Source organism: Triticum aestivum, chromosome 5D (genome assembly GCF_018294505.1).
Source record: "Triticum aestivum cultivar Chinese Spring chromosome 5D, IWGSC CS RefSeq v2.1, whole genome shotgun sequence".
Lineage (NCBI taxonomy): Eukaryota > Viridiplantae > Streptophyta > Magnoliopsida > Poales > Poaceae > Triticum > Triticum aestivum.
In genome coordinates, this window is record NC_057808.1 from 336,667,330 (window position 1) to 336,739,418 (window position 72,089).

The window sequence follows — 72,089 nt, forward strand, 5'->3', positions numbered from 1 at the left end:
TCGTACATCGGTTGGAGCTCTACTTCAGGCGCAAGGAAGCTTATGTCTGGGAAAAAATCATGTTAAAATCGCAGCGCAATCGGAGTTATGGATCTCACGGAATATAAGAAACGGTTTTCGTCCAGATCTGAGGAGCACAAAACAGACGAGAACAGAGACGAAGATCAAATCTCGGAGGGGCTCCCGCCCCTCCGCCACCATGGAGACCATGGACTAGAGGGGTAACCCTCCTCCCATCTAGGGGGGAGTCCAAGGAAGAAGCAGGAGGGGGCTCTCTCCCCCTCTCTCCCGGTGGCGCCGAAGTGTCGCCGGAGCAAAGATCGTGACGTCGATCTACATCGATAATCTTGCTACCATCAACACGAGCTTTCTCCCCCTCTATGCAGTGGTGTAACACCTCTTCTCCCCGCTGTAATCTCTACTTAAACATGGTGCTCAACTCCATATATCATTACCCAATGATCTATGGTTATCCTATGATGTTTGAGTAGATTCGTTTTGTCCTATGGGTTATTCCTGATCTAGGTTGGTATGATTGTATATTTTATTTATGGTGCTGTCCTATAATGCCTTCCGTCTCGTGCAAACGTGAGGGCCCCCCGATGTAGGGTGTTGCAATATGTTCATGGTTCGCTTATGGTGGGTTGCGAGAGTGACAGAAGCTTAAACCCAAGTAAGTGGGGTATGGCGTATGGGAGTAAAGAGGACTTGATACTTAATGCTACGGTTGGGTTTCACGACCTTAATGATCTTTAGTAGTTGCGGATGCTTGCTAGAGTTCTAATCATAAGTGCATATGATCCAAGTAGAGAAAGTATGTTAGGTCATGCCTCTCCCTCATATAAAATTACAAGAATGATTACCGGTATTTGTTATCGATTGCCTAGGGACAAATAAATTTCTTGTTAACAAAAGCTATCCACTTTTACTAACTTGCAATTTATTCATAATTTTATTATTGCAAAATAGTTCTAGCATCACTCCTACAAAATAGTTTCATACTTGTTTCCGGTAAAGCAAACATCAAGTGTGCGTAGAGTTTTATCGGTGGTTGATAGAACTTGAGGGAATATTTGTTCTGCCTTTAGCTCGTCGTTGGGTTTGACACTCTTATTTATCGAAGAAGGCTACAAACGATCCCCTATACTTGTGGGTTATCAAGACCTTTTTCTGGCGCCGTTGCCGGGGAGCAATAGCATGGGGCGAATATTCTCGTGTGTGCTTGTTTGCTTTATCACTAAGTAGTTTTTATTTTCTGTTCTAAGTTGTTCTCTATCTTTAGTTATGGATATGGAACACGAAACACCAAAAAAATTAGTGGTACTTGCTACTCATGGAGATGGGGAACCTCCTAAAACCCTCAATGCTCATTGTGTGAAAAATATTATGCACTACTTTGATAATCTTGAGAAAACCCCATTCAACATGACGATGGGAGTAATGTTGGATCAATGTGAATACTTTAGGTATTATCGATTGACACAAAAAGGGAAACTTTTATGGGATCAAATTTATATGTTGCATTGTATGCTCGTGATTTATGCTTGAGATATGATTTTACTTGTTGCTCTAGGATGAATGCTCCACATCTTCCCTTTTCATGCAAATTTAATGATAATGAAACCTTAGCTTCTTATGCTAATGGTATATATGATTATTATGATGTGGAACAAATAGAAGAATTTGTTGCTTTTAAGGGTGCTTATGAAATTGAATCTTTGTATTAAAGTATGAAGCTTTTGATGATGATGATTACAGACCTGAAAATTTTGCCATCCTTAAATATTGCTATGATAATTATAAATATAATTCCGACATTGATGAATTTATTGAGAAAACCTCCGCTGTCCAAGAAGAGACTAATATTTTGCAGAAGTCTATGGAAGAAGAAATTGATGAAACTGTGAGCTCATTGGATGAAAAAGATGATGAGGAGAGCGAAGAACAAAAGGAGGAAGAGCGGATTAGCTACCCGTGCCCACCTTCTAATGAGAGTAACCCTCCAACTCATACATTGTTTAATTTCCCTTCATGCTTACCGAAGGATGAATGTTATGATAATTGCTATGATCCCGTTGATTCTTTTCAAATATCCCTTTTTGATGAACTTGATGCTTGCTATGCTTTTGGCCATGATGCCAATATGAATTATGCTTATGGAGATGAACTTGCTATAGTTCCTTATATTAAGAATGAAATTGTTGCTATTGCACCCACACATGATAGTCCTATTATCTTTTTGAATTCTCCCAACTACACTATATCGGAGAAGTTTGCACTTATTAAGGATTACATTGATGGGTTGCCTTTTACAGTTGCACATGATAATTTTGATGAATATAATATGCATGTGCTTGCTGCTCCTACTTGCAATTATTATGAGAGAGGAACTACATCTCCACCTCTCTATGTTTCCAACATGATAAAATTGCAAGAAACCGCTTATGCTATGTATTGGCCATTACTTGATGTGCATGAATTGTTCTTTTATGACATGCCGATGCATAGGAAGAGAGTTAGACTTCGTCATTGCATGATATATGTTGCTTTGTGCTCACTAATAAATGCCAAATCATTGCTAATTAAAATTTGGCTTTGATATACCTTGGGATCCGGGTGGATCCATTACTTGAGCACTTTATGCCTAGCTTAATGGCTTTAAAGAAAGCGTTGTCAGGGAGACAACCCAGAAGTTTTAGAGAGTCATTTATTTCTGTTGAGTACTTTTATAAAGTTAAAAAAATATAGAGGGGAACCTAAAACTTCACAAAAAGGAAAGTGAAATTGAGAGGGACAAGCATTGTGAAAGTGTGGGAGCTAGCCTTGAACTTTGTTCATGCCCATAGAAACTTTGTGAATCTTAATTACAGATACTTTTCAACAAAAATAATTACCCCCTTGTACAAATCCATTGTATTATATCATGTGCCAAGATTTTCCTTTAGGATGATTAGATTGCTTGTTGGTATGTGCGGTGCAGGAACAGAAACTTTGGCTGTAGCGCGTTAATTTTCATTTTTTTTACTGGAACGTCAAACGTTTCTAAAACTTTTTGCACATCCTTGCTATACAATTTTTTGCGTTGTCCTCATTTTTCAGAATTTTTGGAGTACCAGAAGTATGGTAGATGTTCAGATTGTTACAGACTGTCCTATTTAAGACCGATTCTGTTTTTGATACATTGTTTTGCTTGTTTTGATGAAACTATCGATTCTATCGGTGGTATAAGCCATGGAAAAGTTATATTACAATAGCTACAATGCAAAAACAAAATATGAATTGGTTTGCAACAAGACTCAGAGTAGTGATTTGCTTTATTATACTAACGGATCTTACCGAGCATTCTGTTGAGTTTTGTGTGGATGAGGTGATCAAAGCTCGAGGAGGTCTCGATATGAGAAGAAGGAGGAGAGGCAAGAGCTCAAGCTTGGGGATGCCCAAGGCACCCCAAGTAAATATTCAAGGAGACTCAAGCGTCTAAGCTTGGGGATGCCCCGGAAGGCATCCCATCTTTCTTCAGCAGTATCGGTATGTTTTCATCTTCGTTTCGTTCACGTGATATGTGCAAATCCTGGAGCGTCTTTTATGTTTATTTTTCACTTTTCTTTTATGCACCATGCTGGTATGAGATAGTCCATGGTTGATTTATAGAATGATCATTGCACTTCACTTATATCTTTTGAGTATGGCTTTATAGAATGCTTCATGTGCTTCACTTATATCTTTTGAAGTTTGGATTGCCTATTTCTCTTCACATAGAAACCCGTTGTTTGAAGAATGCTCTTTTGCTTCACTTATATTTGTTAGAGAATGATATTTTGTAGAAAGAATTAAACTCTCATGCTTAACTTATATCTATTTAGAGAGTCAACAGGAATTGGTCAATTGCATGGTTAGTTATAAAATCCTACATGAAACTTATGGATCACTGAATATGATATGTTTGATTCCGTGCAATAGTTTTGCGATATAGAGATGGAATATGTGGGAGGTACTAGTAAACGGTTGTGGTTAGTAAGAATATTGGTGTTAAGGTTTGTGATTCCCGAAGCATGCACGTATAGTCTCTCGTTATGCTATGAAGGTGGAGCATGATTTATTATTGATTGTCTTCCTTATGAGTGGCGCTCGGGAACGAGCGATGGTATTTTCCTACCAATCTATCCCCCTAGGGGCATGCATAGTAGTACTTTGCTTCAAGGGCTAATAAACTTTTGGAATAAGTATATGAGTTCTTTATGACTAATGTGAGTCCATGGATTATACACACTCTTACCTTTCCGCAATTTGCTAGCCTCTACGGTACCGTGCATTGCCCTTTCTCACCTCGAGACGTGGTGCAAACTTCGCCAGTGCATCCAAACCCCGTGATATGATACGCTCTATCGCACATAAGCCTTATTATATCTTCCTCAAAACAGCCACCATACCTACCTATTATGGCTTTTCCATGGCCATTCCGAGATATATTGCCATGAACTTCCACCAGTTCCATTTGATGACTTGAGCATTCATTGTCATATTGCTTTGCATGATCATATAGCCGACATAGTAGTTGTGGCTCAGCCACCATTCATCATTTTTTATACATGTTATGCTAGATCATTGCACATCCTGGTGCATTGCTAGAGGCATTCATATAGAGTCATACTTTGGCATAGGTATCGAGTTGTAATTTTTATTTCTTTTGAGTTATAAGTAAATAGAAGTGTGATGATCATCATTATTCATTTTTAGAGCAGTGCCCAGTGAGGAAAGGATGATGGAGTCTATGATTCCCCCACAAGTCGGGATGAGACTCCGGACAATGAGAGAAAAAGAAAAAAAAGAAAAAGAAAGAAAAAATAAAAAAATAAAAAATAAACAAAGAGAGAAGGGACATTGCTAGTATCCTTTACCACACCTGTGCTTCAAAGTAGCACCATGTTTTTCATATGGAGAGTCTCCTATGTTGTCACTTTCATAAACTAGTGGGAATTTCCATTATAGGATTAGATCACACCCGCTTAGTTTTCATATTAAGCTTTCATACACTTATAGCTCTTAGTGCATTCGTTGTATGGCAATCCCTACTCCTCGCATTGATATCGATTGATGGGCATCTCCATAGGCCGTTGGTTAGCCGCGTCGATGTGAGACTTTCTTACGTTTTTGTCTTCTATATATTTACCCTTATCATCATACTCTATTCCACCCTTAGTGCTATATCCATGGCTCGCGCTCATGTATTGCGGGAGGGTTGAAAAGGATGAAGTGCGTCAAAAAGTATGAACCAATTTCTCGGCTTGTCATCGGGGTTGTGCATGATAAATACTTTGTGTTAAGAAGACAGAGCATGACAAGACTATATGATTTTGTAGGGATAGCTTTCTTTAGCGCTGATATTTTGAAAGACATGATTGTTTGTTGGGATGCCTGAGTATTGATGTCTATATGTCAAATTATAGACTATTGCTTTGAATCAGTTATGTCTTAATATTCATGCCATTACTAGATATATGATCAAGTTTATGCTAGGTAGCATTCCACATCAAAAATTATCTTTTTATCATTTATCTGCTCGAGGACGAGCAGGAATTAAGCTTGGGTATGCTGATACTTCTCCGTCGTATCTATAATTTTTGATTGTTTCATGCCAATATTATATCACTTTCACATATTTTTGGCAATTTCTTATATGATTTATTGGACTAACCTATTGATCTAGTGCCCAGTGCCAATTTCTGTTTTTGCATGTTTTTTGTCTCGCAGAAAATCCATATCAAACGAAGTCCAAATGCAATAAAATTTTACGGAGAATTATTATGGAATATGTGTGATTTTTGGGAGTTGGAATCACTGCAAACGGAGGCCCACACAGCCCACAAGACACAAGGGCTCGCCCCAGGCCCCTGGCGCGTGGTGGTGGGTTGTGCCCTCCTCGAATGTTGGTTGGAGCTCTACTTCGGGCGCAAGGAAGCTTATATCTGGGAAAAAATCGTGTTAAAATCTCAGCGCAATCGGAGTTATGGATCTCCCGAAATATAAGAAAAGGTTTTCGACCAGATCTAGGGAGCGCGAAACAGAAGAGAATAGAGAGGGAGATCTAATCTCGGAGGGCTCCCGCCCCACCGCCGTCATGGAGACCATGGACCAGAGGGGGAACCCTCCTACCATCTAGGGGGGAGGCCCAGGAAGAAGAAGAAGGAGGGGGGCTCTGTCCCCTTCTCTCGCAGTGGCGCCAGAGTGCCGCCGGCGCAAGGATCGTGATGGCGCTCTACATCAAAAATCTTGCTACCATCAACACCAACTTTCTCCCCCTCTATGCAGTGGTGTATAACCTCTTCTCCCCGCTGTAATCTCTACTTAAACATGGTGCTCAACTCCATATATTATTTCCCAATGATCTATGATTATCCTACGATGTTTGAGTAGATCCGTTTTGTCCTATGGGTTAATCGTGATCTTGGTTGGTATGATTGTATATTTTATTTATGGTGCTGTCCTATGGTGCCCTCCGGCTCACGCAAATGTGAGGGGCCCCTGCTGTAGGGTGTTGCAATATGTTCATGGTTCGCTTATGGTGGGTTGCGAGAGTGACAGAAGCTTAAACCCGAGTAAGTGGGGTATGGTGTATGGGAGTAAAGAGGACTTGATACTTAATGCTATGGTTGGGTTTCAGGACCTTAATGATCTTTAGTAGTTGCGGATGCTTGCTAGAGTTCCAATCATAAGTGCATATGATCCAAGTAGAGAAAGTATGTTAGCTCATGCCTCTCCCTCATATAAAATTACAAGAATGATTACCAATACTTGTTATCGGTTGACTAGGGACAAATGCCTTTCTTGTTAACAAAAGTTATCCACTTTTACTACCTTGCAATTTATTCGTAGTTTTATTCTTGCAAAGTTCTCATAGTTTTATTCTTGAAAAATAGTTCTAGCATCACTCCTACAAAATAGTTTCATACTTATTTCCGGTAAAGCAAACGTCAAGTGTGCGTAGAGTTGAATCGGTGGTCGATAGAACAGAGGGAATATTTTTTCTGCCTTTAGCTCCTCGTTGGGTTCGACACTCTTATTTATCGAACAAGGCTACAAACGATCCCCTATACTTGTGGGTTATCAAAGTGCCCCAGCAACAACCCTTCAGGACTTCCCAAGTATAATCTGACCAGCTCAATCTTACCAACACCAATTGCAATGGCTTTGTTTTGTACTGTTGATTTATTAAGCATGTTGGTGCCTGGTTTATTTCAGTACTCCACACTGTGTGATGTTCAAGTATAAACTGTCCAGCTCAATTTCACCAATACCAGCTACAAACTTATAATACATGACTCAGGATGCTGTTAAGCATGTTGGAATTAACAGTTGTCTCCATTTTTAATCTGTCCCTTTCCTACCGTGCTACTCTCCGCAATGAAGATATCACTAGAGATGATGTCGTCTTATTTCCATTTGCTATTTTTGGTGTTGAATTGGAATACTTTATCGGGATTCAATAAGAGTAAAAGTAAGGATTTTTAAGAAGGATTACATTATCTATAAATATAGAATTTAGATAAATATACACACACATCTGGATATATTCCGGATCTTCTTTTTTGACTATATATTATATTTTTCTGTTTTAATAAATACAATATAAAAAAACCAAACCTTTTCTATTTTCTATCAATGTGTATCTATCTGTACCGTAATATTTTGGAATATTATGAATTAGAGAAATTTACATGCCTAACCCTGTTCTAGTTAACATGCCTTTCCGTGAACTTACGCATGGCCATAACGGGATGTGTTGTTGTTTGCCGTAGAGCTTAGCTGCACACCATGTCTTACAATATTTACATCACTTGTGCAATTGCAGTTTAGCATTTAACATTTACTTGCTTCTTGTAGGTACACATGTCAGCGACATTGATCCGCGCTTTGACCCGGAGTAACACCTCGCCTCCGCCGCCGCTGACTTGGGGCGGGCTCTGGCCAAGATGAATTGCCTCAGCGACTACCTCTCGGGACTTACCAACTATGTACTGACCAATTGAATCTTACCAATATCAGTTGCATTGGCTATGTTTTGTACGGTTGGTGTATTAAGCATGTTGTAGTAAACATACCTAACACGTCTCAGCTATTTTCCCTACTTTTTGTAGACAACTGGGCCATTCTTTGCTCCGGCAGCATTTCCCTTGCGATGTTTAACTCAGTCAATTGCATTTTTATCAGTACTAGTTTCAGTGGCTATACTAGCACTACTGCAGGTTGGTCCGTACGTGATAGTCCAATCAGAGACCCTTCAACGAAACTGCGATGCATTAATCACAAACGGTGCTGTAATAAAACCGTGAAAAAAGATGCAAACATTTGCAATGGCGGTGACATCAAACACGGTTCATATTAGAGTTGCGTGTGCGATGTGTGGCAAACGGTTAATCCAGAAGAACTGTTTGTGATGAGGCAGAACAACAGACACAGGCAGCCAGATGAGGGTCTGTGTGATATATGGCATACAAGTTCACTAGGATGAATTGTGTGTGATTAGGTAACACAATAGAAACGGTCAGCCAGATCAAGGTGTGTGCGATGGAGGGCTTACAGTTCACTCAGATGAACTGTTTGCGATGAGCCAACACAACAAAAATAGTTCAACTGAACAAGATGTGTGTGATACACGGCAATTAGGTCCGTAATAAAAAATGTGTGCGAAGACCAATAATAACACAATCGATTGCTGCTAATAAGCCACGTGATTTGCTATGTCTACAGAAGAATAACACACACACACACACACACACACACACATATAACTGTGTCTATCATAGCTTGCCACATAACTAGTTAAGGCTTGCTAAACATTTAACGGTTTAAAAGTTATTAAAAAACATGAAATAAATCGGGGAGCCTCACTCTAATGTAATAAGATGATCCGACGGTGTGATTGTAAAAATATGCATTTATGTGTCCTTAGTGAAAAAACAAGCATTTTAGCTCACTACAGGATAAATATATACTTAAACATTTGTTATTTTTCTCCAGGACACATCCACACAATTTTTTTCTATCCATCCGTTGGATCATGTTATATTATAGGTGTGTTCGTTCAGTATTTTTTCAGAATTTTTGAGAACTTTTACACCGTCAAAAACCTTAACTAGTTCTGTGGTAAGCTATTATAGAAATTCCTACTACCTATATATAAAACTGAAATAAACATCCAATTACATAAGTGACTATATAGATCATTCGCACACACCTGAATAAACAATTGCATGCATTCTAAACTAGGAGAACCGATCATCTAGTCATCTACTTCTTGTGATGCTCCCGCCACTGGTTTGTGGCTCGATCCCTCATCTGGGGAAGGAAGAAGACACTCCCTCATGTCAATGATCCACATGTACATCTCGTTGCTTGTGTACGCGTCCTTGGCCGCGTACTTGACGTGTTGTTCAACCAGTCTCTGATGCTAGACACTGTGCCAGTCATTCTTGTCCTTCTTGCTCTCATCCGTCATCTTCATGTAGTAGGGGTCGATGATGGCCGTGGCGAGGTCAACCAGGGAGTTCTGTTTTTTTGTCGCTGCCCCATACCTTGTGGTGGTCCTGGATGTTGACAATATTCTGGCATTTCAAGCTCAAAACCTTGAGCGGTTATAGATTGTTGGTGGTGTCCAGCGTAGCAAAATTGTAGTCGGAGCTATTGATAAACCTGGAGAAACGCTCGCAAGGCCTTGTGGCCAGGTGGTAGTGGTAGACGAGGAAGTCATGTTGCATGCACAACTGGGCGACGACAACCTTCTGATCGTGCCCGGCACGACCGATGGTGTACTCAAGGTCGAAGCCGACCACTTGGTACCTGTCCTCTGCAAGCAACTGCTCCATACTTTGGATGGAGCTCTCCACCGAGACCGGCACGTTCGTGCACACCACCGAGAGGGCCTTCCCCCTCACGTGGGTGTCCACTACGTGATGCGTGATAAACTGCCCGTTGTTGTCGTCGGCGGCCGCTGGGAGCACCATTGGAGCTACGGGGAGCGCCATTGGAACTGATGGGTGGCCTCTCTATATGTGTCGTCGTGGGTGTGCTTATTGTGTCATGTGGCATGAGAGATGAAGGTAAATGGCCGCTGGAATAAATGGGGGTCGGGCGGCCTGGATTCTCGGTGCATCCACATGGTAGTTTTTATAGCGGGTAACTGCATCGTGGCGCCGCTCCTGGCGCAACACTGGCAGCGTGCGTGGAGGGATGAGGGCAGAGCGCCCAGAGGTATGCGGGAGCAGAGCGCGCGTGGCGGGACACGAGCAGAGCACGTCGCGGCCGCCTCAACCGCGAGAAACCACAAGCATAGAGCAGTTGAACACGTAGGGAATGGTCGTCTACCAGCCGGCCGGCCGGCAGTTGCGTCGCTGCGTAGAGAGCGGCGATGTGCTACTACCTCCATCTTGGTCTATTAGTCCCCTTTATATTCTGTGCCATATTTTGACCTTAAATTTAACCAACAAAATGTTAATGCATGTTATAAAAATTATATAACTAGAAACTATGTTCAAATATGAATCCAACGATATAATCTCTCGTGACATGCATTCGTATTTTATTAGTTAAATCTCTAGTCAAAATTTGGCACAAAAATATATAGACGACTTATAAACCAGGACGGGACAGTGGGTAATTTAATCACAAAAGTTTTTTTATTAACCATATGTGTACATATCCTTTCATCCTCCTCTCGCACATCTTGTCACCCCGCTGCCATAGACGGCTCTCAGAGCGTAAGCTTGAGCAGCGCGCAGGGGCGTTCTTTTGGCGAAACGGTGGTGAGGCCGTTCCCGCGTAACCGTGCAAGTTCCCACGCAAGCTTCCTGCTCGACTCGGTGAAATCCCCCGAAATCCCAATGCTTACCTGCCTACTATATAAAACCTCATGGTCGGTGAGTCCTAGGAGGCATTTTCCCCTCCCTCCCTGTAGCTTATCTCATCTGCTTCTCCCGCAATCGCCAATGGCACCGGTCCGTCGTCATCGCTCAGCCACTCCGCCATCATCAGAGGAGAGCTCTAGTTGGAGGCTGCACTGTGGCGGCGGCGCGGTCCCCGGCGTAGTGTAGTGCATCTGGCATCCCTGTTGGGTGTGCGCGGAACACCCACCACACGCTCCGCCATCACTGCCCGTCTGCAGCTGTTGCCGGCCGCCGTTGCTGCCACCCCACCGTCTACCGTAGTGCCCACCACACCACCGTCGAAAGCCAGGGCCATCACCCGCTCCGCCACCGCGACCGGAAGGTGAGAGGTGGCCGTCGTGGCCGCCACCCCACTGTCGGCCACTGCGGCCATCACTCGCTCCGCCAGCACGGCCCGAAGGCGGGAGGTGGTGGTCGTAGCTGCCACCAAATCGTCGGCCATCGTGGCCGCTAGTCCGCCGTTGACCGCCGGTGGTCATCACCCGCTTCGCCACCGCTGCCCGAAGGCGGGAGGCAGAGTTGGAGGCCCGACGTGCGTCAGCAACCTTGCGCGCTACATCGAGTTCCCGTGGGAGGAGGAGGAGTGGCGCCTCATCGAGCACGCAAAGAGCCTTACCGCCGTCGTGGCCGCAGCACACGCCGCCGCAGAGGCGAGGAATCAGGAGATGTGCAAGGAGAACCAACGCTTTTAGAGGGGTCGTCTGGAGCGGCAGAGGGCGTTTGAGGTGAGCGTTGCTGAAGGTGCAGCAGCGGCAGGTACCGTATTGTAGTTGCCCAGCTCATCGGTAGGCTCCTCCTCCTCTGCCTCTTACTAAGCGCGCTCGGCAGAGGAAAGGCTTTCGGAAGTAGTACAAAGCCCCTCCATAGTCATATTTTGGGGCTATTTTGTTCAGATCATCTGACTATAGATGTGGTGGAACTGTACAACGTACTTAAAATTAGCTAGTATATATAGTTGAAGTAGCTATTTCAGTACATGGTTGGCAACAATTGGGGAAAAGTTTGGTTGGTTCAACTATCGAGTTGAACTGTTTGCATAAAGAACGATTGCTTAATCTATGAATGAAATCTATGCTTAATTACTGAATTTTAGTTGCAAAAATTAGATAGTGCTAGTGATTTTTAGCATATTTTGACAAATGGCAGTGTTACAAGGTTTGACAAATGGCAATGTTACTAGATCAACAAATGTCAATCTTTCCAGTTTGACAAATGGCAATATACCCAATATGACAGATGCAAATCTTACCAAATTGTGTGTACGTGGTTGCACACGGGTCATCGAAAACAACCATTTGCATTGAAGGGACGTACAAATCCTGCTCGGCACATTTTCCCTTGGATTACTGGGGAAGAGCATAGCTCTCACTTTGCATACGGGTGTTCTATCTAAAACGTTTGCGATGAAGAGTTGCACAAATCCTGCTCGGCACATTTTCCCTTGGCTTACTGGGGATGTTGTCGGTTTACATACGGGTGTTCTGTCTAAAACGTTTGCGATCAAGAGCTGCACAAATCCTGCTCGGCACATTTTCCCTTGGCTTCCTGGGGAAGCTGTCGGTTTGCATACGGGTGTTCTAACTAAAATGTTTGAGATGAGTGTTTTATATTTAAAAACCATTGACTTTTTTTAAGAAAATCGTTGATAAGTCTGTACATTTAGAGAGAAAAACGCATGTTCATTCAAACCATATCTTTCATTCAGTCATACTGCGAATTTTTATTCATATGATCGAGATACAGTATTAAACCCAAAAAAACAAATTCCGGCGACGGCGCAGGCGGCGTGCCGTGCCAGCGTTGTCATTATCATCCTCCAGGACGCCGTTCTTGAAGTCTTCAATGCAGCACAGAATGTTCTTCACTTGGAAATAAAACATCAACTCGTCGCGCGATTGACGGGCGGGGCGCGGGAGGATGGCAACTCGCGGCACCGCGAGGTAGCGGTCGACGGCGGCGTCCCATGCCGCTGAGGGGGCGCGCGCACGGGCACGGTCGTGGCGGGTGCAGGCAAACGCACGGGGACCGGCGCCGCGTTGGGTGTCGGGGCGCGCACGGGCACGACTGCTGGCACTGACATGTACACGAGCTCGCACGGGTCCGCGGAGACCTCGCTGACGCCCGCGGCTTCCAACTGAGTGATAGTGCACCGTGACCAGCCCGTCAATGCTACGGGGATGGTCGCTGGCGCGGGCGCGGGGGCAGCAACTGCCGCGGCCAGCTCGTTCAGGGCCATGTCCATGAGGCCCCATTCCTCCTTATTTTTTCCGGCTCGGAGTCGACTTCACCAACTGGAAGACTAGTGGTAGATGATCCTTCTGCCCCATGGCGTTGGTGGAGGTCTGCGGGAGGGAGGGGTATGGGAGGCGAACAGTAAGGCCGCTCGTATTAAACAGTGGCTTAGGCGCCATTAATTGAGAGGATGTGAGCAAGGCGGGCGGCCATGGAAGTCAAAGGGCTCGCTTCCAAGTGAGCCTACCCAGCATACTGCTCGCACGCTGCCCAGTGAACCTGCCCATTGGAGGACAGCTTGCAGGCCTCACGGTCAGCCTGCAAAGCGGACTGCGTTCGCACGCCTCCCGTTCAGTCAAGCAGCTGTCCGCACGGCACCTCCTAGCCATTAAAAGAGAGACACGTGGCGTCACGTGAATGGTTAATAGAACGCACATGATTTAAATTATACAAACGTTTGAGATCTTAAAGTGGCAGCTATTTGTTTCAAAATGCCTTTGTTGGATGTTACTCGACTGCGCCTTCTCTTAAAATGGACACGAAAAATACCATAGCATGTCGGGTGCCATTCCATGATAGCATGCCAAGTTTCATGAATTTCACATGAATTTTGGATTTTCTAGAATTTAAAAACAAAGTATCTCAATGTTTTGCCGGTAATCAACAGTGCGCTGGTGTTTGAAATTCATTCCCATTTCTTGCATGGGACCTAAGCATGCACCCAAGGACACACATTTGATATGTCAACCCATTTTTCTGCACTGGAGCATCTGCATGTAGTTAAATTTTTAATTATACACATAAAATGCCTATAAAACCGAGTTAATCTATAAAAATGTCCAAGTGATCCCCGAAAAATTCCAAAATTTGACACAACACTCCTGTTGTTCGATGTTGACACTAGAAAAATGTTGAAAGCAAGAAGAGGCAATGGATATCGTTTCGTCCCCAAACGTGGCACGTTCCCTACCGAAACCATCAGGCTTGTTGTGAGAAACCCTGGTTTGCGAGAAGCTTATACCCAAACCTGCCACAAATGGGACAAAAAATTTACCACAGTATGTTGATGCCGCTCCATACTAGCATGTCAAGTTTCATGAATTTCAGACGAGTTTTGGATTTACTTGAATTTAAAAACCATGTATCTCAATGTTTGCGGCCGAGCAACGGTGGCATGGTTTTGACATTTATTCCCATTTCTTGCATGTGACCTAAACGTGCAACCAAGGCCACATATTTGATCTTTCAACCAATTTACATGCACTGGAGCATGTGCATGTAGTTCAGATTTGAATTATGCACATAAATGCATATGAAACTCAATTAATGTATAAAAATGTCCAAACGAACCCTAAAAAATTCCTAAATTTAACAAAACACTCCTGTTGTTCTATGTTGACAGTAGGAAAAAATTTGAAATCAACAAGAGGCAATGGATATAATTTCGTCCACAAAGGTGAAACATTTCCTACCGTAACCATGAGGCTTGTTGTGAGAAGCTCTGATTTGTGAGAACCTTATACCCCAACCTACCCCAAATGGGAAAATGTTTTTACCATGGCATGTTGATGCCATTCCATGCTAGCATGTCAAGATACATAAATTTCAGATGCGTTTTTGATTTACTAGAATTTAATAACCATGTATCTCAATGTTAGCGGCCGAGCGACGGTGGCAAGGTGTCTGACATTCATTCCCATTTCTTGCATGGGACTTAAGCATGCAACCAAGGAAACACATTTGAATTTTGAACCCATTTATATGCACTGGAGCATGTGCATGTAGTTCAAATTTGAATTATGCACATAAATGCATAGAAAACTCAGTTAATGTATAAAAATGTCCAAGCGAACCCCAAAAAAATCCCAAAAATTGACCAAGACTCCTGTTGTTCTATGTTGACACGAGAAAATTATGAAAGCAAGAAGAGGCAAGGGATATCATTTTGTCCCCCGAGGTGGCATGTTCCCTACCGAAACCATCAGGCTTGTTGTGGGAAGCTCTGGTTTGCGAGAAGCTTATACCCAAAACTGCCCCAAATGGGACAATATTTTTACCATGGCATGTTGATGTCGTTCCATGATATCATGTCAAGTTTGATTAATTTCAGGCGAGTTTTCGATTTACTAGAATTTTATAACCATGTATCTCAATGTTAGCGGCCGAGCGACAGTGTCAAGATGTTTGACATTCATTCTCATTTCTTGGATGTGACCTAAGCTTGCAACCAAGGACACACATTTGATTTTTCAACCCGTTTTTATGCATGCATGTGCATGTAGTTCAATTTTTAATTATGCACATAAATGCCTAGAAAACTCAGTTAACGTATAAAAATGTCCAAATGATTCCCGAAAAATTCCAAAAATTTACACGACACTCCTGTTGTTCTATGTTGACACCAGAAAAAAAATTGAAAGCAAGAAGAGGCGACGAATATCGTCTTGTCCACAAAGGTGACACGTTTCCCTACTGGAACCATGATGCTTCTTGTGAGAAGCTCTGCTTTATGAGAAGCTTATACCATAACTTGCCCCAAATGGGACAATATTTTTTACCCCAGCATGTTGATGCCATTCCATGATAGCATGCCAAGGTTCATGAATTTCAGACGGGTTTTGGATTTACTAAAATGACAAAAGCAAGTACCTCAATGTTTGCCGGACAGCCACGATGTTGTGGTGTTCGAAATCATCCCCATTTATTTCATGGGACATAAGCATAAAATCATGGACACATATATATGATTTTACAACCCATTTTGGTGCACCGGAGCATGTGCATGTACTTTAATTTTGAATTGTGCACCTGAAATGGCTAGAAAACCAAGTTAACACTACTGCAGGATGGTCCAAACGCAACAATACGATCAGAGACCCTTCGACGAAACTGTGTGTGGTGCCATAATCGCAAACGGTGGTGTAAAAAACCGTACAAAAGGTGCAAAACATTTGCGATGAAGGATGCATCAAACATGGTTCAGATTTTAGTTGTGTGTGCGATGCAGGGCATACGGTTCAGTTCAATTAACTGTTTGGGATGAGGAGGAACAAAAGAAACGGTCAGCCATATGAAGGCGTGTGCGATATACAGCACACGGTTCACTAGGATGAACTGTGTGTGATTAGGCAACACAATGGAAACGGTTCAACTGAACAACATGTGTGTGATATGCGGCAAACAGGTCTGAGATTAGAAATTTGTGCGAAGATCAATAATAACAGAGACGATTGCTACTAATAAGCCGTGTGATTTGCTCTGTCTACAGTAGAATAACATGTGTATATATATAACTGAAATAAACATCCAGTTACATAAGTGACTATACAGATCATTTCGCACACACCTCAAAAAACAATTGCATGCATTCTAAAGTAGGAGAAACAATCGTCTAGTCATCTACTTCTTGTGACGCTCCCGCCACTGCTCTATGGCTCGATCCCTCGTCTGGGGCAGGAAGAAGACACTTCCTCATGTCAATAATCCGCCTGTACATCTTGTAGCTTGTGTACGCGTCCATGGCCGTGTACTTGACTTGTTGTTCATCCAGTCTCTCATGCCACACACTATGCCAGGCATTCTTGTCCTTATTGCTCTCATTCTTCATCTTCATGTAGTAGCGGTCGACGATGGCCGAGGCGAGGTCAACCAGGGAGTTCAGTTTGTTTTTTTCGCTGCCCCAGACCTCGTAGTGGTGCTGGATGTTGACAAGATTCGGGAATTTCAAGTCCGAAACCTTGAGCGCTTTTAGATCGTTGGTGGTGTCCACCATAGCGAAACTGTAGTCGGAGCTGTTCACAAACCTGGAGAAATGCTTGCAAGGTCTTGTGGCAAGGTTGTAGTGGTAGACGAGGATGTCATGTCGCATGCACATCTGGGCGATGGCAACCTTCTGATCGTGCCTAGCACGACCGATGGTGTACTCGAGGTCGAAGCCGAGCACTCGGTACTTGTCCTCGGCATGGAACTGCTCCATAGTTTGGATGGAGCTTTCCAACGAGACCGGATCATTCGTGTACACCACCGAATGGGCCTTCCCCCTCACGTGGGTGTCCACTACGTGATGCGTGGTGAACTGCCCGCCGTTGTCGTCGTCGGCCGTTTGGAGCGCCATTGGAGCCACGGGGAGCGCCATTGGAACTGCTGGATGTCCTCTTTGTATGTGTCGTCGTGTGCTTATTGTGTCATGTGACGCGAGTGATATAAGTTAAATGGCTGCAGGAATAAATGGGCACCGGGCGACCTGGATTCTCTGCGCGTCCGCATGGAAGTTTTTGCAGCGGGTAACTGCATCGTCGCGCCACGCCCGGCGCAAACGCATGCACACCAACGTGCACGTGCGTGATCGTGCGCCGGCCCCAAACACTGGCAGCGAGCATGGAGGGACCAGGGCAGAGCACCCGGAGCGACGCGAGTGCAGAGCGCGCGCGGCGGGACGCGAGGAGAGCGCGCCGCGGCCGCCTGAACTTCAAGCAAGCACACGCATAGAGCAGTTGAACACGCAGGAAATGGTTGCCTACAAGCCGGCCGATAGTTGCGTCGCTGCGTAGAGAGCGGCCGTGTGCTACCACCTCCGTCTAGTCTATAGTCCCCTTTATATTCTGTGCCATACTTTGCCCTCAAATTTAACCAACAAAATGTTAATGCATGTTATAAAAATTATATAATTGGAAAATATGTTCAAATACGAATCCAACTATATAATCTTTGGCGACATGCATTCGTATTTTATTAGTTAAATCATACTTATAAACCAGGAAGGGGGTATAGTTGGTAATTAAATCGCAAACGTTTTTTATTAACTGTATGTGTACGTGGCCTTTCGTCCTCCTTTCGCACGTCTTGTCACCCCGCTGCCACATACGGCTTACAGCACAAGCTTGCGCAGCGCGCGGGGGCGTTCTTTTGGCCAAAGAGTGGCGCCAATGAATCGTCGGTGAGCCCGCTCCCGCGCAACCTCGCAGGTTCCCACGCAAGCTTCCCGCCCGACTCGGTGAAATCCCCCAAAATCCCAATGCTTACCGGCCTGCTATAAAAATCCTAACGGCCGGCGAGTCCTGCGTCGCATTTCCCCTCCCTCCATGTAGCTTATCTCTGCTACTTCTCCCACAATCACCAATGGCACCGGTCTGTCATCGTCGTTCAGCCACTCCACCGTCATTAAAGGACAGCTCCAGCTGGAAGGCTACACCACGGCGGCGGCGCAGTCCCCGGCCTAGTGTAGTGCGCTCCGCCGCCGCTGCCCGTCGGCAGCTGTTGCCGCCACACAACCGTCAAAAGCCAGGGCCATCGCCCGCTCCGCCGGCGCGGCCCAGAGCCGGGAGGTACCGTCGTGGCCGCCACCCCATAGCCGTCCACCGTGGCCATCACCAACTCCGCCACCGCGGCCCGAAGACGGGAGGTGGTGGTCGTGGCCGCCACCCCATCGTCGGCCGCCGTGGCCGCCAGCCTACCATCGACCGTCGGGGTCATCACCCGCTCCGCCACTGCCACCCGAAGGCGGGAGGCGGAGGTGGATGCCGGCACGTGCGTCAGTGACCTTGCGCGCTACACCGAGGTCCTACGGGAGGAGGAGGAGCGCCTCGTCGAGCACGCAAAGAGCCTTACCGCTGCCATGGCTGCGGCACATGCCGCCTAAGAGGCGAGGAATCAGGAGATGTACGAGGAGAACCACCACTTCGAGAGAGGTCATCTGGAGCGTCAGAGGGCGTTTGAGGTGAGCGTCGCTGAAGCTGCAACAATGGCAGGCACCGTATTGCGGTTGCCCAGCTCATCGGTAGGCTCCACCTCCTCTGCCTCTTACTGAGCGCGCTCGGTAGAGGAGAGGCAGCCGGAAGTAGTACAAAGCCCCTCCGCAGTAGTAGTAGTAGTATTTTGGGGCTATTTTGTTTTGTTCATATGACTATAGATGTGGTGGAACTGTACAACGTACTTAAAATTAGCTAGTATATATAGTTGAACTAGCTATTTCAGTACGTGGTTGGCAACAATTGGGGAAAAGTTTGGTCGGTTCAGCTGTCGAGTTGAACTGTTTGTATAAATTAAGAACGGCGGCTCAATCTATGAATGAAATCTATGCTTAATTACTGTATTTTAGTTGCAAAAATTAGATACTGCTAGTGATTTTTAGCTTCATATTTTGACAAATTGCAGTGTTACAAGGTTGAAAAATGGCAATGTTACTAGATCAACAAATGTCAATCTTTTCAGTTTGACAAATGGCAACATACCCAATATGACAGATGCAAATCTTACCAAATTGTTTGTAAGTGGTTTCACACGGGTCATCCAAAAGAACCGTTTGCGTTGAAGAGATGCACAAATCCTGCTATCACTTTGCATCATGTCGTCCCGGGATCGACGGGCGGGGGGTGGGAGGATAGCAGCTGACGGCCCTGAGAGGTAGCATTCGACGGTGGCGTCCCATGCTGTTGAGGGGGGCGCGTGCACGGAGAGGACGGCGGGCGGCCATGGAATTCAAAGGGCTCGCTTCCCAGTGAGCCTGTGCAGCGTACGGCTCACACGCTTCCTGGTGAGCCTCCACATTCGAGGACAGCTTGCACGACTCTCGGTCAGCCTGCGCACCGGACTACGCTCGCACGCATCCCGTTCAGTCAAGGTCAAGGAGCTGTCCGCACGGCACCTCCTGCAACCATTAAAACCAAGACACGTGGCGTCACGTGAATGGTTAACAGAACGCACGCGGTTAGAATTATACAAACATTTGAGATATTAAAGTGCAGCTATTTTTTCAAAATGCCTTTATTGGCTGTCATTATTCGAGTGCGCCTTCTCTCAAAATGGATATGAAAAATACCACAGCATCTCGGGTGCCATTCCATGATAGCATGCCAAGTTTCATAAATTTCAGACAAGTTTTGGATTTACTAGAATTTAGAAATAAAGTATCTCAACATTTTGCCGGCAATCAACGGTGCTCTGGTGTTTGAAATGCATTCCCATTTCTTGCATGGGACCTAAGCACGCACCCAAGGACACAGATTTGATTTTTCAACCAGTTTATATGCACTGGAGCATGTGCATGCAGTTCAAATTTGAATTATGCACATAAATGCATTGAAAACTCAGTTAATGCATAAAAATGTCCAAACGAACCCCGAAAAATCACAAAAATTGACACAACATTCCTGTTGTTCTATGTTGACACGAGAAACTTTTTGAAAGCAATAACAGGCAATGGATATCGTTTCGTCCCCAAAGGTGGGACGTTCCCTACCGAAGCCAACATGCTTGTTGTGAGAAGCTCTGGTTTGTGAGAAGCATATACCCAAACCTACCCCAAATGAGAAAAAAAAATTACCACGACATGTTGATGCCGCTCCATGATAGCATGCCAAGTTTCATGAATTTCAGAGGAGTTTTGGATTTACTTGAATTAAAAAACCAGGTATCTCAATGTTTTGCCGGCAATCAACGGTGCGCTGGTGTTTGAAATTCATTACCATTTCTTGCATGGTACCTAAGCATGCACCCAAGGACACAGATTTTATTTTTCAACCAATTTATATGCACTAGAGCATGTGCATGTAGTTCAAATTTGAATTATGCACATGAATGCATTGAAAACTCAGTTAATGCATAAAGATGTCCAAACGAACCCCAAAAAATCACAAAAATTGACACAACACTCCTGTTGTTCTATGTTGACATGGGAAAAACCTATGAAAGGAATAAGAGGCGATGGATATCGTTTGGTCCCCAAAGGTGGGACGTTCCCTACCGAAACCATCATGCTTGTTGTGAGAAGCTCTGGTTTGTGAGAAGCTCTGGTTTGTGAGAAGCTCTAGTTTGTGAGAAGCATATACCCAAACCTGCCCCAAATGGGACAAAATTTTTACCACGGCATGTTGATGCTGCTCCATGATAGCATGCCAAGTTTCATGAATTTCAGATGAGTTTTGGATTTTCTAGAATTTAAAAACCAGGTATCTCAATGTTTGCGGCCGAGTGACGGTGGCAGGGTGCTTGACATTCATTCCCATTTCTTGCATGGGACCTAAGCATGCAACGAAGAACACATATTTGAATTTTCAACCAATTTCTATGCATTAGAGCATGTGCATGTAGTTCAAATTTGAATTATGCACATTAATGCATTGAAAACTCAGTTAAAGCATAAAAATGCCCAAACGAACCACGAAAAATCACAAAAATTGACACAAGACTCCTGTTGTTCTATGTTGACGCGAGAATTTTTTTGAAAGCAATAAGAGGCAATGGATATCATTTTATCCCCAAATGTGGGTCGTTCCCTATCGAAACCATCATGCGTGTTGTGAGAAGCTCTGGTTTGTGAGAAGCATATACCCAAACATGCCCCAAATGGGACAAAAAAATTACAATGGCATGTTGATGCAGCTCCATGATAGCATGCCAAGTTTCATGAATTTCAAACGAGTTTTGGATTTCGTAGAATTTAAAAACCAGGTATCTCAATGTTTGCAGCCGAGGGACGGTGGTAGGGTGTTTGACATTCATTCCCATTTCTTGCATGAGACCTAAGCATGCAACCAAGGACACGGATTTGAATTTTCAACCACTTTATATGCATTAGAGCATGTGCATGTAGTTCAAATTTGAATTATGCACATAAATGCATTGAAAACTCAATTAATGCATAAAATGTCCAAATGAACCCCAAAAAATCCCCAAAATTGACACAACACTCCTGTTTGTTCTATGTTGACACTAGGAAAGAAATAAAAATCGAGAAGACGCAATGGATATCGTTTCGTCCAGAAAGGTGAAACGTTCCCTACCGAAGCCATCAGGCTTGTTGTGAGAAGCTCTGGTTTGTGAGAAGCATATCCCCAAACCTGCCCCAAATGGGACAAAAAATTTACCACGGCATGTTGATGCCGCTCCATGACAGCATGCCAAGTTTCATGAATTTCAGACGAGCTTTGGATTTACTAGAATTTAAAAACCAGGTATCTCAATGTTTGCGGCCGAGTGACGTTTGTGGGGTGTTTGACATTCATTCCCATTTATTGCATGGGACCTAAGCAGGCAACCAAGGACACAAATTTGAATTTTCAACTAATTTATATTCATTAGAGCATGTGCCTGTAGTTCAAATTTGAATTATGCACATGAATGCATAGAAAACTCAGTTAATGTATAAAAATGTCCAAGCGAACCCCGAAAAATCCCAAAAATTGACACAACACTCCTGTTGTTCTATGTTGACACTAGGAAAATATTTGAAATCGAGAAGAGGCAACGGATCTCGTTTCGTCCAGAAAGGTGAAGCGTTCCCTACCGAAACCATCACACTTGTTGTGAGAAGCTCTGGTTTATGAGAAGCTTATACCCAAACCTGCCCCAAATGGGACCAAAATTTTACCACGGCATGTTGATGCCGCTCCATGATAGCATGCCAAGTTTCATGAATTTTGGACGAATTTTGGATTTACTAGAATTACAAAAGCAAGTATGTCAACGTTTGCCGAAGAGCCACGGTGCCCTGGTGTTTGAATTTCATCCTCATTTCTTGCATGGGACACATATATGATTTTACAACCCATGTTGGTGCACCGGAGCATGTGCATGTAGTTTAATTTTGAATTGTGCACCTGAAATGGCTAGAAAACCAATTTAATGTATAAAATGTTCAAACGGACCTTGAATAATTCCAATTCTTTTACAACACACATATATTTGTATGTTCACTGTAGATAAAAGGTCTAGCAATTCAAACACCGTCCATTGCCGCTATGACCCCATTATGTAATTGAAATCAAGATTAAAAATCAAGTAGATCGCACATAGCTTACTATGACCAACCGTGTTAGATGCATCACAAAATATCTTGGAGCACCGTCAGTGTATAGTACGCCTATGGCTTATGCGAGAAGGTGCGTCGGCTACAGTCCACAGCCGGCGTCTCAAGAACACAAGCTCGCTCCCCAAATATAATTTCACCGTTCAATCGTCGCCGGTGAAAGATGGGCACGTGGACCCACGTCATGAGGGCAACTTCGGTGGCCCACTCCGGCGAGGGCGTGGCCGCAGCCACCATGCGTGTGCTAGCAAGGTGTATGAGCTCGGCCGCAATCTGCGACCGGGCGGCCAAGTCTGCCCAAACGGCCGCTGTTCCTTCTCAAGTGGCGGCAGCAACATCTGCCTCGGGGATAGCAACTGGCAAGAGCGGCACATCAGCTGTCCCTTCCGCGGCGGTGGCCTTAGCCATGATTGAGGCCGCCCACGACCATGTCGAGGCCGCCCACGCCTAGCTCGTGGCGGTCACCGCACAAATCGAACAAAGCTTCTCCGACAACGGTCGGCAACCCACGGCCGGCCGAAGAGTTGGCAATCACCGAAAGCGTTCGAGCAGCCATCCGTTCCTCCGCCGCATACCTTGTGATGACGTAGCCCGTCCAAGCCCAGATCGCGGCCGCCCACCCCCAGATCGTGGCGGCCTTTTCCAAAGAGATGGCGGACACGGATGGCGAGATGCTTGCCGAGTATGGTGCGATGGATGCCATGGAGCCCCTTCCCCAGGAGACCGTCGGGTGTGAGCTGGACATGGAGGCGGCGGCAGAGATCTATGAGCACGAGCCGTAATACTAGTACTCTTTGTTTTGTTTAATTAAGAGCGCCAGTATTTAATTTGTTAGAGTAATGTTTCGTTCAGCTAGCTATGTTTAATTGTTGATATTGCTCAATTAAGAAGTGTGGGTGTGTTGTAGTCTCCTTTGTGTACCCAAATTATGCAATGACGTGGATGACCACTGTAACCATGGAAATTTGAACCAAAATTTTTGACGTTCAAACTCATCACACACGAGTTAAGCTATCTGAATCTTGTGTGATGTTAACATATCGTACACAGTTCTGAATAAGGGACCGTGTCTGATGACACTTTGCACGCCAGTTTTTTCGCTGAAGCGATTGCAAATTTCCGGCTTCCGCGGAAATATCTACCTCCCCGCCCCCTCCGCCTTACCAAAAGCCACATTTCCCCTGTTTCTGCCTTCCTTTCCAAGTTGAAACCTTCACTCCTTGCTTGCAGCGCCACCTCCTCGCCGACGACCCTCCTTCACGCTGCTCGGCCTGATCTATCCAGGCAGGTAATCCACACCCAACCCCGATCCTCCTCCTCCTTGCACATCCCACATGCCCCGACCGCTGGCGCGAGCGCGACACCTTCCACCCAAATCACCGACCCCTCCACCAAATAAGCGCCGCCCCAAGCCATGGTGCACGCAGTTTAGCCAGGATCTCAAGGAGCATTTGGCAACGGAGAAGCAAATCGCGGCCGCACACGCGGATGAGGTCGCGATGGCTGCCATTTGTGCCGACCACCAGATCTTGGAGGAGCACCTTGCCATTTGCTAGTACGCCGGTTAAGCATGCTCAGTTTACCCGTTGCGTGTGCTGCTCCTGCCTTTCCTTCACAAATTCTAGTGAATTGTGCTATCTAATTTTACCATGCAATCTGTTGCTCTAGTGTATATGTTCTATATATCGTGCAGTGTGGTGCTCACTTATTAACTATTTTGTTAATTAGTTGTTGTCTTCAGTTAACTATTTGGTTCAATTATGCAAATGTGATGTTGAATTCTTCAGCCTGCAATTTTGTATTGTCTTCCATGTGAGAAATAAATCGAATTTATGTTTACAAAATACATGAGGAACGAATACAATTGCTATATTTCCAAGTTGTCAAGCATGCTTGGTTTGGTTATACATTGTGCAATGTGGTGCTCAGTTAACGTTTGGTTCATTTGTGTTGTGTTGTTTAGTTAAATGTTTGGTTCAATTCTACAATGCGATGTTCAATAGTTATGGGTGCATTTTTTATTGTATACCATGTGAGGAATAAATTGAATTTGGCTAAAGTAAATACATGAGAAACAAATACAATTGCTATATTTCCATGTTGTTAAGCATGCTTGGTTTGGTTAACTCTCTGATCTTCTATTAGGAGTATGTTATATTGTGCAATGTGGTGCTCACTTAATGTTTGGTTCATTTGTTGTGGTGTTTAGTTAACTGCTTGGTTCAATTCTACAATGCGATGTCCAATTGTCCTGGGTAGACTTTTGTATTGTTGTGCAAATGAGGAATAAATCGAATTTGGCTGCACTTAATACATGAGAAACATATACAAGTGCTATATTTCCTAGTTCTTAATCATGGTTGGTTTGGATAAATGGGTTTTCCATGTGGCTTGAATTAATCTGATGAATCTGCAATGTGCTTATTTTTCATCAACATATTTTACTGATAGCGTGCGAACCCGTACTTAACCTGATGACTAACTACCTTATATGTGTTGCGGGGAAACAATGGGAAGCACTGAGGTTTACAATCGAGGTTAGCACGTGCATGGTCCAATGTCTAATAGCACATTATTGTGCAATTGCAGGAACCATTCTAATATTTAGGTTTTTAACAATTTGGTCTTGCACATGTAGGTCCTGCTGTCAGAGGTTTTGACCCACTGTTCGACCCTTTTTGCATATGGGGAAATGAGTTGTCCATGATATCAATCAAATCAAGAAACTCGGAAAGATTGCTAGGATAAAGAAATTAGCGACAAGAAACAACAAGATCTTTGTTTGCACAATGAAGAAGACATCAGTTCACTACAAGATGGTACTAACTATTATACCTTGCCTTTTTTATTCCTTTTCCCCATTTCCAATATAGAGAAGATATTTATGCACATCCTTGTTTTCAGGCCTTTCCAAAGCAGTTCACTGATGATTCCCTCTCAAACCACCTCTATGGTCAGGAGGCGAGGAAGATTTTCATACAACACCCACGGTTCAATATTGAAGTGTTCCTGAAGAGGACGAAGGACGGACGGTCAATCATCCACAGGCACTGGCCTAAAGTAGCAAAGACGTTCAACATGAATGAAGGCTCAATATTCGCCTTCCGCTTCAGCAGTTTTCCAGATGAGATGCATCTGTCTATATACCATCTATGATGCTAATTTCAAAAGGTTCTACATGTTGCATGTGAAACTTGGTGCTGGTGCAGTTGTGTAATGTGGTAGCTGAGTGCTGAAGCTATATCATGTTGTACTCTGATGTATTTCAATTATGAAATTCTACTTCCTTAATATGGAAATGAAATATATTATGTGCTTAATATGAATGTCAATTAGATTAATAAATGGATTATTAATAAAAGGGCAATTAGCCTACTAATGGTGAATTAGCCTGCTAATTGGGTTTCGCTATTGCAAACGGTTATTGAAAAAATACCGTGGGCGATGACCTCAGGCAACGCACACAGTTTCTAGGAATAAACCTTGTTGGATCAATGAACAATCACACATGACTTTCTCTTCAAAACTGTTTGCGTTAGGCCACCTTGCGCAAACATTTACCACATAAAAACTGTGTGTGATGGATAGCCTTTGCCACACAGTTTCTTCTATGGACCATGTGTGATGCATTCAGTAACGCAAACGATAAATTTTTTTAATATCGTGTGCAATGGCAACGCTATCACAAACGATTTAACGGGAAAAATTGCGTGTGATGTACCTGTGAACGGAAACGTTTTCCTTGGAGCGACTGTGTGGGATGTACATACGAAAGGAAACGTTTAGCAGGGACTGACTGTGTGGGATGTACTTGCGAACATAAACAATTTTGCCTGTATAATTGTATTTTTTAGCTCTACTCTACGTATTTCTGTATTTGAGCGCTCGTCGGTCGCACACGACCTCATCTTGCTGAGTGTGTGTGCCAGGAGGGCATATCCCCGATGGTTTCTGGGTCGCGTGGGAAGGACCCCCTATCGCCGTCACTCACTAGGCGACGGTTCCAAATGCTGTCGCGGAAAGGTGTTAAAAATCATTTGTATAGCACCGACGCGTACTAGTGGAATGTATGAAAATGTCCAAACAAACCCTGAATAATTCCAATTTTTTGACGACACACCTATAGTTTCATGTTCACTGCAGATAAAAGTTCTAGCAATTCAAACACCCTCCTTTACCGCCATGACCCCATTATGTAATTCAAATCATGATGAAAAATCAAGTAGATCGCACACAGTATATTATTACCAACCATGTGAGACGCAAGACAAAAGATCTTGGAGCACCGTCGGAGTATAGTAGGCATATGGCTTACGCGAGAACGTGCGTCGGCTACAGTCCACAGCGGGCGTGTCAAGCACACTAGCTCGCTCCCAAATATCATTTCACTGTTCAATCATCGCCGGTGAAAGGTGGGGACATGGACCCGCATCGTGAGGGCAACTTCGGCGGCCCACTCCGGCGAGAGCGTGGCCACAACCGCCATGCACGTGCAAACAACCTACATGAGCGCGGCCGCAATCTGCAACCGGGCGGCCAAGGAAGCCCAAACGGCCGCTGTTGCTTCTCAGGTGGTGGCTGCAACATCTGCCTCGGGGATGGCAACTAGCAAGAGCGGCATAGCAGCTATCCATTCTGCAGTGGCAGCCTTAGCCCTGATGGAGATCGCCCACCACCATGTCGAGGCCGCCCACGCCCAGCTCGTGGTGGTCACTGCACAAATGAAACGAATCTTCTCTGACAATGGTCGGCAACCCACGACCGAAGAGTTGGCAATCGGCGAGAGCATTCGAGCAGCCGTCAGTTCCTCCACGACATACCTTGCCACGACGGAGCCCATCCAAGCCCAGATTGCGGCCGCCCATGCCTAGCTCGTGGGGGCCTTTTCACTACTAGGAAAAACCTTACACGGAATCTTAGCAGTAGCTCAGTTTAGGAAGAGGCGCTATTGCTAATTGGCAGTAGCACAGGCCCCAAACAGTCGCTACTACTACCAACTTTGCCGTAGATCGGCTCTGTAGAACCATGCTGCTACTAAAATTGACCGACCGTTCCCGCCACCCTACGTTTAGCAGTAGTGCGCCCGCGCTAACCGCGCTACTGCTAAAGTAATAGTAGTAGCACGCTTTTTTTTCAGGTCACTACTGCTAATTTTAAAACTGGCCACATGGCGAGCCCCGCTTAGCAGTAGCGTGTGTGCCAGAAGCGCGCTACTGTTATCTTACTAGCAGTAGCGCATTAAGCCCAGCGCTACTGCTAAGCCGCAGCCATACCACCTTTTTCCTCCCCCTCCCATATCCTCTCTTCCTCACTTTCCCCTAACTCCCTCCTCCTCTCTCCCTCACTTTGCTTCTTCCTCACTACTTACCCCCCCATTACTCTCCTTCTTCTACCTACCTTTCGTTTTCTTTATTACTCCTAGCTAACTACACCACCTCCATTAATGTATCTCCTTTCTCTTTTTCCTTCCCCCTCCACTAGTTGAACTTGTCTCCTCCCAAACTAGCTAGCTAGGTAGATGTAGCATTTAGTGAAGTGACCTATGTACCCCCTAAGTAGATCTAGCCATGTCAAGAAGAGCTTTGTCCACTTTTGATCTCCCTAACTACATCATCATGTCACCGTGCTCGATCTCGAGATAGGTGATTAACAATTTCTGCTTTTGCAAGAATGGAAATATGTGTATGTGTGTGCGATATGAAATAATCGGGCGATATGATGGAAATTGTGTGTGTGGCATGATTTGACGCTGAATTGTGCTTGTGAGTTGCCTATGTTTTGCCGAAATATCGATTTATTTCCATTTCGGCGAATTCCGGGCAAACTCTATATGCCCTATTTTTAGGGAAGGTCATGCCGAATTTTTGTATGACTTTGATGCATGCATGCATTTTTATAATCAATTTTTTTATATTACTGTGCAGGTGTTCATGATGGTCAGTGGAACGATGGTGGGCAGGTGGTTGCGGTCGGCGGTGCAGGACATGAAATAAAATAACCTGACAGAGATTTTACGTCCGTGTCGAAGATGCAAAGGACGAGTTTGGCTCGACCCCTGTGATAATGGTCGTGTCGAAGCGCACCTGCTCATGACTGGTTTCATGAATGACTATACTCGTAGGATAATTGAAGATGAGGATGATGATGTTGAGGACGCCGACGGGGCAGGCAATGACGACACGGGGAAAGTCGAAGAGATGATCGATAATGGTGGCAGAGAAGGGGCCGGACATGGCGGCGGGGAAGAGGCCGGACATGGCGGGGGAGAAGGGGCCGGACATGGCGGCGGAGAGAATGTCGACTCCACGCGACAGAATTCGTCAGTAATAAGTTCAATCATGCGGGACCCACATGTTCAAGCACTACTTCGCAAGGAGACAACCACTGAGAGAGCTGCTTCTAGAGAGGAGGCCAAGCTGCAGCAACTGTTGGTTGACTTGAACACTCCATTGTATCATGGTTGCAATCCTGAGGTGACCCGCTTGAGTTTCATGCTCGAACTCCTGAAGACGAAGGCTAAAAACAAATGGACCGACACTAGCCTCGATGAGCATCTCAAGTACCTAAAGTATGTTCTTCCCGCGGGAAACCTATGTCCTACTAGTGTGGATGAGGCCAAGAAGATCGTGTGCCGTCTTGATCTGCGGCACGTTAGATACGATGCATGCATCAACGATTGCATAATTTATCGGAAGGAGCACGCGGAAAAAACAAGCTATCCGGTGTGCAATGCTTCTCGATACAAGAAGGCCGGTAAGAAATCTCCCCAGAAAGTTGTATGTTACTTACCGATCACTCCCCGTCTCAAGCGGTATTTCATAGATCCCAAGGCAGCAAAGCTCATGCGCTGGCACACGGAGAGGAAGAACCCCGATGATGGAGATGATCCGAAGCTGAGACACATTATGGATGGAAGCCAGTGGAGACCGTTCAACGGAGAATATCGATATTTTGCATGCGATACAAGGAACATCGTGCTCGGCACGTGTACCGATGGCATGAATCCGTCTGGCAACCAGAACACCAACCATAGCAAATGGCTCGTGTTTGTATGGATGTACAACCTCCCCCTTGGTTGTGCATGAAGTCAAAGTACATACACATGAGAATGCTGATTCAAGGGCCGAAACAACCGGGTAATAATATTAATCTGTATCTGGGGCTACTTCAAGAGGAGTTAGACACGTTATGGAAAACACCGGCCAAGACATGGGACGCCAGCAAAGGCGAGTATTTCTATATGAGAGTCACGTTGATCATGACGGTGCACGACTATATCAGTTACGGATATGTCGCAGGCCAGGTGTGCCATGGATATTGCGGATGCATGCGACGCATGGATGATATGACGTCTCAGCAGCTAACGTCAAGGAAAGATGGCCGGTCTGCGAAAATCGTGTACATGGGGCATCAAAGATGGCTCGAGATGGGCGACCCGTGGAGAAACCGTGGAGATCTATTCCATGGTGAGGCTGAGCATCGAGGACCTCCATGAGCTATTGAAAAACTGGGAACAGTGCCCCGCGCCAGGAAAGATGATGAAAAAGGCGCCGGAGCCGCTGTTGAAGGTATGGAAGACGAGGTCTATTTTCTGGGACTTGGAGTACTGGCACAAACTCGACACGCCTCATTGCCTTGATCAAATGCATATCTGTAAGAATGTCCTTGAGAGCTTCCTTGCGACACTGATGAACATGCCGGATAAGACCAAGGATGGGCCGAAGGCAAGAAAAGACTTGCAAGATTTGAAAATCAGGGAAGATCTGCACATGCCGCCCCGTAAAAAGTGAGAGGAGACAGAGACGGAGACAGAGGCGCTGGAGAAGAAGGGCAAACAAGTAAAGGAAGAGGATTATTGCCCCCCTTCTTGCTTCACCTTAAGTCCGGATGAGATCGATCAATTCTTCAAGTGCCTTACCGGAATCAAAGTTAGTTTCGGTTACTGTGGCAAGATAAGCAGATATATAGACCCGAAGAAGAAAAGGTTCAGCGGGATGAAGTCCCATGACTGTCATGTGATGATGACACAGATACTACCTATTGCCCTTAGAGGTATAATGGACGAGCACATCCATGACAAGCTTATTGGTCTCTGCAACTTTTTCGACGTCATCTCTCGGAAGTCGATCAGTGTGAAGCAGCTCCGAAGGCTACAGGAAGATATTGTTGTGATACTAAATGAGCTTGAGATGTACTTCTCGCCCGCGTTCTGGGACGTCATGGTGCATCTATGTGTCCATATTGTGGACGACATAATAGACCTGGGGCCGTCATTCCTGCACAACATGATGCCGTTTGACAAGATGACTGGGATCATCAAAGGATTCGTTCATAACATATCCCGTCCGGATGGAAGCACCGTCCAGGGCTATCTGACACAAGAGTGCATCTATTTCTGCGAGAATTTTCTATATGGCGCAGACCAGCCGCCTAGTGTTGGTTTGCCTGTTAACAAGCACGATGGTAGGCTCAAAGGAGAAGGTCACTCCAACGGTCGCAGGGAACTGCACATGGCCTACTCAGATCGACGCAACGACTTTGACAGAGCAAACTTGGTATTGCTACAACACCTAGACCAGGTAGATCCTTTCGTGGCACTACACAAGGAAACTATCGCAAAGAAGTATCGTGACCTGGGGGTATGCAGGACAGACGCCGAAGTTACTAGAGAGCACAACTCCACTTTCCTGGATAGGTTCAAAGAGCATATTATTGCAAATACCCCGGAAGAGGGCTCTAAGGACGGATTGCTCATATACGCATTAGCACATGGCCCCTCGTCCAACCTCGTCAGCTATCAGGCATATGATATCAACGGATACATGTTCTACACGGAAGCCAATGTCGGTGTCAAAACCGGCGGATCTCGGGTAGGGGGTCCCGAACTGTGCGTCTAAGGTCAATGGTAACAGGAGACAGGGGACACTATGTTTACCCAGGTTCGAGCCCTCTTGATGGAGGTAATACCCTACTTCCTGCTTGATTGATCTTGATGAATATGAGGATTACAAGAGTTGATCTACCACGAGATCGTAATGGCTAAACCCTAGATGTCTAACCTGTATGATTATGATTGGCCCTACGGACTAACCCCTCCGGTTTATATAGATACCGAAGGGGACTAGGGTTGTACAAAGTCAGTTAAAAAGAAAGTAATCTTCACATCCGAACACCAAGTTTGCCATCCACGCAAAGGAGAGTCCTATCCGGACACGGGAGAGTGTCTTCTGTCTTGTATCTTCATGGCCCATCAGTCCGGCCCACGTCACATAGGCAGGATGCCCGAGGACCCCTTAATCCAGGACTCCCTCAGTAGCCCCTGAATCAGGCTTTAGTGACGATGTGTCCGGTGTGCAGATTGTCTTCGGCATTGCAAGGCGAGTTCCTCCTCCGAATACTCCAAAGCAGCTCTCGAACACAGAGCACGTGTCTGGCTCTGTAAAACAAACACCACACCCAGGCGTAGAGAGTATAAATATTTTATGAGTACAATCCACTGACAACTTTTGTAGCGTGACATCACGTCGCCGCCCGGTCATTATTTCGAACCTTTTTTAGCCTTCCCCTCCATGTTTCAAGATGTGGTTTTATCGGCACGTCTTGTCGAAGCAGAGATCGTGTCCCCTTATTACGGAATTTTCATCAATACGGGCGTGGGTAATCCAACCTCTCCGTTGGCACGATTCCTTGGGAATAGGCAAGTTTCAAGGCTTATGAGGGGGCGTTCGATATTCACCGCCTTTATAAAGGGGCACTGACCCATCTTTTTCTTCCTCAACTTTCCCAACCCCGACCTCCAGCACCCACGTTTCAACTTAATCGATCCAAGCCTCCCACTCATGTCCGGACCCAGCCTCCAAGGCCGGTGGGTGGCCTCCTCTGTCACAGAGGAGGATATCACGAAGCTCCGAGCGGCAAGGTACCTAACCGCTGAAATCCTCCACAGTCTTCCTGCTAAGGGGCAGGTTATTCCTACACCCAGATCCAGTGAGAGGGTCGTATTCATCTCCCACTTCCTTCGGGGGCTAGGGTTCGCTCTCCACCCCTTCGTTCGTGGCCTCATGTTTTATTACGGGCTAGATTTTCACGATCTAGCTCCGGACTCCTTTCTTCACATCTCGGCGTTCATCGTCATGTGCAAGGCCTTTCTCCGCATTCCCCCACACTTCGGCTTATGGCTCAAGACCTTTAATGTGAAACCGAAGGTAGTCGACGGGGAGCAAGCGGAGTGTGGCGGTGCTATGGTGAGCAAGCTCGCCAATACTCCTTGGCCAAAGGGCTCCTTCACAGAAACTTCCAATCTATGGCAGTGGGAGTGGTTTTACATCACTGAACCCCGCGGTACCAAGTGGGCAGCTACACCCGCGTTCTGATCTAGCCCTCCGTTACGACTCACATCATGGATTAACAAGGGGATGGACTGGGGACCAACTGATGAAGTGCAGACGCTACAAAGCCGTATCCGGAGCCTCCTTGAAAAGGATACCAGCCTCATCATCGTGATCCAGGTAATGCTTGTCCGCCAGGTCCTACCGTGACAGCGACAGCCTCTCCGCCTGTGGGAGTTCAATCCGGAAGGTCCACGGACCCTTCAACACTTCTTCGGCACAACACACAGAGGGATGTGGAAGTTATTCTTCAGGACCCGAAAACAGTGGCCAAATACAACCGAGGACATCGGCCTCGACTGCAACCATCCGGATACCTTGGTAAGCACTCGACTCCTAAACATAGCTTAGTTAATTATCTCGTAACAATATACTGAGAAACCTTTCTCCGATCAGGGCTGGATAAAGAAGGCGGAATTAATTAGGTGTTCGGCTCCACTCCTTGAAGACTCAGCTGATCCTGTGTTGACAAGGATGCTGGCCCCGGCACCGTATCAAGTGCCGGTGAAGGAGGCCCAAGAGGAGAGCAGAAAGGCCAAAGGTGGTGTCCACTGGAAAGGTACACCGGACACTATGTCCGGGGAGACTGGAACTCCCTCTTATGAAGACAAAGGGGAAGAAGAAGCTGATATCACTTCTCCCCATGGGAAGAAAAGGACTGCCTCTGAAGATCTGGAGGTGGAGGATCCCAAGAGAGGGCCTGTTTGCCGGTTCAGAAGACGATGCTGCACAGTTCCTCCGTAAGGACAAGCCCTTAGCCGAATCGTAAGTGAACAAGGATGTTTTAGACATATTCCGTTCTTTTCAGGTTACAAGGGTAACATCTTAAATATATGTTTGCAGTCCGGCCCACAGTCTTCCTCAACAGTCCTCCTCCTTGGGTGACCTGCTTCCGGAGATGATGGAAAGCGAGGCGCCTCCACATGCTTCCTCACCCCTTAGGGCGGATGACTTCGAGGTGTCATCCCGGAGGGTCTCCCCCGATCACCAGGTGGCACGGGGGCAATGAAGACAGCGCCCGAAGGTGATACTTTGGTCGCCAAGGGTCCGGGGTATGCAGCCTCTACAGAGACCAATATTAAAGGCCCCGGACTACCCGGTTTACAACCGAAGACGACTCTAGGGTCAAGTAAATATATCCCTTCGAAGGGAGTTCGTACTCCGGCAGCCACTTCCAGGAATCCGGAAGCGCCGGATACCTTAATGGTCATGTTGCAGAATGCATCCATCTCAGAGGAACATCATACCTTAATGGGTACGGTAGTTGAGAGGATTCTATCCGCGAGAAGGGGATTGAATGATGCCTTCACGGGCCTACTAAGAGGCTTTGAGGTATGCAATGTAATATCTTGACTACTCTTTACATGCAAATTGTGCCTGTGTATAGATAGTAGCCCCTGAGAATCTGGTCGGCTTCCCTAGGGAGGCGATTAGAGGGTCCAAAGATATGCTCAGGAAATAACATGAATAATTAAAAAAACAGGTTGTTACATCAATGACGATTGCCCCCGCTGCAGAAGTTGCAGATTTAAAGCAAAAACTTGAGTCAGCGGATGAGGACATTACTCTTATTAAAAGGCGGCTCGACGAGGCACAAGGTATGTTTTGGGGCTGTCAGCTTATGCATGTATAATAATATAAGCACGAAGCTGAGAATTTTTAACTAGGACATGCGTATTGCAGATGGTGCTGCTGCGGTTGTGACCCTCAGGCTGAACTTGCCCGGGCCAAGGAGCAAGCCAGAGTGAGCAATGCGGCTGTCAAAAAGGCAACTGCTGATTTAAAGGCCGAACAGGCCACTCGGCGCCAGTGCGAGGAGAGAATATCTACCATGGCGCGAGAGCTAAAGGATGCTACTGCCCAATGCAAATCACTCAAAAAGGATAACAAAGCCAAGATGGCAGATCTCGACGAGGCCTTACAAGAGGCGCGAGAGGCACGATCCGAGTCAAGAGCGGCTCAGGAAGAGATTCGGCAAGCTGGGGAGATAGCGGCTGGTAAGCCCTTTCTTTTATAGACTAAATTCGGCGATCTGAAGTATGACCCGCTGAATCAAGTGTGGAGTTCTCCAAACTCGTTCTTGGACCTGCCGAAGAGTGTCGCCGATGCGGCGCAGTTTTACCAAGCGAAGACGGACGTGCAGTGGAGAAGCTTTTCTGGTCACAGTTCGACGGGCCAAAGCGTCCGCTGTTGCTGAACGAACAAATGGCCCAGTGGGCCGAGCTCCACAAGGTGTCCGGAGCTGCCAGGGAGGAAGTCGTGGTCCGGCTGTGGCCAACTGAGCCAACTCCGAACAGTTATTTCAGTTTGGTGCAGCGGCTTGTTGACGCAGTGTTGCGTATCGACGCTGTTAAGCGGTCGGCGTGCATTGAAGGTGCACGGATGGCCTTTGCCCGTGTCAAGACGTACTGGGCAAAAATGAAGGCCTCCGGTATTGCAGAAAACAGTCCACCCGAGCGCAAGGACCATCGCGCGCCGGAGCAATATTTTGAGGATGTCCTAGAGGGCACCTGCTTGATAGAGGGTCAATGCTCGAAAGATATTATGTTCGAATGAATGTATCAGAAGTGTGATAACAATATTATGATATATTAAGGCTGTGTTATATTTATGCCTGTTGCCTGAAAGGCATTTCCTCCTGTGCGACCGTTTTGTTTTTTTATAATCTGAAAGTTTGCCAGTCGTCGACTTCAGCCCCCTCGCATATAATGCGGGGGTGTTCCGAATAGCAACTGACCACGCTTGACCCAACATTTGGTCCATTAAGGAGGTGTCAGTGCGGCGAACTAGGCAATCAAACTATAGGGCTTTAACACCTTCACTTAGCCATATGAGTTTGACAGTTGGTCTACGATATAGCCCCTTGTATGTACGCGGTTATCCAAATACGGCTGCGCTACATAGGTGACCGGAAAAATGGTCCTTCGTGTAATACGGAAGAAAGCGCAAAAGATTCTAATAAGGCAATGAGTGGTTGACCAGCTCTCGCCGCATCATGACAGTCAGTTTTCGGCTTTCTCTACTGAGGTGCTTGACCTGGTGAACCGGAAACACAACCGCAGTAGTTCTCCCTTTACTACCCTAGCCGATAGGACGGAACATAAGGTAGTAAGCACAGGAGCCGGGCAACCCAACTATTGACCAAAGACATGATTCAGAGCTGATGCATATAAGGCCAAACTCATGACACCGAATTATGCTATAAAGCTGTTCGGACTTTTCGGCAACACATATGTTGCCGTATCGAGCCCCTGGCAATTTGAGCCGAGGTGCGCGTGTGAAACAACCGGAGAAGCAAAAGTTAGTTTTGGAAAAAGTAAATACTGAATACGGATTTATGTTCACTGGAATATGATTTATATGTCAAACGCAATTATACTTACACCACCCCTACCCAGGCTATTTGACATGCCAGGGGTCGAAGGCTGGGGAAAAAGGCACCTTACAGGTTTGAAGTAAAGTGTGCGGTCTACAAAAAAAAATTTGGACCTCCTGTCGCACGTCTGCACTGCCTTTGCCTCAACTAAAAGCTTCCTTGACAGGAATAGCCGTTGGTTATTTGTATGAATCTGAACTCAGAAAGAGTCCTTGTGAGTCCATAGGATGAACAGGTTTTGATTCACCTGTAGTAAAAGATAAAACATAGTTAGAAAAAAGAAGAAGGCTAGAGGAATGTGAACCATACTGTAATCCTGTCTGTATTGTGCCTCCGCCGATGACCAAGTTATTTTAAGTGCATAATGATGTATGTGCGGTACAAACTTCGCAAGTATATGAGGCGAACGACGGAGCCCGAACTGCTAATCTAGCTCTGAAATTGACCGGTCCTGTGTAGTAGAGGTCGGCGGCTTAATGGCCGATGAGATATGCGGCTTAATGGGGCCGCTTTGTACTTTGGCTGCAATAGCCGCAGTCTGCTCCTCAGTACAGAGGGAGTGTTCTGTATTTCCGTCTATTGTGATGATGCCTCGTGGACCGGGCATATTAAGCTTTAGATAGGTGTAGTGTGGGACCGCATTAAAACGAGCAAAAGCGGTCCGTCCGAGCAGTGCATGATAGCCACTGCGGAATGGGACAATATCGAAGATCAAGTCTTCGCTTTGAAAGTTGTTTGGCGAGCCGAAGACAACTTCCAATGTAATTGAGCCTGTGTAGTGGGCCTCTACGCCAGGTATTACTCCCTTGAAGGTAGTTGTGGTGGGCTTGATTCGCGAAGGATCAATGCCCATCTTGTGAACAGTGTCTTGGTAGAGTAGATTAAGGCTACTGCCACCGTCCAGGAGGACTCTCGTAAGATGGAACCCGTCGATAATTGGGTCGAGGACCAGACTTCCGAACCTCCGTGATGGATACTGGTTGGGTGGTCCCTGCGATCAAAAGTGATCGGCTAGGCCGCCCATGGGTTAAATTTTGGGGCGACCGGCTCTATGGCATAGACGTCCCGCGCGTGCTTGCACTCCCTTTTAGGGATGTGTGACACATATATCATGTTTACTATTTTTACTTCGGGGGGAAATTGCTGCTGTCCCCTGGTGTTTTGTTGGCGAGTCTCCTCGTCATCGCTGTCACTGGGCAGCCCCTTCCCCTTGTGTTTGGCGTTGAGCTTGCCTGCTTGTTTGAAGACCCAAAAATTTCTGTTGGGTATGGTTGGCGGGTTTGTCAGGGCTGCCATGAATTTTACAGGTGAGGGAGTCCTAGACTAAGGGGTCCTCGGGCGTCCGGCCTGTTGGATATGGGCCGGACTGATGGGCTGTGAAGATACAAGACCTAAGACTCTCTCCCGTGTCCGGATGGGACTCTCCTTGGCGTGGAAGGCAAGCTTGGCGACCAAATATGAAGATTCCTTTCTCTGTAACCGACTTTGTATAACTCTAGTCCCCTCCGGTGTCTATATAAACCGGAGGGCTTAGTCCGGAAAGGGATATAGTCAGACATGCTAGACTTCTAGGGTTTTAGCCATTACGATCTCGTGGTAGATCAACTCTTGTAATACTCATATTCATCAAGATCAATCAAGCAGGAAGTAGGGTATTACCTCCATAGAGAGGGCCCGAACCTGGGTAAACATTGTGTCCCCCGCCTCCTCTTACCATCAACCTTAGACGCACAGTTCGGGACCCCCTACCCGAGATCCGCCGGTTTTGACACCGACATTGGCGCTTTCATTGAAAGTTCCACTGTGGCATCCTCAAAAGGTTTGATGGCTCCTTCAATCGTCAACAACGATCCCATCCAAGGAGAAACCTTCCTCCCCGGACAGATCTTCGTGTTCGGCGGCTTCGCACTGCGGGCCAAATCGCTTGGCCATCTGGAGCAGATCGAGAGCTACGCCCCTGGCCATCAGGTCAGATTTGGGAGCTTGAACTACGTCGCGGATATCCGCGGAGACTTGATGTTCGACGGATTCGAGACCACGGCAGTCGCTCCCCGTCGCCATGATGAACATGACTTAAATCTGTCATCGGGCCATGCCCAGGAAATTGCACCTATAACCGCTCTGGCCTTAGATCCGGAGCAGATCACGCCATCCGAGGACGGGAAGCTCAACCCCGCCACAGAAGCCGTCGATTCCGCGGCGTTGGAGCCGCACAGAGACCTAACCTCGGGTGATATCTGTGTCTCCGGAACCTCGGACTCGTTTCCGGCTATAAGTTCTGAACCATGTGCGTCCGCATATGTCGAGCAGGATCGGTCATCGATCACCGAATTTAGCACCGCAGACATCTTCCGGCACTCGCCTTTAGGCGACATGCTCAACTCATTGAAAAATCCATCCCTAGTGGGGGACTCGCAGCCGAATTATATCCAGTTTGAACTGGAGGCTGATGATGGAGAATTTCGTTTCCCACCCACCGCCCACTTCATAGCCACTGTCGAACACCTAACCGACACGCTCGATTATGACTCCGAAGACATCGACGGTATGAACGACGATGCCGGAGAAGAGGAGGCCCAAAACCCGCCGTTCACCGGACGATGGACGACCACTTCCTCATATGACGTATACATGGTGGATGCGCCAAAAGATAATAGCAGCGATGACAAGGAAAACCCAGTGGAGGATGACCCCCCTAAGATACAACCAAAGCATCGGCGTCAGCGGCGCCGCTCTAAATCGTGCCGCAGCAAAGACAGCAACACGGCACAGGATACGACAACACTCTGAATGGTGCCAAAGACATAGAAGACCCCGACGAACAAAATGCCGAATAGGACAGTCGGGAAGATGGGCAAGTCAGCCCTGATGAATAGGCCATAGACGAAGACTCGGAGGATGATAGTTATCATCTGCCCTCCGAGGAGGAGGTGAGCCTCGGCAACGAGGATTTTATCGTTCCTGAGGAACCTCTCGAGCAGGAGCGCTTCAAGCGCCAGCTAATAGCCACTGCAACCAGCCTGAAAAACAAGCAGCAGCAGCTTCAAGCTAACCAAGATCTGCTCAACGACAGATGGACTGATGTCCTAGCAGCCGAAGAATACGGCCTTAAGCGCCCAGCCAAAAGTTACCCGAAGTGCAAATTGCTACCTCAGTTCGATGACGAGGCGCCGGAGAACATACCATCATCGCGCAATGCGGCTAACCGACCACCACGCAGTCGGGATAAAGCAGCAACTCAAGCCGAACACCAGACTGCCCCACCTCGCCGTAAAGGCAGGGATAAAACAGCTCGGGGTTACATATATGACCTTCGGCAGGACCTGGACAGTAGAGCAGGACATACAAGATCGATCTACGGATCACGAGGACGTGCCTCGACACGCGACGATGGCTATCTATTCGGACGTGACAAACCTAGTCACGCCCGGGCCGAAAACCTCAGACGGACTCCATCGGATCTACATCGTGATGTGGCCCGATATAGAGGCGCCGCACACCCTCTTTGTTGCACTGACGAAGTAATGGATCATGAATTCCCAGAAGGGTTTAAAGCCGTAAATATCGAATCATACGATGGAACAACCGATCCCGCGGTATGGATCGAGGATTTTATTCTCCACATCCATATGCCCGCGGAGATGACCTTCACGCCATCAAATACCTCCCAGTAAAACTCAAAGGGCCAGCTCGGCACTGGTTAAACAGTCTACCTGAAAATTCTATTGGCAGCTGGGAGGACTTGGAAGAAGCCTTCCTTGACAACTTCCAAGGTACATATGTCCGGCCACCAGATGCCGATGACTTAAGTCACATAGTTCAACAGCCTGGAGAGTGAGCTAGGAAATTCTGGACTAGGTTCCTAACTAAAAAGAACCAGATCGTCGACTGTCCGGATGTCGAAGCCCTAGCGACCTTTAAACATAGCATCCGTGACGAATGGCTCGCCCGCAGGCCATGGCAGCACTCACGGCACTCATGACCCGCTTTTGTGCGGGTGAGGATAGTTGGCTGACCCGTAGCAAAAACACAGCAAGTGAAATGGGCACCTCCGAGGTCAAAAATAGCAACGGCAAGCTCCGACGCAGCACACACAAACGTCGAAGCAATGGTGACAACACCGATGACACGACAGTCAACGCCGGATTCAGTGGCTCCAAGTCTGGTCAGCGGAAGAAGCCATATAAAAGAAACAATCAGGGACCATCCAGCTTGGACCGCATACTCGATCGTCCATGCCAGATCCATGGCACCCCAGAGAAACCAGCCAATCATACCAACAGAGATTGTTGGGTTTTGAAATAGGCCGGCAAGTTAAATGCCGAGAACAAGGAAAAGGGATTGCAAAGCGAGGATGATGATGAGGAGCCTCGGCAACCGAACAGAGGGGGACAAAAGAAGTTTTCCCATCAGGTCAAAACGGTGAACATGATATATGACACACACATCCCTAAGAGGGAGCGCAAGCGCGCGCTCAGGGACGTCTATGCGATAGAGCCAGTCGCCCCAAAATTCAATCCATGGTCGTCATGCCCGATCACCTTTGATCGCCGGGATCACCCGACTAGTATCCATCATGGCGGTTCAGCCGCACTGGACCTCGACCAATCATTGATGGATTCCACCAGACGCGAGTCCTCATGGACAGTGGCAGCAGCCTCAATCTGCTCTATCAGGATACAGTGCGCAAAATGGGCATTAACCCATCACGAATCAAGGCCACAAAGACTACCTTTAAAGGAGTCATACCAGGTGTAGAGGCTCGCTGTACGGGTTCAATTATGCTAGAGTTTATCTTCGGATCTCCGGACAACTTCCAAAGCGAAGAGTTAATCTTTGATATCGTCCCTTTTCGATGTGGCTATCACGCACTGCTTGGCGAACCGCATTTGCTCGATTCAATCCGGTGCCTCATTATGCTTACCTCAAGCTCAAGATGCCCGGACCACGCGGCATCATAACAGTTAATGGAAACATGGAACACTCCCTCCGTACCGAGGAGAACACCACTGCCTTAGCAGCAGAAGTACAGAGCGGCCTTTTCAAGCAGAACCTTAATTCGGCGGCCGAGCTCCCGGACACTATCAAGAGGGTCTGGACTATTCTGCAGCAGGATAGCTCGGCTCGTCAAGAGCTTGACTAGAAATTTGGCCTCCGTCCCAGTCCCGATCAAGTGGCGGCATTCGCACCACGCGTACATAACTACGCACTCAAAATACCATGGGCATAGACGGAGGCATAACTAGCTGGTGATCCACAATACGGCTCGACCGCTCCCGGACACATATACTTTCACTGTTTCCTTTTCCTACTTTTCAAGTTTCTTTTCCACAGACCTTCCCTGATGGCCCGACCTCCGGTCCTTTCGAAGGACAAATACACCAAGATGGCAAGAAGCACAGACGCCTAGGGAAATTTCTAGGTGGTTTCTTTAACGATCACTCTACCTGTTTTCAGGACCCACATGCAGCTCTCCCTTGGTTGTGGAATGTCAAATAGCCGATTGATTATCGCACTATTTGTATCAATGTGCTTTGACGTATTAATCAAATTATAATGGAAACAGTTTGCGGCCCAAATTCTGCGGCCCTGGCTCATTACCTTCGCTCCTTTTCCGTTTTCCTTTTTTCTGTTGATAATCTTATCAAATAGCACCCATACACTTTGGTACGTCTCAATTTTCCAGGGGCATCATAGCGCCCCGACTACGGCAACAAAGTCCGAACACTTTTTTACAGTATAGTTCGGTACCCCGAATTTAGCATTATATGCATTGGCTCCGAATCATGTCTTTGGTCAATAGTTGGGTTGCCCGGCTCCTGTGCTTGCTACCCTACATTCCGCTATATCGGCTAGGGTAGTAAAGGGAGAACTACTGTGATTGTGCCCTGGTTTACCCGGATGAGCACCTCAGTAGAGAAAGCCGAAAACTGACTGTCATGATGCGGCGAGAGCCGGTCAGCACTTCGGAGGTCTCAAATCCTTAGAGATTTTTTCCACATTACACGAAGGTTTGGTACTTGCCCAATTAGGTGTTTACAGCTTCCCAGTTTGGATACCAGGGGTTGCGCCTAAAATTTTTTATTGTCAAACTCCTATGGCTAAGTGAGGGTGCTAAAGCCGCATAGTCTGATTACCTGGTTCGTTGCGCTAAACACCTCCTTAAAGGACCAAACAATTGGATCAAGAGTGTTTAGATTAGATCCCGAACACCCCCGTACTACCTACGTGGGGGCAGAAGCCGACGACTGGCCAACTCTCAGATTTTACACAACAAGGCCGCACAGGAGGTAAATTTTTTTAACAACATAACAAATATTATATAACAACTTTGTTTCATCATACAAGGCAGAGACAACATGAATGTATTCATTCAAAGATAATGTCTTGCGCACATTGCGTTGCCACAATGCGAGACCCCTCCAGGACATCTTCAAAATATCGCTCGGGCATGCAGTACTCCTTGCCCTCAGGCGGCCCCTCGGTCACAAGCTTGACAGCGTCCATCTTCGCCCACCACACCTTTACACGGGCGAAGGCCATGCGCGGGCCCTCGATGCAGACTGACCGCTTGATGATATCCAGCCGAGGGCAGGCATCTTCCAGCCGCTTCACGAGACCGAAGTAGCTGCTGGGTATAGCTTCAGCAGGCCACAACCGGATTATTAAATCCTTCATGGCCAGTTCGGCCACCCTATGCAGGTCGACCAACTGTTTTAGCTGATCAGTGAAGGGCACTGGATGTTCTGGCGCAAGGTATTGCGACCAGAACAGCTTCTCCGTTGAGCTCCCTTATTCGGCTCTGAAGAACTCCGCAGCGTTTGACACACTGCGCGGCAGATCCGCAAACGCCCCTGGAGAACTCTGAATTCGGGTTAGTAAGAAATATTTCTTCTTCACATACTTGCTTTGCATACTAAACGCCTTACCCGCCGCGATCTTCTTAGCGTCTTGGATCTCCTGGAGGGCGCCCTGGGCTTCAACCCGGGCTTCTTCCGTGCTTTGGCGAGTTCGGTCTCTCGTGCCGAAACATCGCACTCCAAGGTCTGGCATTTTTTCACAGCGTCCTGGAGCTCTTGCTGGACCTCGTTAAGCCTAGCCTTGAGCTTCTTATGTGCGGCTTGCTCCTTGGCAGCTTTCTCCTCGGCTTTGGCCAGGGCCTTTTTAAGGGCCTCGACCTCGGTCGTTGCTCCTTCACATATCCTGACATTACGGTCAATACACATCATTTATTCTTTCCAAATATATAGCGAGTCATTACATACCTTGCTGGTCTTCTAGCTGCTTCCTCGCTTGGCCGAGCTCCTCCTCGGCCCACTCCATTCTCTGCTTTAGTCCGGAGACTTTGGCAGTGTGTGAGGAAGCGGCCAGTAATGACGCCTGCTTATTCACATAAAACACATTCAGTTAGTTTCCTGCGAAATTTAATTCATGCTCTGTCCGTCTTTTCTTTCCGAACACCGGACAGTGTCTCAGGGGCTACTGTCTCTATTGGGATTTTCTCTTTTGTGTCGCTTACCTCAAGACCTGTCAGCAGGTTGCTGCAGGCTTCGGTCAGTCCGCTCTTGACAGACTGAACCTTCTCAATCACCATACCCATAAGGATACGGTGTTCATCCACAATGGAAGTGCCTCGTAGCGCTTCCAGCATATTATCCGGTGCCTCTGGCTGGACAGAGGTCACCGGCGGAACAGGCACACCTCCTCCTTTCGGGGAAGGCTGCTCGCTTGACTCGGGAGCCGTGTAGGCCTCCGGAATGGTATTCGGATAGGGGCTGAATTGGATATGGCCCCCATCGCCAGTTTCCATGGGGGCTTCCTCCCCTATGTGTCCGGCGGCCGAGGAGTCATCCCCTGGCGCCACCCTGACGGCCTCCTGAACCTCTCCCTGGCCTGGGAAGGTCCTTTGGGACACCACCTCGTCGTCACCCTTGGCCATGGGAGAGTGAGCAGCCGGCGGTGACTCGCTGGCCATCGCCTTTGAATCTAGCGAACTTCTTGATGAGGATCGCTGGGAGTGTCGTGGGCCGGACTGTAATAGCATAATTTAACATATTAATACCATGAAGCAGAGTAGCAGACACATGGACGTATACGGGGTTTTAGTACTTACGATGCGGCCAGGGGCTTGTTTCGGGGGCGCCGCTCTGGGCTGCTGTCGGCATCCCATGCGGAGTTATCCGCGAGGGGGCCCTTCCCCCTCTTGGGCGCCTCCGCCTCCAAATTTGTGGAGGCCGCCCTATTCTTCCTTCCCCCTCAGGGGGGAGTTGCTTTCTTCCTCTTCCTCGTCATCGCCTTCGGCGGCCGAGGAGTGATTTTTTTCTTCGGACGACATGTCCGAAGCTCCCTTGCGGCGGGGGCCACTTCGGACCCCCTTGGCCTTTTTCTTGGCCTTCTTCTCCAGCGCCTTGTAGGGCGCTAGAACCAGCATCTTCGCCAGGAGCGGGATGACTGGTTCCTCGGGCAGCAGAGCCGGACATCAAATCCGCTCCGCTTTCTCTGTCGATTCCTAAAATGTAAACAGTAAAGTTTTTAGATATCTTCCTTGAACAAACAAGAGGAGGATGCACCTTGAGACATGAAAGACTTACCGCACTGGCAGGATGGGCAAGATCGTGCCCGCGGTCCGAGTCTATGGCCGGCGGCGTCTCGTTGCCCTTAAGAGCAACTTCCAGACATCTTCATGAGTGGTTCCGAAGAGCCTCTGCAAATTCCCACAAAGGGCATGTTCGGCTCTGGCATGGAAGGATCCGGCGAACGAGCATCACCTGGATCACATTGACGAGCTTGATGTTTTTATCCACCATGGTCTGGATGGGCATTTGCAGCGCTATTAGTTCGTCGACGAAGACCAAATTGGGCCCTTCTCTTTCCAGGAGGTGAGCCGCATTGGAGCTCTGGACTTGAACTCAGGAGCCGTGGCCCAAGTGGCGTCAAGAGGCTCTGTGATATAGAACCACTGTTTCTGTCACTCCTTGACGGTCTCCACGAACGTACCTTTAGACCATGTGACGTTGGGCATCTTGGTCACCATGGCACCCCCAAACTCCACGTGTTGGCCATCCACCACCTTTGGTTTCACATTGAAGATCTTGAGCCATAGTCCGAAGTGGGGTTGGATGTGAAGGAAGGCCTCACACACGACAATGAATGCCGAGATGTTGAGGAAGGAGTTCGGGGCTAGATCATGGAAATCTAGCCCATAACAGAACATCAGTCCGCGGACGAAAGGGTGGAGTGGAAACCCTAACCCGCGGACGAAATGAGGGAGGAACAGCACCCTCTCGTTGGGCTTCGGTGTATGGACGACCTGCCCCTTGGCCGGAAGCCGGTGGGCGATTTCTTTCAGTAGATACCTCGCCTCCCGAAGCTCAGCGATGTCCTTCTCCTTAACGGAGCAGGCCATCCACTTGCCTTGCCCTCTAGATCCGGACATGGTTGAGTGCTTACTCGAGAATGGAATGGCAAAGGAGGAAACAAGGCGTGGGTGAAGAAAGGGAATCCTTATCCCCTTATAAAGGCAGTGAATATCGAACGCCTCACCACTGCCTTAAAACTCGCCTATTCCCAAGGATTGTGCAAATGGCACGGTTGGATTACCCACGCCCGTATTGATGAGAATCCCACAAAAAGGGGACATGGTCTCTGCTTTTGACCGCATCTCGAAACGCGGAACGGCAGACAAAAACGGTTCGAAATAATGACTGGGCAGACGTGATGTCATCTTGCGAAAAGTTGTCAGCGGATGGGACTCGTGAAATATTATACTCTCTACGGCTGTGTGTGTGATATTTGTGTTGCAGATCCGGACACGTTCGTTGCGTCCGAAGACTATCTTGAAGTATTCGGAAAGGGGAACCCGCCTTGCAATGCCGAAGACAATCTGCGCGCCGGACACCTCGTCATTGCAGCCTAGTTCAGGGGCTACTGATGGAGTCCTGGACTAAGGGATCCTCTGGCGTCCGGTACAAGACCGAAGACTCTCTCCTGTGTCCGGATGGGACTCTCCTTGGCGTGGAAGGCAAGCTTGGTGACCAAATATGAAGATTCCTTTCTCTGTAACCGACTTTGTATAACCCTAGTCCCCTCCGGTGTCTATAAAAACCGGAGGGCTTAGTCCGGAAAGGGATATAGTTAGACAGGCTAGATGATGACCCACAAGTATAAGGGATCTATTGTAGTCCTTTCGATAAGTAAGAGTGTCGAACCCAACGAGGACCAGAAGGAAATGATAAGCGGTTTTCAGCAAGGTATTCTCTGCAAGCACTGAAATTATAGGTAGCAGATAGTTTAGTCATAAGATAATTTGTAACGAGCAATAAGTAACAAAAGTAAATAAAGTGCAGCAAGGTGGCCCAATCCTTTTTATAGCAAAGGACAAGCCTGGACAAACTCTTATATGAAGGAAAACGCTCCCGAGGACGCATGAGAATTATCGTCAAGCTAGTTTTCATCACGTTCATATGATTCACGTTCGGTACTTTGATAATTTGATATGTGGGTGGACCGGTGCTTGGGTGCTGTCCTTACTTGAACAAGCATCCCACTTATGATTAACCCCTATTGCAAGCATCCGCAACTAGAAAAGAAGTATTAAGGTAAACCTAACCATAGCATGAAACATATGGATCCAAATCAGCCCCTTACGAAGCAACGCATAAGCTAGGGTTTAAGCTTCTGTCACTCTAGCAACCCATCATCTACTTATTACTTCCCAATGCCTTCCTCTAGGCCCAAATAATGGTGAAGTGTCATGTAGTCGACGTTCACATAACACCACTAGAGGAGAGACAACATACATCTCATCAAAATATCGAACGAATACCAAATTCACATGACTACTAATAGCAAGACTTCTCCCATGTCCTCAGGAACAAACGTAACTACTCCCATAATCAGAGGAGTATTAATATGCATAAAGGATCTGAACATATGATCTTCCACCAAATAAACCAACTAGCATCAACTACAAGGAGTAATCAACACTACTAGCAACCCACAGGTACCAATCTGAGGTTTTGAGACAAAGATAGGATACAAGAGATGAACTAGGGTTTGAGAGGAGATGGTGCTGGTGAAGATGTTGATGGAGATCGATCCCTTCCCTATGAGAGGATCGATGGTGATGACCATGGTGATGATTTCCCCCTCCCGGAGGGATGTTTCCCCGGCAGAACAGCTCCGCCAGAGCCCTAGATTTGTTCTGCCAAGAATTCCAGCTGCCGGCATTCTCCATCCTTGTATAAACCTTGTAAAATAAGAAAGAATAGGCATAAGTATTGTGACATAATGTGTAATAACAGCCCATAATGCAGTAAATATCTATATAAAAGCATGATGCAAAATGGACGTGTCAACGCCCCCAAGCTTAGACCTCGCTTGTCCTCAAGCGGAAGCCGATAATGATAAATATGTCCACATGTTTAGAGGTAGAGGTGTCGATAAAATAAAATACAGACATGAGGGCATCATGATCATTCTTATAACAGCAACATATATGGATATTGTCATATGATCTCTTATGCTCAAGTAATAATCTATTCACAATGCAAAGTATGAATCAGAAACTTTATTGAGAACTAACAAACTATAATCTCAGTCATTGAAGCAATTGCAATTTATCATAACATCAGAAAGAGTCTATGTCAGAGCTTTTTAGCAAATCCACATACTCAACTATCATTTAGTCTTTCACAATTGCTAATACTCACGCAATACTTGTGGTTACGGAGTTTTAATCGGACACAAAGAAAGATAGGGGCTTATAGTTTTGCCTCCCAACCTTTTACCTCAAGGGTAATGTCAACATTAATAGTTCATGCTAACTTACATCCAATTAGATATATATATATCAGGATCTTTCCAACATAATGTGCTTGCCAAAGGATAAAATGTGAAAAGGAAAGGTGAAGATCACCTTGACTCTTGCATAAGGTACAAGATAATGATAAAAGACAGTCCCTTCGCAGAGGGAAGCAGAGGTAGTTATGCGCTTTCAGGGTTGGATGCACAAAATCTTAATGCGAAAGAACGTCACTTTATATTGCCACTTGTGATATGGACCTTTATTATGCAGTCTATCGCTTTTATTTCTTCCACATCACAAGATCGTATAAAGCTTATTTCCTCCACACCAATCAATCATACATTTTTAGAGAGCAATTTTTATTGCTTGCACCGATGACAACTTACTTGAAGGATCTTACTCAATCCATAGGTAGATATGGTGGACTCTCATGGCAAAATTGGGTTTAAGGGTATTTGGAAGCACATGTAGTATCTCTACTTGGTGCAAAGAATTTGGCTAGCATGAGGGGGAAAGGCAAGCTCAACATGTTGGATGATCCATGACAATATACTTTATCTCAGATATAAGAAAACATAACCCATTACGTTGTCTTCCTTGTCCAACATCAACTCTTTAGCATGTCATATTTTAATGAGTGCTCCCAATCATAAAAGATGTCCACGATAGTATATTTATATGTGAAACCTCTCTTTCTTTATTACTTCCTATTAATTGCAACGATGACCAAAGCTATGTTTGTCAACTCTCAATAATTTTTAATCATCATACTCTTTCTATGTGAAGTCATTACTCTCCATAAGATCAATATGATCTCTTTGTTTCTTTTTATTCTTTTCCCTTTTCTTTTATTCACTCTAGATCATAGCAAAATAATCAAGCCCTTGACTCAACACTAATCTTTATTATATAGCTCACGGACTCGATTACATAAAGGGATTATAAAGCAAAACTCAAGACTAGATCATACTAAAACTTTATTCTACTAGATCAAGATATTACTAAAAAGATCGAACTAAGAAAAACGGTAAAAATAGGAGTGTGATGGTGATACGATACCGGGGCACCTCCCCCAATCTTGGCAATTGCCAAGGGTAGTGCCCATACCAGATACTTAGTTTTCCTTTTTTGGAGGAGGTGATGTGATATTCTTGGCGATGATGCCCCTCAGGATACGATTCTCCTCCTCGAGCTTATTGACTTGCTGCTTGAGGTCCATTATTTCCTTTCGAAGCTTTCCTGTAACGGCCAAAGCTCCTTGCACCCAAGGGTGTCATAGCTGCGGGAGAACAAGTGAGACTCTTCTTCACATTTTCATAAGAAATAAATCTAACATTGAAAGGGATAATCGAGTTTGGAATAGCCGAGCTCTGTACTTCCCCCATTGTGAATCCAGCTCGGAAGCCAGAAGTGACTTCTTGATCCTCCTCCATGGCATCTATCCTCTTCAAATCAGCCTCCGTCTCTTCCTCCGTTGCTGGCCCAAAGTGGTCTGCACTGTTGTTTTTCCTTGATCCCGATGCCGGATGAGACACCCGGCTCTCCCCGACTGACTCTTGAGAAGACATCTTACTATAATCTGCAGCAGCAACAGCTCGAATAACAAACAGAGGATAATTGCGTGATACGGGAATCAAAACCTTTGGGAGATTAAATAATAAATTTTTGCCGACCAAAATACATATCATGCAAGAAAACAGAGTCCGGAAAGCGCACGAGGTGCCCACGAGGCTGGGGGGCACGCCCAGGGAGGTAGGTCGCGCCCTCCACCCTCGTGGAGCCCTCGTGTCCTTCCCGGACTGCTTCTTATTTTTCTATTTTTCTAAATATTCCAAAACGGGGAAAAATTGCCATTAGAACTGTTTTGGAGTTGGTTTACTTGCCGTACCACATACCTATTCCTTTTCGGAGTCTGAAACGTTCCGGAAAGTGTCCCTTATGTATTCCTCCGAGGTTACGGTTTCAATAACATTGGTTTCAACATTTACAGGATTACCTGAGATATAGTGTTTGATTCTTTGACCGTTTCCCACCTTCGGATTTGTAACTTCGAAGTTGTTGATTTTTATGGCACCGGAACGATAGACCTCCTCGATAACGTAAGGACCTTCCCATTTAGAGAGAATTTTTCCTGCAAAAAATCTTAAACGAGAGTTGTATAGCAATACATAATCACCTACATTAAACTCACGCTTTTGTATTCTTTTGTCATGCCATCTTTTAACTTTTTCTTTAAACAATTTGGCATTCTCATAGGCTTGGGTTCTCCATTCATCAAGTGAGCTAATGTCAAATAACCTCTTCTCACCGGCAAGTTTGAAATCATAATTAAGCTCTTTAATAGCCCAATAAGCCTTATGTTCTAGTTCGAGAGGTAAGTGACATGCTTTTCCATAAACCATTTTATACGAAGACATACCCATAGGATTTTTATATGCAGTTCTATAGGCCCATAATGCGTCATCAAGTTTCTTGGACCAATTCTTTCTAGATCTATTAACAGTCTTTTGCAAAATTAATTTGAGTTCTCTATTACTCAATTCTACTTGACCAATAGACTGTGGGTGATAAGGAGATGCAATTCTATGATTAACATCATACTTAGCAAGCATTTTACGGAAAGCACCATGAATAAAATGTGAACCACCATCAGTCATTAAATATCTAGGGACTCCAAACCTCGGAAAAATAACTTCTTTAAGCATCTTAATAGAGGTGCTATGATCAACACTACTAGTTGGAATAGCTTCTACCCACTTAGTAACGTAATCAACAGCAACTAAAATATGTGTATATCCATTAGAGGCAAGAAACGGTCCCATATAATCAAAGCCCCAAACATCAAATGGTTCAATAACAAGTGAATAGTTCATAGGTATTTCTTGACATCTACTAATATTACCAATTCTTTGGCATTCATCACAAGATAAGACAAACTTACGGGCATCCTTGAAGAGAGTAGGCCAATAAAAACCAGATTGCAATACCTTATGTGCAGTTCTATCTCCAGCGTGGTGTCCTCCATACGCCTCGGAGTGACACTTGCGTAGGATCTGTTCCTGTTCATGCTCAGGTACACAACATCTAATAACACCATCTGCTCCTTCTTTATAAATATGTGGGTCATCCCAAAAGTAATGTCTCAAATCATAGAAAAACTTTTTCTTTTGCTGGTATGAGAAACTAGGTGGTATAAATTTAGCAATGATGTAATCGGCATAATCAGCATACCATGGAGTAGTACGAGAAGCATTTATGACATTTAATTGTTCATCAGGAAAGCTATCATCAATAGGTAGTGGGTCATCAAGAACATTTTCTAACCTAGACAAGTTGTCTGCAACGGGGTTCTCAGCTCCCTTTCTATCAATAATATGCAAATCAAATTCTTGTAGCAAGAGAACCCATCTAATAAGTCTAGGTTTAGCATCTTTCTTTTCCATAAGATATTTAACAGGAGCATGATCAGTGTGAATAGTTACTTTAGAATCAATAATATAAGGTCTGAGCTTATCACAAGCAAATACAACTGCTAAGAATTCTTTTTAGTAGTAGCATAATTTCTCTGGGCATTGTCTAGAGTTTTACTAGCATATTGAATAACATTTAATTTCTTATTAACTCTTTGCCCTAGAACAGCACCTACAGCATAATCACTAGCATCGCACATAATTTCAAAAGGTAAATTCTAGTCAGGTGGCTGAACGATAGGTGCAGAGATCAATGCTTTCTTAAGTATTTCAAATGCTTCTACACAATCATCATCAAAGACAAATGGTATATCTTTTTGTAATAAATTAGTCAGAGGCCGAGAAATTTTTGAGAAGTCCTTAATGAACCTCCTATAAAAACCGGCATGACCAAGGAAACTCCTTATACCTTTGATGTCCTTGGGACATGGCATCTTTTCAATAGCATCAACTTTAGCTTTATGAACTTCAATACCTCTTTCAGAAATTTTATGCCCCAAGACAATACCTTCATTAACCATAAAGTGGCACTTCTCCCAGTTGAAGACAAGATTAGTTTCTTCACATCTCTGCAAAACTCGATCAAGGTTGCTCAAGCAATCATCAAAAGAGGATCCATAAACAGAGAAATTGTCCATGAAAACCTCACAAATCTTTTCACAAAAGTCAGAGAATATAGCCATCATGCATCTTTGAAAGGTAGCAGGTGCATTACATAAACCAAAAGGCATACGTCTATAAGCAATTGTAATGAAAGGGCAAGTAAAAGTGGTCTTAGCTTGATCATCAGCTGACACAGGTATTTGAGAGAAACTAGAATAACCATCTAGAAAGCAAAAGTGTGTATGTTTGGATAATCTTTCTAGCATTTGATCAATGAAAGGTAAGGGGTAATGATATTTTTTAGTAGCTTTATTTAATTTGCGGAAATCAATTACCATCCTATGACCTGTAATAATTCTTTGCAGAATCAATTCATCTTTATCATTAGAAACGTCAGTAATACCTCCCTTCTTAGGGACACAATGGACAGGACTTACCCACTGACTATCAGCAATGGGATAAATTATACCTGCCTCAAGGTGCTTTAGTATTTCCTTTCTTACCACTTCTTTCATCTTAGGATTCAGCCATTGTTGATGATCAATAACTGGTTTGGCATCTTTCTCCAAATTTATTTTGTGTTGGCACAGAGTGGGACTAATGCCCTTAAGATCATCAAGAGTATATCCAATAGCAGCACGGTGCTTCTTCAGAGTTTTCAATAATTTTTCCTCCTCCTTCTCTGAAAGGTTAGCACTAATAATAACAGGATATATCTTCTTTTCATCAAGATAAGCATATTTAAGAGTATCAGGCAAAGGTTTAAGTTCAAACATGGGATCACCCTTGGGTGGAGGAGGATCCCCTAGGATTCAAACAGGCAAGTTGTGTTTCAGGATAGGTCCCTGTTTAAAGAATACTTCATCTATTTCCCTTCTTTCATTCATAAACATATCATTTTCATGATCTAGCAAATATTGTTCTAAAGGACCACTAGGAGGTACGGCAATAGAAGCAAGACCAATAATTTCATCTTTGCTAGGTAATTCCTCTTCACGGTGTTGTCAACTAAATTTAGAGAAATTGAACTTATGAGACATATCACCCAAACCGATAGTAACAACATCCTTTTTGCAGTCTATCCTAGCATTAAAAGTGTTTAAGAAGGGTCTACCAAATATAATGGAACAAAAGCTATCTTGTGGGGAACCGAGAACAAGAAAATCAGTAGGATATTTAGTTTTCCCACACAAGACTTCGACATCTCTAACAATTGCAATTGGTGATATTGTATCTCTATTGGCAAGCTTAATAGTGACATCAATATCTTCTAACTCAGCAGGCGCAATATCATGCATAATTTCTTTGTATAAGTCATGAGGTATTGCACTGGCACTAGCACCCATATCACATAAGCCATGATAACAATGATCTCCTATTTTAATAGAAATAACAGGCAGGCCTACCACAGGACTATGTTTATCTTGAGCACAAGGTTTAGCAATTCTAGCAGTTTCAGCACAGAAATAAATAACATGCCCATCAATATTATCAGCCAAGAGATCTTTAACAATAGCAATATTAGGTTCAACTTTAACTTGCTCAGGAGGTGTATAAGTTCTAATATTGCTTTTATGAACCACAGTTGAAGCTTTGGCATGATCCTTTATTCTAACAGGGAAAGGTGGTTTCTCAACATAAGCAGTAGGAACAATATGATCATTATAAGTGATAGTCTTTTCTTCAACTTTAATAGTGCAGCTACTTTTACTTCTATGGGAGGATGATATTTAAACCACTTCTCCTTAGGGAGATCAACATGAGCAGCAAAAGGTTCACAGAAAGAAGCTACTATCTCAGAGTCAAGTCCATATTTCGTGCCAAATTTACGGAAAACATCGGTATCCATAAAAGATATAACACAATCAAACTTAGGTGTCATACCTGACTCCTTACCTTCGTCGAGATCCCAATCTTCAGAGTTGCATTTAATTCTTTCCAATAAATCCCATTTGAATTCAATAGTCTTCATCATAAAAGAGCCAACACAAGAAGTATCGAGCATGGTGCGATTGTTATCAGAAAGCCGAGCATAAAAATTTTGAATAATCATTTCTCTTGAGAGCTCATGATTGGGGCATGAATATAACATTGATTTAAGCCTCCCCCAAGCTTGAGCGATGCTTTCTCCTTCGGAGGCCAAAAATTATATATATAATTGCGATCACGATGAACAAGATGCATACGATAAAACTTCTGATGAAATTCCAATTTCAATCATTTGTAGTTCCATGATCCCATATCATCACATAGCCTATACCATGTCAATGCATCTCCCTTCAAAGATAAAGGGAAGACCTTCTTCTTGATAACATCATCGGGCATACCTGCAAGCTTAAATAATCCACAAACTTCATCCACATATAAGTGCTCATCAGGATGTAATGTTCCATCTCCTACAAAAGGATTAGCTAGCAGTTTTTCCAACATACCCAAAGGAATTTCAAAGTAGACATTTTTATTTTCAGTAGGTTCAGTAGGTTGAGGAGCAACTCTTTGCTCTACTGGTCGGGGTGAAGATACCCCGAACAAGCCCCTCAGAGGATTACTTTCCATAGTAACAAGTGACAGTAAATTTCAGCACACAATATAAATTTTTCCTTACCAAATTCCACCTACCAAAGGCGCTTCACTCCCCGGCAACGGCGCCAGAAAAGAGTCTTAATGACCCACAAGTATAGGGGATCTATCGTAGTCCTTTCGATAAGTAAGAGTGTCGAACCCAACGAGGAGCAGAAGGAAATGATAAGCGGTTTTCAGCAAGGTATTCTCCGCAAGCACTGAAATTATAGGTAACAGATAGTTTTGTGATAAGATAATTTGTAATGAGCAACAAGTAACAAAAGTAAATAAAGTGCAACAAGGTGGCCCAATCCTTTTTATAGCAAAGGACAAGCTTGGACAAACTCTTATATGAAGGAAAACGCTCCCGAGGACACATGGGAATTATCGTCAAGATAGTTTTCATCACGTTCATATGATTTGCGTTCGGTACTTTGATAATTTGATATGTGGGTGGACCAGTGCTTGAGTGTTGTCCTTACTTGAACAAGCATCCCACTTATGATTAACCCCTATTGCAAGCATCCGCAGCTACAAAAGAAGTATTAAGGTAAACCTAACCATAGCATGAAACATATGGATCCAAATCAGCCCCTTACGAAACAACGTATAAACTAGGGTTTAAGCTTCTGTCACTCTAGCAACCCATCATCTACTTATTACTTCCGAATGCCTTCCTCTAGGCCCAAATAATGGTGAAGTGTCATGTAGTCGACGTTCACATAACACCACTATAGGAGAGACAACATACATCTCATCAAAATATCGAACGAATACCAAATTCACATGACTACTAATAGCAAGACTTCTCCCATGTCCTCAGGAACAAACGTAACTACTCACAAAGCATATTTATGTTCATAATCAGAGGAGTATTAATATGCATAAAGGATCTGAACATATGATCTTCCACCAAATAAACCAACTAGCATCAACTATAAGGAGTAATCAACACTACTAGCAACCTACAGGCACCAATCCCAGACTTAGAGACAAGAATTGGATACAAGAGATGAACTAGGGTTTGAGAGGAGATGGTGCTGGTGAAGATGTTGACGGAGATTGGCCCCCTCCCGATGAGAGGAGCGTTGGTGATGACGATGGCGATGATTTCCCCCTCCTGGAGGGAAGTGTCCCTGGCAGAACAGCTCTGCCGGAGCCCTAGATTGGTACGGCCAAGGTTCTGCCTCGTGGCGGCGGAGTCTCGTCCGAAAGCTTGCTTCTGGTTTTTCTTCGGACAAAAGACTTCATATAGCAAAAGATGGGCACCGAAGGGCCAACAGGGGGCCCACGAGGCAAGGGGCGCGCCCCCCGCCCTCGTGGCCAGGGTGTGGGCCCCCTCTGGTATTTCTTCCGATTAGTATTTTTTTATTATTTCCAAAAACAACTTTCGTGGGGTTTCAGGACTTTTGGAGTTGTGTGCAATATGTCTCTAATATTTGCTCCTTTTCCAGCCCAGAATTCCAGCTGCCGGCATTCTCCCTCCTTATATAAACCTTGTAAAATAAGAGAGAATAGGCATAAGTATTGTGACATAATGTGTAATAACAGCCCATAATGCAATAAATATCTATATAAAAGGTTGATGCAAAATGGACGTATCACTAGACTTCTAGGGTTTTAGCAATTACGATCTCGTGGTAGATCAACTCTTGTAATACTCATATTCATCACGATCAATCAAGCAGGAAGTAGGGTATTACCTCCATAGAGAGGGCACGAACCTGGGTGAACATTGTGTCCCCCGCCTCTGTTACCACCGACTTTAGACGCACAGTTCGGGACCCCCTACCCGAGATCCGCCGGTTTCGACACCGACAACAGGGCCTATCCAATATCCTGTCTAAACTGGATGGGCCATCTTTGTGTGCCTTGAATGGCTTCTTCTGTTGATCGGATTTGGAACCACTGAATCCGGCGTTGACCGCCATGTCTTGGGTTCCTACATTATTATTTTGATGCTTGTTTTTATTGCGTCGAGGCTTGCCGCATCTCGGGCTTCGGTAGTGCCTGGATCGCTGGTGCTATTGCTTCGACGAGCCAGCCAGCTATCTTCTCTCGCACAAAAGCGGGTCATTAGCGTGGTGAGGGTAGCCATGGATTTCGGTTTTTCATGGCCAAGGTGGCGGGCGAGCCACTCATCTTGGACGCTATGCTTAAAGGCCGCCAGGGCTTCGGCGTCTGGACAATCAACAATTTGGTTCTTTTTAATTAAGAACCTAGTCCATAGCTTCCTGGCTGACTCTCCGGGCTATTGAACTATGTGACTTAAGTCGTCGGCATCCGGAGGTCGGACATATGTACCTTGGAAGTTATCGCGGAAGGCGTCTTCCAAGTCCTCCCAGCTACCAATGGAGTTTTCGGGCAGACTGTTCAACCAGTGCCGAGCTGGTCCCTTGAGTTTTAGCGGGAGGTATTTGATGGCATGAAGATCATCACCGCGGGACATATGAATATGGAGAATGAAATCTTCAATCCATACCGCGGGGTCTGTTGTCCCATCATATGATTCGATGTTCACGGGTTTAAACCCTTCTGGGAATTCATGCTCCATTACTTCATCAGTGAAGCAAAGGGGGTGTGCGGCACCTCTATATCGGGCCAAGTCACGACGTAGCTCGGATGGAGTCCGTCTGCGGTTTTCGGCCCGGGCGTGATTATGTTTGTGACATCCGGCTAGATAGCCATCGTCGCGTGTCGGGGCACGCCCCCGCGATCCGTAGATTGATTTGGTCTGACCTCCTCTATTTTCCAGGTCCTGCCGCAGGTCATATGTATATTTTCGAGCTGTTGTATCTCTGCCCTTACGGCAAGGTAGTACGGGCTGGTGTTCGGCTTGAGTTGTCATTTTTTCCCAGCCACGAGGTGGTTGGTTAGCCGCATTACGTGCTGATGGTACGGGCTCAAGTGCCTCGTCATCGAATTGTGGAAGCAATGTGCGCTTCGGGTAACTTTTAGTTGGGCGCTCGAGGCCATATTCCTCAGCTCCCAGGACATTAGTCCATCTATCGTTGAGTAGGTCTTGATCAGCCTGGAGTTGCTGCTGCTTCTTTTTTAGGTTCCTTGAAGTGGCAATTAGCCGGCGCTTGAAGCGCTCCTGCTCGAGAGGTTCCTCAGGCACGATAAAGTCTTCGTCACCGAGGCTCACCTCGTCCTCGGAGAACGGAAGATAATTACTGTCCTCCGAGTCTTTGTTTACGGCCTGTTCATCAGGGCTAGCACGCCCACCTTCCCGGTCGTCCTGCTCGGAGGTTGGCTCAACGGGGTCTTCATTGTCTTCGGCATCGTCTAGAGTATTCTTTTCTCCTGTGCCGATATTGCTGTGTTTTCCATGGTGTGACTTAGCGCGGCGCCGCTGTCGTCGGCACTTTGGCTGTATCTCAGGAGGTTTACCCTCGACTGGGTTTTTCTTGCCATCACCATTATTCTCTTTGGGTGTGTCCACCATGTACACGTCATACGAGGATGTGGCCGTCCAGCGTCCGGTAAACGGCGGGTTCCGGGCCTGCTCTTCTCCGGCTCGCTGTCCATACTGTCGATGTCTTCGGAGCCATAATCGAGCATGTCAGTTAAGTCCTCGATAGTGGCTATGAAGTGGGTGGTGGGTGGGACGTAAAATTCCCTGCTCTCAGCCCCTAGTGCGGGCTGGGCATAGTTCGTACATCGCTCCTCTGTAATGATGAGGGACCGCATCAATCCAGAGCCTCGCTTAAAGGCGAGGTTTGGGCAGGGAGAAGAAAGTTCGTGGAGTACGGCGGGGAGGGAACTCCTTGGCCGATCTCACACGATGCTGACTCCGAGGGTGCGGAGCCGGTGTCCGGGGAGGGGTCCGACTTCATGATGGGTGCCAGCAACACTACTCCCTTCGGCTCTCCCGTGCCGGGCTTAATGGCCATAGACAGTCCGGCGGGCTGAGTAATCGCGTCTTCGGACCTCGCGATGCGCTCTGGATCTAAGGCCAAAACGGAGGTTGGGGTCGTGAACCCTTGGAAGATCAAGTCTCCTCGGATATCAGCAATATAGTCCAGATTTCCAAAACTAATCTGGTGACCTGGGGCGTAGCTGTCAATCTGCTCTAGATGGCCAAGCGAGTTGGCCCGCAGTGCGAAGCCGCCGAATAAAAAAATCTGGCCAGGGAGGAAGCCTCCTCCAGGGCCGCGTTGTTGTAGATGATGGATGGAGCCATCGAACCTCCTGGTGATGACACAGCGGAACTCTCAATGAAAGCACCAATGTCGGTGTCAAAACCGGCGGATCTCGGGTAGGGGGTCCCGAACTATGCGTCTACGGTCGATGGTAACAGTAGACAGGGGACACGATGTTTACCCAGGTTCGAGCCCTCTTGATGGAGGTAATACCCTACTTCCTGCTTGATTGATCTTGATGAATATGAGGATTACAAGAGTTGATCTACCATGAGATCGTAATGGCTAAACCCTAGATGTGTAGCCTGTATTATTATGATTGGCCCTAAGGACTTACCCCTCCAATTATATAGACACTGGAGGGGACTAGGGTTGTACAAAGTCGGTTACAAAGAAAGGAGTCTTCACATCCGAACGCCAAGCTTGCCATCCACGCAAAGGAGAGTCCTATCCGGACACGGGAGAGAGTCTTTTGTCTTGTATCTTCACGACCCATCAGTCCGGCCCACATCACATAGGCCGGACGCCCGAGGACCCCTTAATCCAGGACTCCCTTAGCCAAAGATATGGACAGTGATGATTAGAACTCAGGGGTGACAATGGAATGCATGATCGGCAGCGACAACGGTGCAACTAAGAGATTTTACGGAAGGGTCGAGGAGATCTGGGAGCTTGACTACTCTGGACTGCACAACGCAATGATATTCCGTGTCAGATGGGCTAAGAATGTCGAAAGAGAAAACCGGTATCTCACTACCATGACTATACCAGACGCCAAGAGCGCTACCGTGAACACTATCGCAAAAAACGAGCCATGGGTACACGCTAAGCACATGACACAATGGTTCTTCATAACTGACCCGTGCAATCCCAGCCGTGTTGTCATGAGAAAGGCAAAAGGAACATCATTGGAATAGATGGAGTCGCCAACGAGGAAGACTATGACCAGTACGACAACCCGATGAGGGAAGATGACGATGATGATGATGTATACATCAAAAGAAGAATCAATACTACATTACCTAAGAAAGATCATACTCCATGGAAAAGGAAAAGTCACAATGAGGGGCTCAATTATTCTTCAACGAACAAGAAGGGAAAGAAGCTCACTCAAAAACGAAAACGTCGACGCTGAGGAATCGTTATCGGTCAAATGATGTAATATATAAGTTCCTATTTTGTGTAGACACTTAAATGTTATGCAGGGGTCAAATGTTGTAATATATATGTTCCTATTTTGTATACATACTTAACCATCAAATGATGCAATATATATTGCCTTAGTTATATACATTGTATCACCTTCCCTTCGTTCCTGCTCTCGGAAAAAAGGAAAAGAAAAGAAAAGAAAAAGAAGAAAATAAAAAGAAGAGAAAATAAAGGAAAAGAAAATAGAAGAAACAAACAGGAAAACTGCTATAGGTACTGGTTATAGCAGTAGCACTTTTATGGAAAAGAGCTATAGGTAGTCAAACTAGCAGTAGCGTTGTCTGGAGAAAAATGCTATAGCTACTGGTTACAGAAGTGGCACTTTCTGGCTAAACGCACTATAGCTAACTTAGCTATAGCGCGTTTTGCCGAAACGCACTACTGCTATGTTGACTTAACCCCCCAAATCTCCACTCTCTGCTTCTTCCCGCCTTTGTTTCTTCCCCCAAATCCCCACTCTCTCTTCCCCCCTCATCGCCGCCGGAGCCCTGCGCTCGCCGCGCCCCTGCGCTCGCCCCGACCCCGGTGCTCACCCCCGAACCCCCGACCCCGGGGACCTTGCCCTTGCCCCCAACGCCGGCCCCGGCGCTCGCACCCGACCCCCCGACGCCGACGAGCTCACCCTCGCCCCCGACCTCCCAACCTCGGCTATCGTCGGGCCCACCTCCTCGCCCCTGCATCCTTTATAAGCCCCCCACCGCTCCTCCTCTCTCTGCTAGCTAGGGTTCTTTGATTAATTTAGTTAGGTTTTAGTTAGGGCAGTAGGTTAATTAGGTTATCTATTTAGTTACGAATTTAGCTAGATATCAAACTAGTATGTTAATTTGGCTATATTATGAACCCTAGGTGCAATTTGAACCCTAGTTAGTATGAACCTTAGTTAGGATTTACCCTAGTTAGTGTGAACCCAAGGTTTCAAATTAGGACAGAAATTTAGGGTTAGGTGTTTTAGGTGTAGTTAAATGAAAAAACAGAATTGATTATATAGGTTTCTTGCATTTTTTAGTTTAAGAAATTGTTGCTACTTAAATTTTATAGTGCTAGTAAGTTAGTTAGAATTAGTATGAAACCTAGAACGGATTAGTTAAAGCAACTATTGCTATTTAAATTATTTAGTTTAAGAAATTATTGCTATTAAAAAACAGAATTAGTATGAACCCTAGTTAAAGCATTTTTTTTAGTTTCAAATTTAGATAGGCTGAATTTAGTTTCAAATATTGTGAAGAAAAATGACTTGTGCTACATGGACATGTGATATTTGGAATTTTTTAGTTTCAAATTTAGGTAGGATGAATTCGTTTAGTTGCAAATCACTCTTTCTTCCTTTTATATGCAAATTTGAAGTGGACATGTGATATGTGGACATGTGATTTGGACATGTCATATTTGGAATTTGGACATGTCATATTTGGACATGTGATGTTTTGGACATGTCATATTTGGAAAATGATGATTATGTGTAGGGTAAACGATCCGAGTGGCCTATGTTTCGCCGGAATGTTGATTCATTTCCGTTCTGGTGAATGTTAGGTGCTCGATATGTCCACTTTTTAGCAAAGGTCATGCCAAAATTTTCCGTGAATTTTGGCATGACTTGTGCTTGAAAGTAGGCATATCGAGTGCTGGCATTTGCTGCGAAATGGCATTCTGGCAAAAATAGATCTTTTTTATGTCATTTCTAATTTTTTATAGTTTTAGAATTAAATGAGGAGACCTAATCATAGGAAACATTTTGAACAACAAAGAAACCGGGCCTTCTGACCAAGATGCAGACGAGATGGATTATGAGGGTGAACAACAGTACCTTGACTTTTTTTTTCTGCTAAGCACAATCAAGGTTTGCAGGTCGGCCTCAATGATGGTACCGACGCCGACATCGATGCCTACTGCCCCGGCACCAATGGCCGCGGCGAGACCGGCAGGCAAGGTACCGGCGTGGAAGATACCGGCGGGGAAGATACCGGCAGGGAAGGTACCGGCGCCGATGCTGCTACCGAAAAGAAGAAGCAGAGGATACGAAAACCTAACAAACTCGGCATCGAACGACTGGTGATCACAAAGATGTCCCTGGCATGTTTGAGCCATTAGAGCCGGAAGAACCTAAGAAGTGCTATGGGAACCAAGTAGGATGCATCCTACGGGAATGCGCGGGCATAAAAACTGATGACTTAAGGAGTAAAGAACATTTGAGGCAGTTGCTCCTGATGAAGTTGCACAAGAGATTCAAGTTCCCCGACCGGGATGATAGCATAGAACAACCATGGGATGATCTGAAGATGAAAAAGACTAACAATCACGCCACGGGCATGTTCAGCAATGATTTGGCCTCTTGGAAAGGGAGGGTGAAATGAGCTATTGAGGCTGAGGAACCCCTGTCCAAGATTCTGGAGGAAAATCCGACACTTACGGCACAGGAGTTCGAAAAGTTCAAGGACACTTGTGCTACCGAGGCAGCCAAGGCTAAGGCTGCGAAATTCAAGAGCCTTCAGCAAGGAACGCGGGGAAGCATCGCCTCGGAAGCTGTGGCTACCTTGCCAAAGGACAATACGGGATAAGGAGGACGTGGAACATGAAGCCGCGGGTCTCCCAGACCCCTTCGCGAAGTTCACCAACCCCTTGGAGCGTGACTTCATCAAGGCCCGCTACAAGTGGGACAAGGAAAAGAAGGTTTTTTACACGGACCGGATCATGAGGAAATTGATTACAATACTCGTAATTATTATTTTACCACCTTACATTTAGCTCCTGATCAAGTCGACTACACATTAGTAAACGGTTCACATTCCTTCTGCAGGAGAAGCAACACCAGCTTGCAGCCGAAAGCCCTACTTCGCCGATGAGGCCCAAGTGGGACACCCCTCTCATCCGGGCCTTGAACGAACCTAAGGTACATCAACGAGGGCCCGTAGGCCAAGAAGCAGAAAAAGAAGTTTAGTTAGGCGGACATCAACGAGAAGGTGAAGCTTGCGTTCAACAAAAAAGCAGACGAGGACGCGAAAAAAGCACCCGAGGAGAAAAATGAGTTGCTACAGCAGGCAGTCGATGCAGATGTACATGCCCACAGAAATGATTTCGCTACTAACTTGATCCCGGCTATCATCAACTGGACAAAGGAAAATCCAGGCAAGACGGTAGATGATTTCCCCATGACCAGTTTCGTCGGGAGCAACTCAGTGAACAACACCATCGCACCATCACCTGCTCACGCAACCGGGCCTGCTCCCGCACCCGCACCCACACCCGCTCATAGCGGCCCGTCCTCAGTCTCTGGCGTGCTAGGCGGGCCTTCGTCTTTGGCTGAGCTCGACGCCCTCACGGTAATTACATGTCTCACCAACATATATCTAGAATATTCCATTTTCGTTGCCTTTCGGATGTTTTATGCCGCAGACATGTGTTTGCAGGCCGACGAAACCTCATGCACCATACTCTACTTGATCAAAGGCCAGAAGGTCGACGTGAGAAAGGGGGTGATAACGAAGCCCTTGGAACTCACGTTCCACGGCCAGCTAATGCCCGATGGGCACTTTAGGGTCACCTTGTCGAGTGTGAAATCGGGGCATGAGGATTTGCCTCCTCCAGTACAGCTAGGGGGAGAGGACGACGAGACCCCGCTGTGAATTGGAAGCTACAAGGGTTGGGTGCTACTATGGCCGAATAATCTTCTTCATCTGGAGCCGGCCGAGAGCACACCAATAACCACACATCCACAAGCAGGTATGGACACCACCACCCCGCCTGCGCAATTACCAGCGCCTTTAGTGCCGGGTGAGAGCGGCGGACGATGTGACGAAGGGGGTCCAGTAATGGGTGATGTAATCGCCCCCGTAGAAGAAAGAATGGATGATGAGATGGAGGATCCAATGAGTTTCCTCAATATACGCGCCTATGAAGGTGACTTATATATGATGAGTCAGCCGTATGACGACTTGGGCTATCAGCATGCTGATGAGGATATGGATGATCTGCCCGGGTAGGAACATCCTAGCAGGGATTACAAGAAGTTTTTCTTCATGCAATCCTCACAGGACACGCCTGAAGATGCCGCCTCAACACAGGATCAACTAGCCGGGGGTCGTACAGTACTTAGCCCAACAACACTGGGGCAGGGGTTAAGGAAGGGCCTGGAAGGTCAGCCCAAGAAAAACGAGATGAAGAGACTGGGGAAGATAGGCTCAGCTACCTACAAACAAGCCAGAGCACATAGCAGCCAGACGGCGGATTTTGAAGAGCGTGTACCCGTCAACAGTGCGGCCATTTTCCATGTCACGGGCGAGCCGATGCTACCACCGAAACCGCTGGAGGCACTATTAGGGGATGTCAGGAGACTACACGACCATGTGCTGTCAACTAAGAAAAGCCTACTAGCCTCGAAGGATCCAAGATATCCGACATACGCGGCTCGTGTGCCTGAGGGGAAGTGTTACATCAACACATAGCCCGCAAAGGTGTTCTTCCTGCGGTTTGACCATATCTTCGAGATGTTTCTGACAAGGCGGCTCGATTTACAATCGTCCGCCTTTTTGCGCTACATATAAGCTCCGTCATGAAGAGAGAAGAAGTCTCGCAAATCTGTGTGGTCGATCCATACTACATGTACGAGTCCTTCTCGAGTCTTGGTGACTTTGAGCATAAAACTGCTAGGCAGTACCTCGAAAACTTCGTGGTACAGAATAAGGACTAGGAAATTGTCCTCCTGCCTTATCATCCAAAGTAAGTATGTGCCGGACAACCCTTTCGTACATTTCAATCTTTCCTTCTCGCTCATATGGAGAATAATTTGAGGTGTTTTTTCCCCGCAGCAACGGGCGCGCCGTCCTTATCGTTATTTACCCGTGAGTCTCCCACACCGTGTATTTCGACCCTACCAGAAACTACGAGAAGAAGGACTACACCCACATAATGAATATTCTAGATGATGCTATACATGGCTTCAGCTTGAGGGGTGGCCACCTGAAGATCAGGAAACAAAGGAATGAGAAGACGGGTTTGCCGCATAAAACTAACTTCTGCTACATCCATGTCCCAAAACCAAGCAAGAACGATGGATTCTACCTCCTCCATCTCATGATGGAGTTCAGAATGGATCACCAAAAGCTTCGCATGACAAGCAGAAACGATGATCATATCCGGAAGCGGGTAGAATCTCATGGAGAAGCAGATTATAAACTTAGAGATGACTTCTTTCGCATCCAGAGGGACATTGCGACGATCATCATGAAAGAAGTCATCGATGAGAAGGGGACGTTCCACCACGACCCTATATCGCGAGCTGACGTCCGAACTCGCATAGGCATGCAACGTCAGGACCTCACATAATTCAAGAAGTTAGGGTCCATCCTCAGTGATATGGAAGGATGGAACTTCTAGTGATTTACGATGTCGATGATGATGCTATGTGTCGGTTGAACTTTTATACTTTCTGTAGCGATGAAACTTTGTGATGTCCATGGTCCTGCCGAACTTGTGTAACGCTACTTTGTTAGTTTGGGTACGATGACCTGTGTACCTCTAGTTAATTAGTTTGCTTACGATGAAACTGCATTCATTATTTGTATGTTACTATATGTTGCATCTTGTTTCTAACCCTTTCTTTTTCATGTTGCTCAAGTATATGTTGTTGCATATATGATTGTACATTCTCTTGATGAAGATGCATCTCTAACAGGTACCTAGATTCTTGATGGCGAAGAAGCAGTGCTATGTTGTGTACAAAGGGAAGGTTCCGGGAGTGTACGACGAGTGGCCTGAGTGTCAAGTGCAAGTGGAGGGGGTCTCGGGCGCGAGCCATAAAGGCTTCAAAAGCAGACAAGAAGCAGAAGCTAGTTACTTGAGGTTCACGCTAGCGCGAGAGAGGACTCATAACCTCCGGCTCATGTACTACATAGTTCCGCTATCACTCGTAGTGATAGCTCTTCTCTCGTATATCATTGTTTAGATGGATGACGATGTAGTTGCAAGTATTCGAGACTTGTATCGCTATTTTCGAGATGATGACGAGTGACGACTTTGTCTTGGATGATGATTATGATGAGGACATGATTTGATGAGACTATTTGTATGTATATGCTATGACTACATTTGTATGTGTATGATATGCTAGAGATTATTGTATAAAGCCCTAAAAAAAATTCAGCGGCACAAAATATGGAGCAGAAAAAAAATTCAGAAACTAATAACAGTAGCATGGGGTATGGCTTTAGCAGCAGCGATGTCTTAGCAATAGCGATCTTTGTACCAGGGCGGTACAGCTATTATCAGCAGTGCGTGTTGGAGACGAGCACTGCTGCTATCCCTAGATAGTAGTAGTGCGGGTGAAACCGCGCTACTGATAAGCATTAGCTATAGTGCCGTATCAGTAGTGCGGCCACCCGCGCTACTGCTAAGCATTTAACCCACGCAACTGCTACACTTTTCCCTTGTCGTGTTTCCAAAGAGATGGCGGACGCGGATGGCGAGACGCTTGACGAGTATGGTGCGATGGATGCCATGGAGCCCCTTCCCCAGGAGATCGTCGGGCGCGAGTTGGACATGGAGGAGGCGGTGGAGATCGACAAGCACCAGCCGTAGTAGTACACTTTGTTTTGTTTAATTTAGAGTGCTGGTCTTTAATTTGTTAGAGTAATGTTTAGGTCAGCAAGCTCTGTTTAATTGCTGAACTTGCTCGATTAAGAAGTGTGGGTGTGATCTAGTCTCCTTTGTGTACCCAAATTATGCAATGATGTGGATGACCACTGTAACCAGGGAAATTCGAACCAAAATTTTTGACATTCAAACTCATCACACATGGGTTAAGCTATATGAATCGTTCGTGATGTTCACATATTGTACACAGTGCTGAATAAGGGACCGTGTGTGATGACACTTTGCGCGCCAGCTTTTGCGCTACACCGATCCAAACAAATTGGCTTCCGCGGAAATGTCTACCTCCCCGCCCCCTCCCCCTTACCAAAGCCACATTTCCCCTGTTTCCGCCTTCCTTTCTGATACGTCTCCAACGTATCTATAATTTTTGATTGTTCCATGCTATATTATATTCTGTTTTGGACAATATTGGGCTTTATTATACACTTTTATATTATTTTTGGGACTAACCTATTAACCGGAGGCCCAGCCCAGAATTGCTTTTTTTGCCTATTTTAGAGTTTCGCAGAGAAAGAATATCAAACGTAGTCCAAACGGAATGAAACCTTCGGGAACGTGATTTTCGGAACGAACGTGATCCAGAGGACTTCAACCCTACGTCAAGACATCAACCAGGAGGGCACGAGGTAGGGGGCGCGCCTACCCCCTGGGCGCGCCCTCCACCCTCGTGGGCCCCATGTTGCTCCACCGACGTACTTCGTCCTCCTATATATACGTACGTACACCCAAACTACCAGATACGGAGCCAAAAACCCAATTCCACCGCCGCAACCTTCTGTACCTGTGAGATCCCATCTTGGGGCCTTTTTTGGAGCTCCGCCGGAGGGGGCATCGATCACGGAGGGCTTCTACATCAACACCATAGCCTCTCCGATGATGTGTGAGTAGTTTACCTCAGACCTTCGCGTCCACAGTTATTAGCTAGATGGCTTCTTCTCTCTTTTTGGATCTCAATACAATGTTCTCCCCCTCTCTTGTGGAGATCTATTCGATGTAATCTTCTTTTGCGATGTGTTTGTTGAGACTGATGAATTGTGGGTTTATGATCAAGTTTATCTATGAACAATATTTGAATCTTCTCTGAATTCTTTTATGTATGATTGGTTATCTTTGCAAGTCTCTTCGAATTATCAGTTTGGTTTGGCCTACTAGATTGATCTTTCTTACAATGGGAGAAGTGCTTAGCTTTGGGTTCAGTCTTGCAATGTCCTTTCCCAGTGACAGTAGGGGCAGCAAGGCACGTATTGTATTGTTGCCATCGCGGATAACAAGATGGGGTTTATATCATATTGCATGATTTTATCCCTCTACATCATGTCATCTTGCTTAAAGCGTTACTCTGTTCTTATGAACTTAATACTCTAGATGCATGCTGGATAGCGGTCGATGTGTGGAGTAATAGTAGTAGATGCAGGCAGGAGTTGGTCTACTTGTCTCGGACATGATGCCTATATACATGATCATACCTAGATATTCTCATAACTATGCTCAATTCTATCAATTGCTCAACAGTAATTTGTTCACCCACCATAATACTTATGCTCATGAGAGAAGCCACTAGTGAAACCTATGGCCCGGGTCTATTTTCCATCATATTAATCTCCCAACAATAAGCTATTTCTGGCGCCGTCTTTATTTTGCTTTCTTTACTTTGCATTTTTATCATAAAAACACCAAAAATATTATCTTATGATATCTATCAGATCTCACTCTCGTAAGTGACCGTGAAGGGATTGACAACCCCTTTATTGCATTGGTTGCGAGGATTTATTTGTTTGTGTAGGTGCGAGAGACTCGTGCGTGGCCTCCTACTGGATTGATACCTTGGTTCTCAAAAACTGAGGGAAATACCTATGCTACTTTGCTGCATCACCCTTTCCTCTTCAAGGGAAAACCAACGCAGTGCTCAAGAGGTAGCAAGAAGGATTTCTGGCGCCGTTGCCGGGGAGTCTACGCAAAAGTCAACATACCAAGTACCCATCACAAACCCTTATCTCCCGCATTACATTATTTGCCATTTGCCTCTCGTTTTCCTCTCCCCCACTTCACCCTTGCCGTTTTATTCGCCCTCTCTTTTCCGTTCGCCTCTTTTTCGCTCGCTTGTCGTTATGGCTAGTCCTCTATCTTCTCCGTTGTCTCCCGAGAATGAATTTCTTAATTTTAAGCAAAGGGAGGGAGAAAATCTAAAAGACGCTTGGTATAGAATTTGCAATGCTCAAAATAGATCTACCAGGAAGCAATCTACTTCCGTTCTTCTCCGTAATTTTTATGTAGGCGCTACTCCTTGGTACAGATATATCCTTGATACCATTACCGGAGGGAATTTCTTGGGTAGCCATACTTTTTATCCTTATAATGCTATGATAGATTTGTTTGGCTCACCACCTCTTTTTGTTAATGGAACTATGTTAACTTTGGAGCATGTAATGCAAAGACTAGAAATTATTGAAAATAAAGTTTCTACCATAGAGTTAATTGAAAATTTGGATAAAAAGATCCACAACCAAATTACCCAATATGGATCTAAAGTAGGAGTTACTTTGAAAAATATTAAGGAGAAGGAACCCATAGTTAATGAAAGAATAAATCAGGATTCCACTAGAATCGATAAACTTGAGGGTATCATTACCAACTTGGGGACCGCTTTCTCTTCGGTAAAAAATACTCCAAGTCCTCCAACTAAAATTGCCAATCTTATGTATCTTCCTAAAAATAAAGGTGAATCCTCTAGTAAAGAAACCGCGGATCTCAAATCTATAAGTATTCATCCCAATCTTTTTATCATTAAGGAACCATTTGCTACAAATGATTTTTTCGATTTTGTGCCTAGAAGTTTGATAATTAATAAATAGAAAGAAACTCCTAAGGGTAATAGGTGTCTTATTAAATAATTACCTACCAAAGATGGCAATACCTAGATCTATCCTTGCTTTTATGCCTAGCTAGGGGCGTTAAACGATAAGCGCTTCTTGGGAGGCAACCCAATTTTTTTTTTAGTTTTTTGCTTTTTGATTCTGTTTAGGAATAAATATTTGATCTAGCCTCTGGTTATATTTGATTTTATTTTTTAATTAGTGTTTGTGCCAAGTTAAACCTATAGGATCTTCTTGGATGATAGTTATTTGATCTTGCAGAAAATTCCAGAAACTTTCTGTTCACGAAAATAATTTTTAAAAATCACCAGAACGTGATAAAATATTGATTCCAATTGCTGCTGATCAATAAACAAATTATCTAGGTCTTCCTATTTTTGCTGAATTTTTGGAGTTCCAGAAGTGTGCGTTAGTTACAGATTACTACAGATTGTTCTATTTTTGACAGATTCTGTTTTTCGTGTGTTGTTTGCTTATTTTGATGAATCTATGGCTAGTAAAATAGTTTATAAACCATAGAGAAGTTGGAATACAGTAGGTTTAACACCAATATAAATAAAGAATAAAGAATGAGTTCATTACAGTACCTTGAAGTGGTGTTTTGTTTTCTTTCGCTAACGGAGCTCACAAGATTTTCTGTCAAGTTTTGTGTTGTGAAGTTTTCAAGTTTTGGGTGAAAGATTTGATGGATTATGGAATAAGGAGTGGCAAGAGCCTAAGCTTGGGGAAGCCCATGGAACCCCAAGATAATCTAAGTACACGTAAAAGCCAAAGCTTAGGAATGCCCCGGAAGGCATCCCCTCTTTCGTCTACTTCCATCGGTAACTTTACTTGGAGCTATATTTTTATTCACCACATGATATGTGTTTTTCTTGGAGCGTCTTGTATTATTTGAGTCTTTGTTTTTAGTTTACCACAATCATCCTTGCTGTACACACCTTTTAAGAGAGACACACATGATTCGGAAATTGTTAGAATACTCTATGTGCTTCACTAATATCTTTTGAGTTATATAGTTTTGCTCTAGTGCTTCACTTATATCTTTTAGAGCACGGCGGTAGATTTGTTTTATAGAAACTATTGATCTCTCATGCTTCACTTATATCTTTTTGAGAGTCCTATAAAATAGCATGGCAATTTGCTTTAACTAAATATCATGAGAAATTTGATACTAGATAATTGTTTTGAGATATAAAGGTGGTAATATCATAGTTGTGCTAGTTGAGTAATTGTGGAATTGAAAAATACTTGTGTTGGAGTTTGTGATACCCGTAGCATGCACGTATGGTGATATGTTATGTAACGAAGTCGGAGCATGAGGTATTTATTGATTGTCATCCTTTGTGTGGCGGTCGGGATCGCGCGATGGTTAACTCCTACCAACCCTTCCCCTAAGAGCATGCGTAGTAGTACTTTGCTTCGAGGGCTAATAAATTTTTGCAATGAGTATATGAGTTCTTTATGACTAATGTGATTCCATGGATTATACGCACACTTACCTTTCCGCAATTTTCCAGCCTCTTCGGTACTGTGCATTGCCCTTTCTCACCTTGAGAGTTGGTGCAAACTTCGCCGGTGCATCCAAACCCCGTGATATGATACGCTCTATCACACATAAACCTCCTTATATCTTCCTCAAAACAGCCACCATACCTACCTATTATGGCATTTCCATAGCCATTCCGAGATATATTGCCATGCAACTTTCCATCGTTTCGTTTATTATGACACGCTCCATCATTGTCATATTGCTTTACATGATCATGTAGTTGACATTGTATTTGTGGCAAAGCCACCATTCACAATTCTTTCATACACTTCGCTCTTGATTCATCGCATATCCCGGTACACCGCCGGAGGCATCCACATAGAGTCATATTTTGTTCTAAGTATTGAGTTGTAATTCATGAGTTGTAAGTAAATAAAAGTGTGATGATCATGATTATTAGAGCATTGTCCCAAGTGAGTAAAGGATGATGGAGACTATGATTCCCCCACAAGTCGGGATGAGACTCCGGACTAAAAGAAAAGGCCC